Source organism: Sander lucioperca, chromosome 2 (assembly GCF_008315115.2).
Source record: "Sander lucioperca isolate FBNREF2018 chromosome 2, SLUC_FBN_1.2, whole genome shotgun sequence".
Classification (NCBI taxonomy): Eukaryota; Metazoa; Chordata; class Actinopteri; order Perciformes; family Percidae; genus Sander; species Sander lucioperca.
In genome coordinates this window covers 2,212,967-2,267,325 of record NC_050174.1, presented here as the reverse complement: position 1 = coordinate 2,267,325, position 54,359 = coordinate 2,212,967, and the positions used below count along the sequence as shown (strand labels likewise).

General features: G+C 40.8%; 3 protein-coding genes across 3 annotated transcripts; 1 reads left to right on the top strand and 2 right to left on the bottom strand.

The window, feature by feature from the left end:
• Positions 1-794: 794 nt before the first annotated feature.
• LOC116063496 (cytochrome P450 2J2-like) lies at positions 795-9,617 on the bottom strand. The gene is made up of 9 exons (XM_031318491.2): positions 9,414-9,617; positions 9,135-9,297; positions 7,620-7,769; positions 7,366-7,526; positions 6,912-7,088; positions 5,291-5,432; positions 1,631-1,818; positions 1,406-1,547; positions 795-1,070 (listed from the first exon to the last, which is right to left on the bottom strand). The coding sequence occupies exons 1-9, from the start codon at positions 9,615-9,617 to the stop codon at positions 895-897; spliced, it is 1,503 nt and encodes a 500-aa protein (XP_031174351.1). The 3' UTR covers positions 795-894.
• A 7,472-nt stretch (positions 9,618-17,089) lies between these two features.
• Positions 17,090-34,877, top strand: LOC116063409 (vitamin D3 hydroxylase-associated protein). Its single transcript, XM_031318388.2, has 16 exons — positions 17,090-17,278; positions 26,429-26,676; positions 27,110-27,223; positions 27,980-28,120; positions 28,506-28,639; positions 28,790-28,996; positions 29,089-29,129; positions 29,217-29,341; positions 30,985-31,110; positions 31,610-31,707; positions 32,104-32,203; positions 32,355-32,398; positions 32,485-32,524; positions 32,607-32,715; positions 33,056-33,201; positions 33,946-34,877. The coding sequence occupies exons 2-16, from the start codon at positions 26,461-26,463 to the stop codon at positions 34,066-34,068; spliced, it is 1,764 nt and encodes a 587-aa protein (XP_031174248.1). The 5' UTR covers positions 17,090-17,278; positions 26,429-26,460; the 3' UTR covers positions 34,069-34,877.
• A 6,740-nt stretch (positions 34,878-41,617) lies between these two features.
• LOC116063410 (diencephalon/mesencephalon homeobox protein 1-B-like) lies at positions 41,618-47,150 on the bottom strand. Its single transcript, XM_031318389.2, has 5 exons — positions 46,960-47,150; positions 44,643-44,810; positions 44,285-44,463; positions 43,612-44,059; positions 41,618-43,390 (listed from the first exon to the last, which is right to left on the bottom strand). Exons 2-5 carry the CDS (start codon positions 44,794-44,796, stop codon positions 42,972-42,974), a joined length of 1,200 nt encoding a protein of 399 aa, XP_031174249.1. The 5' UTR covers positions 44,797-44,810; positions 46,960-47,150; the 3' UTR covers positions 41,618-42,971.
• Positions 47,151-54,359: the final 7,209 nt, after the last annotated feature.

Below are 54,359 nucleotides of genomic sequence, written 5' to 3'. Positions count from 1 at the left end.
AATGCAGTAACAGAATCTGAACTTATATTTGATCAGAACTGCCTAGTTTTACAGTTTGATTGCAGTTCACAAGCAGTCATTGACATTGATTGATTGATGAGACTCCTCAGCTCTGATTGGTTGTTTATCTTTGAACAGGTTGCAAGCTTGCAAATGCCATAAAGAGCACTAGGCGGAGGCAGGGGAACATTATTTTTTTCACAGGTAATCTGATTCATGTGCTACTGTCAAGTGATTTTTAAAGTTACTCACTAAACCTTTAAGCGGGGGATAGGCTTATCTGAAAATATGTATAGTGTTGCATTTTACCTAAATGTCAAGTTGCCCACTGGGAAAGTTCTCCATGCTTCAGATGGCCAGTCCATCATTGGATAGAAGTCCAAAATGTAACACCATACACATTTTTGAGGTGTCACACAACTGTAATCTTTAATGAAAGAAAGCAGTAGCAATGTTTAAATAATATAGGTTAAATTCCAATTAGTATTCAGAAATTCAAGAGGCTTTATTGCCATGCCATTTTGACACTTTAAATGTGTCCATGTTCATGCTATGAGAATGTTTTATGGTAAGCAGTAGGCAAAGTATCTCATGTCTCCTTTATAAATGAAAAATTTAAAATATTGAGCCAGGCTACACCAAACTAGCCTAAAACCATGGTTTGGAGCCCACTGGGAAAGGTAACACCATGAAACAAAACAAAAAGTACAAAGAAACTACATCAGTTTTGCAGCCTGAAAAAGATATCGGCAGTGGACCATGACATGTCATCTATAATTAAAGTCAAATATCAATTGGATTTCACTAAACCCTGTCACCCTGTGACATAATCATGAGTAGTGATGACAGAAAAAAACAAATTGCTTTTTGTATTTTTTTATGTAAGAGCTACTCTTAGCGGGAGGTTGCGCAGATTTCATATTCACGTGGCGCCAAAGTGATGCCAAAGTGAAAGTCCATCACAGGCTTGACCCCAGCAGGCATGGAGAAGGTGAAGTGCTGCATAAATGAGGTGAAGAAGATGAAAAGATGCATCTTGGCCAGGCTCTCCCCAAGACATGCCCGCTTACCTGAGACAGGAAAACAAACTTAAAGATTACTTTGACACACAGTTATGGCCCAGAATTCAAACGAATTGAAGACAACATAGTCATTCTAAGGCCTTTATAGGAAGTAGAACTGCTGACTGTTCTGGTAACCGTTAGAAAATGTGTCCTGTATTAGTGGAGGAGTTATGATCCTTGGCCTCTATCTTATCTGTGATGTGTATCTTGATCCTGAGAGTTTCCTCTGGGCCAATCTATAATCATTTTGTGAGGAGAACCTTAGTGTATTCTGGGTCAGGTTCCAGGCTCTTGTAAAACAGATAACGACACTAATAACACCAGAGATTGTTGCTCCTTACCAGTAGAGAAAGGGATGAAAGCAGCTCGCTTCACAAACTTGCCCTCCTTGTTCAGAAATTGTCCTGGATTAAAGGTGTCGGGTGTCTCCCACTCATTCTTGTCGAACAGCACCGAGGTCAGATTGGGGATTATCAAGACTCCCTGGTGATTGGCATTGTTATGACAATTCATACAGATGCAACGTGGTATGGATGTGACAATAGCAATTGCATTCGAGAACTGACCTTTGGGATTGTGTAGCCTCCCAGCTGGATGTCCCTGTCGGTAACACGAGGCAGGCTGAGAGGAATTACGTTGCCAAACCTCTGGATCTCGTGTAAAACAGCATCGGTGTAGGGCAGGTTTGCACGATCTTCCATGGATGGCTGTCTGGACTGTCCAATCACTCTGTCTATCTCAGCCTGGACCTTTGCTGTGCAACAGGAAGGGAACAGACAGAAGTTGAAACAGTATTTCATCAACAATGCGAAAGACTCATGGAGAGATAAAGCATAATGTAGCACTGCCACGTTAGTGAATAGAAAGATTTGTCTTCCTTTTGATTTGCAACCCTGAACCATTCATAAGAGAATTTACAGTAGTTTTTACAGGAAGATGTTTGTTGTACAAAATTTGTCAGAAATGTGAAGGGCCCTGGCGATTACACAATATTTGTCACCTTGGGAGTATAAGTAGTTACATTATGTATCTAATTTCACACATACACAATTACCACAAATACATTTGTTTGGTGTCACAAATTTTCACATTATTGAGTAAAAAGAGCTTTGTTGGTTGGTCAGTGACGTGTTCCTACCAAGGTTATAATCGTTAACGAAAACGAACGAAATAACGAAAACTAAGTGGGAAAAAACATTGTCGTTAACTGAAATAAATAATAATGCCATAAATGAAATAATAATAAAAACGAGGCATTACAAAAAAACAATAACTAAACTAAAACTGTAATGTCTGTTTGCAAAACTAACTAAAATTAAAGCTGCAAGCAGCGTTGGACGGGCCCTCACGCCTCTGCGTGCGTCCGGGTTACTGGCGGACGCCGCTTCTTGCGACTGTGCATTTGCGCGGCACTCAGACACTGCAAACCGTCACCAATGAAAAGGGAAGTCCCTGCTGAGTTCAATGATACCTCACAAGAGACTCTACATCCTACAGTTCATTAGCTGTGAAAGGGGGCGTGGTCAAAGCATAGGGGTTGGGGCAAACCTTTACCAATAAAAAAGGAAGTCTCTGCTGAGCTCATTGATACCTCATATTAGCCTGGCTCCGCCCTCCTACTTACTTCCGCTCAATTTTCATTTCCCTTCAGTACTCCGTCTGGGTTTGCGGTATATTTTTGGTGTGGTAAATAGTGGCTGAGAACGATGACGTTGAGGACGTGCACTAGAAAGATGTGAGCGAAGCCATTCGGTCCGTTGTGGCAGCAACGCTGCCGAATATCCAGAAGTTAAAGCCCGAGCAAGAACAATCTTTGCTGAGTTGTGTTGGTGGCCATGATATTGTGGCCCTCCTCCCCACGGGGTTCAGGAAAAGTTTGATTTTCCAGCTCGCTCCGTTAGTGGTGAAGGAGTTGGCTAAGGCTAACGCTAGCGATGCTAATGCTAAATATAAGCCGATAGTTGTTGTCGGTCTCCCCTCTTGTTGCACATGCGCATGACATACGTCATGACCAAACGTTAGCGATTGGTTATGGCAGATCCAGAGTGGCTCTGGGCAGATCCAATAGTTTTAAACTTCAACAGAGTACCTGCCTTCAAGGAAATTAACACTTGTCAATGGAGAGAGGCCAGACTCTCTGTACAAATGAAATGTACAGAGTATATGTCCTCAGGCCTGGACTCTTGTTGATTGTGGGAAATTTCAAGCAGATATGACAATGTACACAGTAGTTACAGCCACTTTCTCGTTCATCGCTAAACATTCAAAATGGCCGCCACGCCACGCCCACACCGTTTGACGAAACTTTCTTTTAATAACTTTTCATCTTTAAGATGTTGAGATGGTACAGACCAAATTTGAAACCCATCGGATGGAATCTCTAGGAGGAGTTCGTTAAAGTATAGCACCTTGACTTTTAGGCCTACTTCCTGTTGCCACTAGGGGGCACTATGACTTTGAGTCAATTGTGTCAGGTAAATGTCCTCAGAGTTAATCTTATGAATCATGAAAGGTTTTGAGCCAATTGGACAATATACACTTGAGTTACACCCACTTCCTGTTTCAATGGCGAAACGCACAGAATGGCCATCCCGCCACGGCCATGCCCTATGACGAAAAGTTTTTCTTTTAATAACTTTTCATCTTTAACTTCTTAAGATGGCACAGACTAAATTTGAAGTTGATCAGATGAAATCTCTAGGAGGAGATCGTTAAAGTACGACATGTGGAAATGGCCAAAATCGCACTAATTTCAAACTTTCAAGTCAAAATGGCGGACTTCCTGTTGAGTTCAGGGTATGGCTCCAATGACGTTTATTGTACGTCTTGACATGTTACATATGTGTACCAAGTTTCGTGAGTCTACGTTAAATGTACTGCAGGGGCTCAATTTCTTTAATTGTGTAAGGGGCGCTAGCGAGACATTTTTGTGTGCCTATTCCCGAAACCCTTAAAATACGTACATTTTCACCAGTCTTGATGCGCCTGCCAATTTTGGTGAGTTTTTGAATATGTTAAGCCCCTCAAAAAGGCAATTCATTTGCCGTAATAATAATAATTCCTTCAGTTTCAATAATAAATTTTTTTTATAATAAAATAAAATTATCGAGTAAATGTCCTTAGTTTTCGTCTTTGTTGATGTCTTTCATAGAGCAAATAACATTATATCTTTCCGACCATGACATTTCCCGTAGACATAATAGTTTCGGACTGGGAACCCAGAAATTCCGACATTCCACGTCAAATTGAACACAACATGTCCGTGCCCCTCGCCTGGCATCATAGCGGTACCGAAAGTCGGAAGAAAGCGGCAGTCCTATTTGATTATGACTGTGTCAGATAAAAGCAAGTGCCTTGCAGTGGAAGGTGGTAAAATATGTGGACAATTTATTACAGGGAAAAATCCCACGAATTTGAAAGTACATTTGAGAAGCGCACACAAGCTAGGAGGCTAACCTAGCTTACCTTAACAAGGTAAAGGAGAACGCAAAGCCCCCTTTCCCCGAAACAGAAGCTAACCCCGGTACAGGGCATGGATGTATGGGTACAGGGCCAGGCAGCATGACAGAGACAACAGCAGGACAGAGAACACTACAGGAGGGCTTTCACCGGCGACCCGATAGCTGCTGGTTGGTAAATATGCAGGAACACCAAAAGCGGGAGGAAGCGTGGGTTAATATGTGGATTGATACTGGGATGTCTACACAACTGTGTGAGTCGATTGACTTCAAAAAGTTCACCACTTTACTTGAACCAAAGTTCAAAACACCTGTTCATGTATGTCTTCTTTAGTCTGTTGGCTATTTAGGTTTTTTTCCTGGAACACGTCACTTACACATTTTGCACTTACTGCGGCGTCTTGTGTAGACTGTTTACATATTTATGACCTTATGTAGGCTACATTTTATGTACTGGTGTTATTGTTGAATACATTGTGAATACATATTTCTAAACTTGTATGATGTTTTTGTTGAGTTATTATTACACAATACTTGTTCTGACCTTTTTGAATCCCCTGACAAATAACCCATATTACAAAAAAAGACTAAGACTAAAACTAATAAAAACTAAACTAAAACTAAGCATTTTCAAAAAATAAAAACTAAACTAGCAAACCCACTTTAAAAACGAATTAAAACTAAACTGAATTTAAAAACAAAAAGTCAAAACGAAATAAAAATAAAAACTAATGAAAAATGCAAAACTATAATAACCTTGGTTCCTACCTTGAATCTCGGGGTACTTTGCCATGTAGAGGAAAGCCCAGCGTAGGGTGGTGGATGTGGTCTCAGAGCCGGACACAAACAGATCCATGACACACATAACCAGGTTTTCCTCATCAAAAGCATTGCCACCCTGCCCATTTCTCTGATAATATATACAAACACATGTGCTAGAACATGCTGAGTTTAATTTAGAACAACTACATGTCAGCGCTATTACAGCCTGTGCTATAATAATGTATGATGGTTACTTAAAGTGTCAGTTCACCCCAAAATAAAAAATACATATTTTTCCTCTTATCTGTAGTGGTATTTATCAATCCAGATTGTGTTGGTGTGAGTTGCCTAGTGTTGAAGATATTGGCCATTTTATCTTCTGTAGAATATAATGGAACTACGCCACTCAGTTTGTGGCGCTCAAAGCGGCAAAACAATTTTTTTGAAAGACTAAACAGCAATGTCTCTTTCCTTACTCAAGATAAGCCACATACCTGGTTTTGAGTAGTTTCATGGAGGAAATGTATATCAAATGTTTAGCGCTTTGAGCACGTCAAGCCGAGTGCCAATAATGGTCGATATCTCCAACACTGGGCAACACACCAAAACATTTTAAATTGATAAACAGCACTAAGGTAAGATAAGATTTTTTATTTTGGGGTGAACTGTTCCTTGAAGTAAGTACATTAAAAGTAAAGAAAAAGCCTTTAATCTATGCTTGTACCTTGAAAAATATGTAAAACTCTTTGCTTTGTTAGATTACCAGGAGTGTATGCTGTTGGAAATAAGGCATTAAAAGATAGTGTCGTTATGCAGAGGCCGTCACTTTTCATCACATACCAGCAAGAAATGGTGCGACAAAACATCAAGTCAGTGCAACACATTAAAGACTGTATTTTCTTATGGTTTTGTGTGTAAGTGACTGATGGGAACAACAAGCTTTGAAATTAGTCCAGTATTTAGCAAGAATGTGGTGACCGGGCTGCGAACCGGGCTGCAAATCTGACAGGCAAAGTGTCTGACAACATTATGGAAAGGACCCCTCCAGAGATAGACCTTTTTTAAAGAGTAAAATCCTCTTTTTTTTAACCAGAAACAGCTCCAAGATCACTATCGCTAAGCCAACCAGACTCAAGCAATGCTTTTAGCTTGTATAGCCAAAATATTTTTACATGTAAATCGGTAAAAGATGTTAATTTCAACCAAACCAAAGTGGTGATTGTTGGAAAAGTGGAAAGACAAACCACTTTTGGTAGTTTTATTTTGTGTCCGTCGACTTGAATGAAGTGTATTTTACGATGATAAAATCACTGTTTATTTAAATGGAGGCTGGTGGCTTTTTGCGATAGCAATTTTAGGAACATAAATTGAGGGTGCGCAATTGCCCAATAACTTCCATTGTAGCTTGTTTCGCTGACTCCCGACAGCAGCAATCTTGCTTAATACCAATGTCAAAGATTGTTGTTCCCATCAGTCACTTAGACACAAAAACAGGAAAATAGGGTCCAGGTTGAAAAAAAAACGATGTTACCCTTGAAAGTGCAAAACAAAACAGATATGACGTTCACAGGAACTGAACACAGCATCTTTATGAACAAGTATAAGAAAAAAATCTAGTGCCAATCACCATCTGAATCTCATTCAGGTAGCAGTCGATGTAGTCTCTTTGGTCTGAGGGATCCCAGTTCTGTCTGTGCTCCTTAATCTCCTCTCTAATGAAGTCATTTGTACTGTTCCAGATGTGCTTGGCTGTCTGGTGTGGCCCCGGCAAACGTCTCATCAGCAGAGGGAATGAGTTGTAAAGCTGCAAAGTAGTTTAGAACAATAACATACTGATAAGGCATTTCAGAATAAAATACATTTTATATCTGGGACATGCAATACCAAATATTAAAATCCTATTTACAAATCAGCTCATGTGCATCTTACATATTTTCCATCTTGAGCTGTGTGTATTACATATTACATACCTGTGACCAAAAGCCACTAGCATGAATGGTAAACACAATGAGGGATGTACAGTATTGCACAACAATGGTACACAGCATTACAATTTCATCAAAAGCTTTAAAATGCTGTACCTGTGCCCAAATGGAAACTTCAATTTCGAGACCTTTGCCAAACCATTTCATCAGTTTCACGAACTTCTCATCACTATACTCAAAGCGATGACCAAAAACCAGGTAGCAGATGATGTTGGAGACAGTGTTGTTGATGATGAGGTGTGGATTGAATGGTTTCCCTTTACAATTAAACAGAAAATTAGATGTTACTTGTGTATTTGTGATTTTGTGTCATTCTTAAAGTGTCACTGTGCATTCACTACTTACTGTACCTTTATAGCTTTTGAAGACTTTTGCACAATATGCAAATTCATCCAAGATGATGGGTTCAAGTGACTTCTTGCCAAATCCAAAATATTTAAGCGTTGAAAATGCAAAACGCCTCTGCTGCTTCCATGTGTTGCCATTACTGAAAATTAAACCTGATGGGAAACATATTACACTTAGATGACACTTTTATCCAAAGCGACTTACAATTGCTATATACAGTATGTCAGAGGTCGCACACCTCTGACACATTTGTTGATGTATCACAGTGGGAATTGAACCCAAGTTTCCCACACCACAGGAATGTGTCATATCCACTGCGCCATCACCACCACATCAAAAGTGGGCTTACATAAAACAGTCAAACAAGTCATGTTCAACAAAACTTTTATTTGTTTAATTTTGCTTTAGATACATTTTTTTTATTTTATTTTTACAGTGATGTTATTTTATTATCAATGGTTAAAATATTTTATTTTGTAACTGCTAAAAAACTGCCATTAAAAAAAAATTGTTATTTTGTGTGAAGTACACCAAAAGGAAAGCTAATAGAACTTCTCTAATTAATTATAATAAAATACAATAACACTTATTGTGGGGAAAGCAATGCATCACACAGTGTATTAGAGTCCTGCACAGGCTTAAAATCTAGGCCCTAGCCCGGCCCTTGTCCGACAGATAATCAGAATTCTCGGCTCGAGCCCGTGTTTTTTTTCCCTCCTACCCATAACACAGTCTAGGTTACGATTGCAGCCATTAAAATAGTTTAATAGTTTTGTTTTAATGGCAAAGTGGTTATATTTCTTTCGTTGTTTTTTTAATTAAGTTAATTAAAGGAGCATTTTTTGTTTGTTATATTAATGTTTTTGTTTTACAGCCAAGTGGCCAGCAGCCAACAAAGTTGACCACATGTTTAATTTATTTAGCCTCTCAAATCAACACCGACCTCACTTGCCTACAATCAAATCCATAGATATAAAACACTTCATGCATAAGTTAGTTGAAACGTGTATTATCACCACACCAGAGTAGTCCTGCATTGCCAGACCTTGGCATGCAAAAAAAACGGGCAATAAAATCTAAACAAATACATGATACAGACAGAAGCACAGACATTTACAGAGCCCCATGGAGAAAAGGCATAACATCCACAGTGGATGGTTTTAGTCCAATCCGCCTCTATTCCATAACTGTGTCCACAACTGTCTTCCAGCTGTGTTAAAGACACGCTCGCTGCTATTGCTGCTGGCGGAGACACAAACAAGGTGCGACTGCGAGCCAGGCTTGACAGTCACAGTAGCATGGTCTTGTGTTGTTTTAAGCAGTGCAGCACACTCATAGTTTCTTTTAATGTATTGGATGTCTAAAACACAAAATGGTGACGTCTAACAGGCTTGCGTGTGAGCTCTGGTGTTAAAATTGGCCCTACAGTGTATTCATTGAACAAAGCATTCCTATATAAGTATCACAGGAGTCACAATAGCAGTGAGTTGAATGCAGGCTTTGTTACATCCTCTTACCTCGTCCATGGGACACATCCTCCACCAGAGGGATGTATGGGCGGTCCTCCAGGCTGTCTCCCTGATTTACCAGAGCTTCTTTCAGAACCTCAAACCCATTTAGCACCACCATCCATGTCTGGCCTATTCGCAAGCTGAACACATCTCCATATCTCCCTACAAACTTTAAGTGGTTTTGAGAGAGGTGAAAGAGCATGGTTTTTATAAAACAGATAACACAGTTCCATCAGTTCACTTGTTGCATTTTCAACAGTATATTTCGGACATCTATTAATCTACCTGTGTCAAAATTTCATGGGTCCTGGTAAAATCCACATTTAATATGTTGCCCACAATAGGAAATGTCCGGGGTCCTGGAGGGAAGCTGTCCGGCTGCCTTGTTTTAATATAATCTGCAGTGAGGATGAAAACTGCAGTGAAGAGCAGCAGACTTTTGACATCCCAGTCAACATAGGATCCAAACACAGAAACGATTGAATCCATTCTGCAGTCAAGGGCTTAAGTCTGTCTAGCTGAAGTTTGTGTCCTCCTTGCTTCTCTTTTAAAAATAAAAGGCTGGTGTTGTGTTGCCAGGAGCCAATAATATCACTCATCTCTCTCCTGTGAAGGGGGAAGCTTGATGGTATTGGCTCCTGGCAGCACAGTAAAGACCTACTGGTTGAACTGGACTCTGCCCTTTATACATGGAAAAAAGGTATGTAACAAATTGCTGTAGTTTCTACAGTAAAATTTTACAGTTACTTCTTGTTCTGATATTTTACAAAGTTTAGCTGCATATCGCAATGCATTGTGGGTCCAAAATAATTATACTAGCTGACAGCATTTTTCCATGGTAACATATTGTTAAATTACAGGCTATGTCAATATTGAACATATTCTATTGTAAAGCATTGCAAAGACAGACAAAGACTATATGAAGGACTACAGTATCAGTTTAACAGTTTAACATGTGGAGATGTTTATGTGGAAGGCAACAGAAAACATTTCCTTATAAACAGTTTCTTTTCAGTTTCTTTTTGTGATTTTGTGATTTCAGATATTTAATTGGAATCAACCCAACCAGTGGCGCCAAGATGGTAAAGCTGGTCATCCAAAGACGTGGGAAGATGCATGAGAAGAAGAGCTCATGTCAATCCTTACGTCTCCTCTCTTCAAGCGATTTTAATGGACTTTGAATGGCTTTGAACGTTAAGTCACATGCAAAGATGTGGACTCTTCTCTTTCCCACTATGTGAATGACAATTGTTCTTAATGTTTTATTTTTCCCCTTTTGCTTATATTTTAAGGTTAAGACTGAAAAAAAGACAATCTTTTATACAGTTTAAGCTACAATCTTTGTTTTTTTGGATTTAACTGTCAATAAATGCTTACATTTGAATTGTAACGCTCTATTGATTTTAATAAAAGTGTTTGTTTTGTTGCAGCTCTGACTCTGGTTTTAATTAACAGGTGAAGAGAATCTAATGCAATGGTGTAGTTCAAAACACTTTATAATATGCATAATTTGCATAGCTGTTAATGTAAAAAACAAAAATTAACTGTGAAAATGTTCTACAACAACATATTGTATTGTGTAGTATTAACAGCTATGTACTGGCAACTCGAGTTGCCAGGTAACTTCTGTAATTTAACTTACTAACTATCTTGCACTTGTAGATATAGCGATGAACTGTGTTAAAGCAGCCATATTATGCTCATTTTCAGGTTCATAATTGTATTTTAAGGTTGTACCAGAATAAGTTTACATGGTTTAATTTTCAAAAAACACCATATTTGTGTTGTACTGCAGTGCTCTCTCTCACTGCTGCAGATCCTCTTTTCAGCTGGTCTCTGTTTTAGCTACAGAGTGAGACCTCTTTTCTTCTTCTTCTTCTTCTGTACTATCTTTGATTGCACTGCACATGCCCAGTAGCTCAGATGTAGATCATGTCAGCTAGCTAGCTCCATAGACAGTAAAAGAAAGGCTGTTTCTACAACTTCGGTCAGTTACAAGGCAGGATTAGCTGGGAGACTTCTAAATGAGGGCGCACATGTAAGTAGTTCTTTTGTAGATTATGGTGAACTTGTGTGTGTTGTAGTAGTGCTTTGCTATTGAGAACGAGGTAGCATGCTAGCGTTAGCATGCTAGCGTTAGCATGCTAGCGTTAGCATGCTAACGCTACGAGCTAATGGTTGCGGTTAGCCTGCTCGTTTCGGTTTGTGACGTCACAAGCCGTGCCGATTTTGAACAGCTCACCCAGAGACTGAAGGCAGGACACATTCAGAAACTGTATCTCACTCTAAACAGCATGGATGGATTTTTTTCAAAGTTTGTATGTGTGTGGAAGCACCAGAGACACAACACCCCAAATCCCAGAAAAAGTGATTTTTTCATAATATGGGCACTTTAACTGACAATGGTTTTCTGAAGTGTTCCTGAGCCCATGTGGTAATATCCTTTACATAATGATGTTGGTTTTTAATGCAGTGCCACCTGAGGGATCAAAGGTCACAGGCATTCAATGATGGTTTTCGGCCTTGCCTTATGTGCAGAGACTTCTCCAGATTCTCTGAATCTGATATTATGGACTGTAGATGATGAAATCCCTAAATTCCTTGCAATTGTACGTTGACAAACAGTCTTAAACTGTTGGAGTATTTGCTCACGCAGTTGTTTACAAGGTAGTGAACATCGCCCCATCCTTGCTTGTGAACAACTGAGCCTTTTGGGGATGCTCCTTTTTATACCCAATCATGAACAATTAACCTTTTCCCCTGTGGAATGTTCCAAACAGGTGTTTTTTGAGCATTCCTCAACTTTCCCAGTCTTTTGTTGCCCCTGTCCCAGCTTTTTTGGAACGTGTTGCAGGCACCAAATTCAAAATGAGTGAATATTTGCAAAAAACTAAAACGTTTATCAGTTTGAACGTTAAATATCTTGTCTTAGTATAGTGTATTCAATTATATATAGGTTGGAAAGTATTTGCAAATCATTGTATTCTGTTTTTATTTACATTTTACACAACATCCCAACTTCTTTGGAATTGGGGTTTGTAAAATGTAAAGACATTTAGTTATGAAGGCCTCACTATAATTTATTACCAGTTTGAAAACAAAAACTTGCTTTTTTCATGCATGTGATTATTATAAAAGGAAAACAAAGAGAAGGTATTTAAAAAAGTGCAACATTTAATTTGCTCAAGTCCTGGCTGAAAAATTAGTCACTAAGATGAGTTTTCTTTTTGGAAATGCTTCACTATTAGCCGAGTCGCAGGAGGGAACAAAGGATGCGATGATGTCACTATATGAACACATTTGATCCAAGTGTTGCTATCTGTTGGCAAAAATTTACATTTAACAGGGTCAGTTGCAGGGTGCGAACTATGGGGGAGCTAGGGGGAGCTCGGCTCCCCTTAATAAGACATGGGCTCACCTGAAAATGTGATTTGTGAAATTTTGGGGGGGTCTCTAAATATATTAACAGTGTGTCATTTTGACGTGCATTTCAGTTTTGTGTAATGTGATCGTGGATTATTATGTGTAAAATTGCAAAAATATTCATTCATGCATGTCGGCGATTTAAATCTAATCCACTTCAATAAAGATAACTATACATGCAATTCTTGTCATGAGCATCAAGGTGTGGCGGTGCTGCGATGTTAACTCAAAAATTTGTAGAAACAATATAAGCGTTGGAGGCCATTAATCAGTGCAAAGTCCTTGAAATCCATTCTGCAGTTAGCATCATATAGCCATGGCAAAAAGAAAACAAGGAAGTTTAATTAATTTTGGTTTTACTAAGAAATTGTGTAGCGATGACGTTAATAGCACAACCGATTCACCTGCTGCAAGCCCTGTTAGCACACCTCCCGCCGGGGTGACAACGCAAGAAGAAGCTGAAGAATAATGTCCTCTCTGGCTGAAGATGGTGGTGGTCCCAGCTCGTCAGAGGCCGGTCACAATCCTAACCCCTCTAGCTCCTCTCTCCCATTAAATTGGAACAGCCAGCAGTGGAGAGACTGGAAGAGCCCATATACATGGCTGTTTGTTAACCCTTGTGTCGTCTTTAACCCTTGAGAGAGATTATCTATTGATTAATGGAATAGCTGACCCTTTGCATCTTGACCAAATTTCACACTTGGCCATTGGCTGCATCCCTTGGTTTTATTCAGAATAGATGCAAGTAACAGCTGCATGTTTTTCACTTCACCTTTTCACATTTTAATAGCAAAGTTCTTTGTATTCCAGGTGCAACTCCCAATACACTTGTTTGCAGAGTAAAGTTGAAGCTCAAACAGAACATGTTAGAGACCGTTTCCCCTGCAGGGAGATCACAAACTAAAACCTAAGTGATGCTCCTCCAAAAAGCCTCAGGCAATACTGTAACTACAGTCTGCACACACTGTGGACACACAGCACTTTGTTCAAATGCTAACACGCTACTGGCAAAACGGTTAAGGATGGAAGCTTGGGGTGCGTCACTTAGGCTTAATTGAACAAAGGAATTATGGTATTCTTCGGTAGCCTGAGTAACTTTAACTGTTGTTCATGTGAAATTTCGAAGACAGCCTGATGCTTTGTTTATAGACTATTTGTGGGTGGCTGTTTGCTGTTTGACATATCAATTCCTGTCGATAAAGTATAATAGGGTAAATCCTGTATAGTGCATACACTTGTAGCTGTTATGTATCTTTGTAAGTTGCAAGCGCACGACCCCGGTAAAAAAGTGGGCTCCCCCAAAGGCACGGTATAGTTCGAACACTGGTCAGTTGTATACTTTCTGCATCTGGTTAGACCTCGTGGCCATGACCTTAACGTGAACTCCAGAAGCATCTGGAACTTTAATTTTCAATTCAATTTTATTTATTGTATCAAATCATAACAATAGCTATCTCGAGACACTTTACAGATAGAGTAGGTCTAATGGCTAGATGCTGATGCAGTCAATGTCACTTCCTAGACAGACAGGCACCACAGTGTTCTCTATGACCAGGCACAAGACAAAAGCGTTCCTAGGCTCTGGTGATAGGCTGGAGGTTGAAGGGCAAGGCAGCTTTATTTCTATAGTACCTTTCAGGAACAAGGCAATATAAGTGCTTCAGATAAAACATTATAGAGCAAATGGTAAAACTTTTCACAGTGCCCATTTTTGGTTTTTCATTTCATCTCGTCACACTCCTAATATCCTTTTGAAAGGTTAGGTCCTTAGACTATGGTGGTTCGTGAAGGCATTCAAGTCCCTGTTGATCCTTGGTAAATATACATAGTGCAGTGCCCAAGGATGCATTTCATTATCAGGGTTCATGCTACCCTCTCTCTCAAGAAAACTGAAGAGGTCATGGTAAACATTGATTACTCCTGCATCATGGAGTGTCCTGAACATCACTTTCTGCAACGGAAACAGCTCCCAAAAAAGGCCCAAAAAGTCATGCAGAGAGTGGTTTGTCCCGCTTAACATACAATAGGTGATGCCCTAACCTTTCAAAAGGATATTAGGAGTGTGACGAGATACTCAGTTCACGAGATGAGACACAACACTATTTTAAAGAAAACTTGAATGATGAAATATGACTGCAAAAAAAATCTTTTATTCAATTGAAAGTCACCAAATGAAAAATGAGCACTGTGAAAGGTTTTACCACAAACTCAAATGTCTTCTCTTCTGTATAACTAACCTCTAAAGATCCTAATAACTGCTGCGTCCCTCTCTCCTCCCAAACATGTCCCTACGACCTATTCATCAAAAATTGTATCTTTTACACGGCACTGTACATTATTCTTGCATCTTATTCTTTTTAGCCGGTTTTATTTTCATGACCATTTGCTCTATGTTTTATCTGAAGCACTTAAATTGCCTTGTTCCAGAAAGGTGCTATAGAAATAAAGCTTGCCCTTCAACAGGGGCGGACTGGGACAAAAATTCAGCCCTGGCACTGTAGCCACACCAGCCCACATCACCACGCCCATGCAACCCCACCCACGGACACATGCATTCACTAATTACATTTGTGTACAGATGGTGAAAAAATATAAGCAGTAGGGTTGCACGATATTGACAAAATGTGGTATTGCGATATCAATTATGAATATTGCGATATCGATATTAATTTCGATTTTTTAAACAAATGTAAAATTACAAAGGTTACGGGAAAACGCATCAAAATAGATTCATAACAAATTAAACAAGTTTTCTTACAACACAAGGTTTATTTCAACTGACGGTCATATTGGACTGGTACAACATGAATAAGTAAATAAGGACCATGTCTACAGAACAGGACATGTTCTACTGGTTGTACGGTATAAAATATATAAAGCGAACAGGACACAACTTTTCTTTCTTTCGCTTCTCTGATTCGTTTTGTTGTCTCTATTTCTTCACTTACACTGTCACTATGTCTAAATATGTACACACATGGTATGCTCCATAGGGTTTGTCATGTAGTGGACCCGTGCGCTGACGTGCACTATGTGCAAGTGGCATGGTAACTGGCCAATTAAATGATGATCATTATAGCGTTTCAAGCTGGCTCTAAATCAAACACAACTAAGCCACACAGCCAACGGACGGGAAGCATCGTTCCACAAAATATTGCATATTAATTGTGACACTTTCGATATATTGCGATAACGATACTGACTGAGTCGATATATCTAGCACCCCTAATAAGCAGTACCTTATGTAACAGATTTTTAAACATTTAATGTAAGTAACTGGCAAACAATGCTTACTACTTTTTAAAGAGCACACGTTTATAACAAATTTACACATACTGTGTCTGTTTATGCCGTTTGTATGCTGTTACTGTCATCGATTGTCCGTGTTTCTCTCTGTTGACACTGTAAATATTGTCCGTCATCTCCATCTTTTCATCTGTTTTAACACTCTAACTCTGCAATTTTAATATGTTTTTATGGCTGTCTGTGATTATACTTCAGGGGGGGTCTGGTCTCCCCCAGGAAATTTTGAGGATAAAAAACTTCAATTCCTGCATTCTGATACATTTTTGGGCACCAATTTTTTTTCCCCAAGGAGCACATTTTGCTCCCAAGTTGAAAAATATAGGATTGACTTACATAGGCTACTGCTTTTACTGCTAAATTGTACAATAACACAATCATGTTATGGATACAAAACGTTGTGAAGTGTAATGTTTTCTATATTCTATTGATCAAAAATGATCAGTGATGTTGAGACTACAGTGTAATGGACCACCACAGTTCATGCATACATGTGAACCGCGGATTAATTGCAGAGTTTAACCTACATAGTGTAAAACTAAACACAACGTGAATGGGGCACAGCAGAAAGACGGAGCAGAGCGATGCTGCTTGTTCAGGGTTTTCATGTGTACTCCTATAGGCCTACACTTCTCAACAGGTGTTAAAACCAACTGTACCAAAACACCGAATTAGACTACTATTTAACGTGACAATGAGACGTTTTTAACCGGTAATGAAACTGTCTCAATTTAATACTGATGCCATCAGACGGCCGCGCGGACAGACAGCAGTCAGAGATCCGGCGAAGCTCTGTGCCTGTCAGCAGCGGCTTCTCGCTGCTGCAGCCGGTCCCCCAGAGCAGCATGATCACCGGGAGAGTCCGGTACAGCCTGAACCCTGCAAACGGAGATCCCGTTTGAAGGTGATGTGCTTGATTTTGACTTGAATTTGAGTAACTTCTGATTGGGTCAGTCGGCCCATCACGGGACCAGGCCGGCCGTTGCCGACTGGCCAAATGCTTAATATTTATTATTATTATTGTTGTTATTATTATTATTATAACCATAGTGAAATCGTGCAAGCGATAAAAACCCGTCAGGATGCTCACGTCACATCTACATCTTCGAGCTCAGTTGGACGCTGCGCAGTAACGCTCAGCCATCAACGGAAAAGTGCGTCTAATATCCTTCACTGGTCTCCGTCCAGAGCAACGGGATCTGTTGGTCCAGTTTATATACTGTCTATGGTAATTTTGCATTCGGGTTACCCGTGTTGTGTCGGCAACAGCATTAGTTTGAGCTAGTAAAAACTCGAGATGACTCATGAACAAACGCGTCTGCCGTGCCCAGTTGTTGACTTTATAGCTCTGAGAAGTCCAACAACACACATGATCTAACACCAGTCTGTTTGATTTCGTCTCAGTTAGCCAACATCTCTCCTAGTGCTAGGAGACTGCGGTCAAGCCAGCCGACACTCAGATCTCCGTGGTCAAATCAGCCGACACTGAAATTGTACAACGGCGCAGATCGCAGATACAGTGTTGCCAACTCTTTTCCAATGAAAGTCACTAGCACCAGCTCCAAAAGTCGCTAAAAGTCGCTAGATGACGTCATACGCTCATTTGCATATTTTTGACGTCATTACGCAATCATTTTTATAAACCGTGCATTCATGGACATCGGAAAAACGTTTTTCTGAGTGAAAACGTCATCATTCACATCACTTCCTGTGGGAATCAGAGGTGGGAAACTCGGGCCAGATTTTGCTAACCGAGTTTCCCAGTTGGTGACACGTTGTTGACAACTGACGTTTGATGTAGGAGACTTTGGTTCACTGAACATATTTCAATAAACTTATTTATTGTGGACAAACGCCTCTTCTGAGAAACATACACAGACATAACATGTTTCAAATTATTCATAAATAGGCCTATGGATAAGGGAAGCAGCACAGTGAGGATCCTTTTCTTGGACTTCTCCAGTGCCTTCAATACCATCCGGCCCCCTATACTTCAGGACAAACTAAACAGGATGGGAGTGGAGACCTGTCTGGTAGACTGGATCAAGGATTACCTCACTGACAGGCCACAGTATGTCAGGCTGAAGGACACCACATCTGACATTGTGGTAAGCAGCACTGGAGCCCCCCAGCCAGGGCACAGTGCTGGCTCCTCTTCTCTTCACCCTGTACACCTCGGACTTCTGTTACAACTTGGAGCTGTGTAACATACAGAAGTACGCCGATGACACAGCCATCGTTGGGTGTATCAGGGGTGACAGAGAGGAGGAGTATCGGAGTCTGGTGGGGGATTTTGCTCTCTGGTGTCACACTAACTGCCTACAGCTTTGGGAGGTCCAGACCAAGACTGCGACCAGTCCTGCTAGAGGGAGCTGAGGTGGAGGCTGTGCAATCATACAAATACTTCGGGCTGTGGCTGGATATTAAACTGGACTGGACAACACACACCAGCCACCTGTACAGAAAGACACAAAGCAGGTTGTACTTCCTGAGGAGACTGCGGTCTTTCAACATCTGCAGCAAACTGCTGTTGATGTTTTATCAGTCTGTGGTTACCAGCATCCTCTTCTATACTGTGGTGTGTTGGGGGGAAAGCATATCCAAGAAGGACACCTCCAGACTGGATAAACTGATCAGGCGGGCCGGCTCTGTGGTCGGCATGAAGCTGGACTCACTGGTGACGGTGGCAGAGAGGAGGACACTGGACAAACTGCTGGAAATTACTGACAATGTCAGCCACCCCCTGTACACCGTCATCAGCAACCAGAGGAGCCTGTTCAGTGGAAGGCTGCTCCTTCCCAAGTGTAGGACCAACAGACTCAAGAACTCCTTTGTCCCTCATGCCATCATACTCTAGCCTACAACTCCTCACTCGGGGGGAGGAGGAAATAGAATAAATAGGGTAAAGAGGACAGAACAGAACAGGAAGGAAGGGAAGGAGTGGTAGCCACTCACTCATTCACTGTGCAATAAATTAATAATCTACTCACATACATACCTGGATACTAACTGCTCTTAACTGCAAATTTATGCTAAATGTCATTTATTTATTAACTGTATAATAACACAATACCATACACAGTCCTATATATTTATCTTTATTTATCTTTAGTTTATTGTTTTTTGTTTGTTTACTTTTTGTAAAAAATATTTAGCTAAAAGTTTATTGTTATTGTTATTCTTATACTGTATTTTTTTTATACCTCTTTATTTAAAGAGTGTTTTGTAAGCTGCTGAAATCTGCTGCTGGAAATCTAATTTCCTTGCGGGAGTCATCCCAAAAGGGTCAATAAAGGGAAGTCTAAGTCTAAGTCTATGTATAAAAAAAAAAAAACACCTTATCCGTGTCCTTTCCCATTCGTTGTCCTGCAGATAACACAAACCCCTGACGATGTGCTGTTTGTATGCTCGCATAAGAAAACAGCAAGGGGATTTTTTTCCCCCCATTTTCTGTTTGTCTATGACAGGGCTTTTTGATGGCCCGTTGGTAGGAGACAGGGGTTATGCATGCCAGAGGTTTTTGCTAACCCCCTATCCTGACCCTCGGACAGGGCCACAAAACCGCTTCAATGTGGCCCTCAGTAAAACCAGGGTCAAGATCGAGATGACCTTTGGCATCCTAAAGACACGTTTCAACTGCCTTAGGCGCTTAAGAGTGTCACCAGAGCGGGCATCACAGATAGTGGCTGCATGTGCCATTCTGCACAATATAGCCACTATCAGAAAGGAGGGAGTACCACCACAAAACCAGCTTCTCCCAGATGAAATTGACCCCATCACACTTGACCACCCAGCTGGCGCAGCTGTCAGAGATGCAATCACAAAACAATATTTTACTTAATAAAAACACATTCACACTGCAGATAGGTCTCAAACTGTTTTATTGGTCATGTGGCTATAGGGAGGAAAAAGAGAGCAAGAGAAAGTTATATTAATAAATATTCATGGTGTTCACACTAAAGGGTTACTTGATTAAATAAGTTAACATACTGAGATCTGTTTTTTTTCCAGCTGATTGATCTCCAATTTAATTTTTTTTATTTGGAGCCTCCTCAGCTCAGAGTCCAGCTCCTTTAGTGAACAGTCTAGTTCGAGACTCCTTTTGTAAAGGGCCCTGACTGAGTCTGTTTCCACCTGAAACAATTCCACCACAAACAACCATTACAAGTTTTCTGGAGGTTAATCAAATCACATAAAGTGGCATGACTTTTTACAAACATAGATAATTTTTGTCAATGGTGTAAAGTATTACCTTGTTCACATTCCTTTTGTAGCCCATTGAGGTAGAGGCCTCAGTTTCTGGGTCAGGTTGTGAAAAATCCTACAATAAAAGAGATGTGTAAGGGCTAGTCACTTAATTATGTTAATTATGAAACATTCAAGTGTGTGCCATAATAAAAAGCCCATGCTGGGCATTCACCTCAGCAACTGTCTCAGAACACACAGACAGAGTGTCTTCATTTGCTTCACCCTAATAAGTAAAAGTAGGCCAATGTAAACCATAATTGTTATAAAGAAGGTTATGTTCATGGTGTTCTGTCTGCTGCATACTGACCTCTGTGTGGGAGACTGTGTGCATGTGTGCTGGCTTCAACAGGGACACTATTTCCCTCTACTGCAGAACATAGAGTCAGCTATATTTAACCTTTTTTTTTAAAATGACTAGTAATGCATTGAACACACATACCCAGTGTCACTTGCGTCGAGGAGCCAGCACCAGGGTCAGATTGCACAGCACCTGAAACCCCATGCAGGAGGTGGCCCTCCCCCAGTTTTCCGGATTTCACATTTTTTTCTGTTTGCTGCAAAGAAGTGTTCACAAAAATAATAAAAGGTTGTGGTAAATACTCACCACTTTGAATTATATTTTTATATTTTGTCTTGATCTGCTGCCAAGAATGTTTGGAGTTAGGGTTGCATCTAAAAATCAATTAATATTAATCTTTTTTAGGACGTCAAAGCCAATACATTCACATTTTACACACATACACATATACATACATATATATATATATATATATATATATATATATATATATGAATACACACATTTTCATTTTGTTTAATACATTTTTAATATGATTAGCCTATAATCATAATTTTACATTAATGGCCTATAGAATGTATTTCTTTAACTTACGTATTAACGCAATCAGCAATCTTCCTCCAAGATTGTTCTCTTGCTTTGGCAGCAGAGACGGTATTACTGCGTGCTTGAAAAACATTTTTATATTCTTCATATTTCTGAAGAATAATTTCTTGCTCCTCCGCGGAAAAATATATTGCTCTCGCTCTATCCATATCGAACGTGATAGGTTGTTCAGTGCCGACGTCACTCTTTTATGTGCACGCGCGCGAAGTAATCAGAGTTTAAGGATCAAAGCCTGGGTTGACAGAGAAAGTTGATGAGCTGCGTCATGGTACCAATAAAGCCTGATTGCATCGGTTTGGTTTTGTCAACTCTAAACCAATCCTGCAACCCTGAGTTTGTTCAACTACCATCATGGTACAGGCCCCTGATGCTCTAGGCTACGCCTAACAGTTGGTGGCAGTCATGCAACAAGTTGTTATGTCAAACGCCAATATAACAGAAGAAGAACACGCATCCCGACCATCCTAATGTGAACGCTGGTAGTCAGAAAAACAACGTAGGCCTAATCACGGGGGCGTCCCTGTTATTCCGAGGTGGCATAAACTCGCCAAAAGCTTAGTGGTTGTGTCAGCAAGGTAGATAGAAAGAAATATAACTCTTTAGCCAAATAATCACAAATTCAATACAGGAATTCATTTTACCTTATAATTATTACTTAGGTAGCCTATCTTTGAAGTAAAAAAATGTAATTCTACAAAGGGAAAAAGATCGATAAAGAATTCTCAAAGAAGGCTGGCTTGCCCAGGTCCAGGCCAGCTCAGCAGAGTCTTTCTCCCGTCGCGTCCTGCTGTCTCTCCTACCTACACCGCCCCGCACACCCTGTCCCCCTCCCCTTCTAACTACCTGCGCACTGTGCGCAGTGCTGCTGCACATGAGGAGAGAGGGGAGAGGCTGCTCCGCTGCTCCTCTGTTACAGAACAGAAGACTGTTTTGGCGGCTACAGGAGAGAAATATCTTGTGTGCTCGCTGGACAATACTGGCAACTTTTCTACAGAAATTTGCCAGATTTGTCGCTAGTCGCTTTTGTTGAAAAACAGTCGCTACGGGGGTCTGAAAAGTCGCTAAATCTAGCGACAACGTCGATAAGTTGGCAACACTGCGCAGATCGACGGTCTTATAGGGATGGGCGTATCGATCCTGTGGTATCGATAGATCGATATACTCACACTACTCATTAGGCATCGATTTCCTTAAAAAAATATCGATATAAACTAAAAAATAATAATTGGGGGTGTATGCATTACTTTCAGCTGTTTTAGATTACTTACTTAAATGACTATGTGCCGGGACACCCCTGTACCTGGCGGCGTATTGAGCTGGCCCATGTCACGTGACAGGAGACGAGCGAATGAGCGTCAACAGTGCGACACAGCCGACAGCGACACAGCCAAGGGCCTGAAAATGTGTATGTTTTTGTTCATATTTAATTTATTTAATTCATATTTATGTTATTTATTTTACTTTTAATTTTATTATGTCTTGACCATAATACATTTTGTATAAATGGTCTGTATTTGTCTTGTGATTTGTCTTAAATGTAATAATATTTTTACTGACAAAAATTGGCAATAAGAAATTAACGGTATCGGTATCGATATCGAGGAAAATGCAAGAAAAAGTATCGGTATCGTATCGAATCCTAAAAGTGTGGTATCGCCCATCCCTACGGTCTTAGCAAAGTTAATACATCCATGTAAGATACACATGAGACTACTTCTGGTTTTCAAAATAAAGTGTTAAATATTATATATAAAGTACACATAAAAATAAGATTATTGGATTGTATTTTCAAGAAATAAACATTTCTACTTTATACATTTTGAGATTTCACAAAGTAATTGTCCCACATTTCTACCGTAAAATGACTTCAAATCTGAAATTGTAGCTACAATAAAACAATGTTCCATAATTCCAGGCAATGACTGATATATTTGAGTACAGGACATCACTGACTGCATGCATACTAGAAATCAAACAATTTTACTGTATAATTTTGGAGATTTTTGGAAGCAAAGTCCCACATTTCTACGGTAAAATTACTTGAAATCTGAAACTGGAGAAGCTTTAAAAAGACTTCGGTCCATAATTCCAGACATATTGACTTTTTACAGATTCAGTGTGACAGCTGTTGCCGGTGCATGATTTCATGCCCAGTGCCTACAGATGGATACAGCACAGCTTGATACTGCGAAGACAGGTGATTGGGCTTGCTGTCTGTGTCGGAAATAATGCCACATACAGTATGTAGGCCTACTGTGTCGTCACCTAACAGTGTTGTAAATACAGTGTACGTGTCTGGATTTACGAAGCAAAGTATTTTTTATAGAACCTCCAGTTTCAGGAATGTAGCTATTTTACTGTTGAAATGTGTGAATGTACTTTAAAAAATCTCCAAAGTTGTACAGTAAAAATGTTTGATTTTCACTATGTGTGTTGTCAGATATGTCCTGTAGCCTACTGTGAGGACTGCTGTGTTCCATCAAGCACCAGGGTGAGTTACAACAATGACAAACCCTGGTTCACAGCCAAACTCAGAAGGTTAAGGCTGGCTAAGGAAGAGGCGTTCAGGAGTGGGGACAAAGACAGATTTAAAGAGTCAAAGTACAAATTTAGCAAGGCAGTGAAGGAGGCTAAACATCGGTACTCTGAGAAGCTCCAACGCCAGTTCTCAGCTAATGACTCTGCGACTGTCTGGAAAGGACTTAGGCAGATCACCAACTTCAAGCCTAAAACCCCCCACTCCTTCAATGACCGACACCTAGCCAACGACCTGAACGAGTTCTACTGTCGATTTGAAAGACAAAAGGACAGTCCTGACACCATCCCCCATGACACCTCCCTACAGCTACAGCCACTGTGCATCACCTCCACCCCGCCCACCTCAGCAGGGTCCTGGGCCCCCCCACCAATGCCCTCCTTAAAGGTCCCCTCCACCTCCACCCCCCCTCCCACCTCAGTGACGACTCTCTCCATTCACGAGAGGGACGTCAACAGACTGTTCAGGAGACAGAATCCCAGGAAAGCTGCTGGACCGGATGCTGTCTCCCCATCCAGCTTGAAGCACTGCGCTGACCAGCTGTCTCCAGTGTTCACAGACATTTTTAACACCTCACTGGAGACATGTCACGTGCCAGCCTGCTTCAAGACCTCAACCATAATTCCTGTCCCCAAGAAGCCAAGGACCACAGGACTTAATGACTTCAGACCCGTCGCCCTGACCTCTGTGGTTATGAAGTCCTTTGAACGCCTTGTGCTTTCACACCTCAAAGACCTCACCGACCCCCTCCTGGACCCCCTGCAGTTTGCCTACAGAGCCAATAGGTCTGTAGACGATGCAGTCAACCTGGCCCTCCACTACATCCTCCGGCACCTGGACTCCGCAGGAACCTACGCCAGGATCCTGTTTGTGGACTTCAGCTCTGCCTTCAATACCATCATCCCGGCTCTGCTTCAGCAGAAACTCTCCCAGCTTGGTGTGCCTGACTCCACCTGCAGGTGGATCACTGACTTCCTGTCTGACAGGAAGCAGCATGTGAAGCTGGGGAAACACGTCTCCGACTCACAGACCATCAGCACCGGATCCCCCCAGGGCTGCGTTCTTTCTCCTCTGCTCTTCTCCCTGTACACCAACAGCTGCACCTCCAGTCACCAGTCCGTCAAGCTTCTGAAGTTTGTGGACGACACCTCCCTCATCAGACTCATCTCTGATGGAGACGAGTCCGCCTACAGGTGGGAGGCTGACCACCTGGTGACCTGGTGCAAGCAAAACAATCTAGAGCTCAACGCTCTAAAGACAGTGGAGATGGTTGTGGACTTCAGAAAGAACCCAGCCTCACCTGCCCCCATCACCCTCTGTGGCTCCACAATCGACACTGTGGAGTCTTTCCGCTTCCTGGGAACTACCATCTCCCAGGACCTCAAGTGGGAGCTGAACATCAGCTCCCTCGTCAAGAAAGCACAACAGAGGATGTACTTCCTGCGGCAGCTGAAGAAATTCAACCTGCCAAAGACAATGATGGTGCACTTTTACACAGCCATCATTGAGTCCATCCTCACATCCTCCATCACCATCTGGTACGCTGCTGCCACTGCCAAGGACAAGGGCAGGCTGCAGCGTGTCATTCGGTCAGCTGAGAAGGTGATTGGCTGCAATCTGCCGCCGCTCCAGGACCTATACGCCACCAGGACTCTGAAGCGTGCTGGTAAGATTGTGGCTGACCCCTCCCACCCCGGACACAAGCTCTTTGAGCCACTCCCCTCTGGCAGGAGGATGAGGTCCATTAGGACCAAAACCTCACGCCACATAAACAGTTTTTTCCCCTCCGCCACTAGCCTTCTAAACAAGGCTCGGAATCCATCCTGACTCTCTCCACACCCCACCTCTGGCTCCTCATGCCACTGTACCTACTCTGCTGTAGCGTCCCTTTTCACTACTGTTTAACTTATTTTACTATTTATTTAAATTTATTTTATCGTTATTAATACGTACTGTGTGTATATGTTTATACTTATATTGTTTATATCTTTTTATCCTTCTTATATTTGTATGTGTGACATGCTCCAACAACACCGTGACAAATTCCTCGTATGTGCAACGTACTTGGCAATAAAGCCCTTCTGATTCTGATTCTGATTCTGATTCTCAAATATATCAGTCATTGTCTGGAATTATGGACCAAAGTATTTTTATAGCTCCTCCAATTTCAGAGTTTTAGTCATTTAAACGTAGAAATGTGGGACTTTGCTTCCAAAAATCTCCAAAATTATAGTAAAATTGTTTGATTTTCAGTAAGGGTGTAGTCAGAGATGTCCTGTACTCAAATATATCAGTCATGGTCTGGAATTATGGACCAAAGTCGTTTTATTGCACCTACAATTTCAGATTTGACGTCATCTTACCCTATAAATGTGGGACTTCTACTTCATAAAATCTCCAAATTGATACTGTTAAATTGCTTGATTTTTAGTATGGGTGTAGTCAGAGGTGTCCACTGAAATAAATCATTGTCTGGAATTATTAATGTTGTAGGCTATATATATATATATATATTCTTGTAAACTCCAACAATACATTCCTTTCACAATTTAGTGGAATTGTATTTGTATTGTATAAGGGACAGACACAGGTTATATATATTTTACTTCTGGTGTATATAATCCATTAATCTTGTTTTTATATGTACTTTGTATTAACACCTTATTTTGAAAACCGGAAGTAGTCCCATGTGTATCATTTCACTAACTTTAGTCCGTCCATCGCTTAGGCTACTCGATCTGGGCAGAGCCAAAAAATTTCTAATAAGACTAGACCGGCTTTGGAGAGCTATGCATTTACCACGCGTGCCAGTATAAGAGTGAACTACAATTTTAGTGTCGGCTATTTGACCACGGAGATCCGAGTGTCGGCTGGCTTGACCGAATTTGCTTGGAGCGAGAAAACAAACGGAGGCAGTCATGGAAAATGTAAAGCAGATCCTTCAGGGAGTGGAGCTTGACACCCGGACAGTGGCACTACTGACGGGTGCTGCCTGCGGTGTGGGAGCTCTGGTGGTGCTGGTGCAGAAGGTCCACAGCCACCAAGAGATGAAGGAAAAGATCCAGAGAGCCAGAAACCGCAGGGCTGATAGCCTGCAGCGGGCTGAGCAGGCGGTGCTCCAGTACAAGAAGTCGGTGAGAGTTCAGATTTGAGTGCCTGTTTGCCTACCATTCTGCACCCTGCACCTGTCATTTTCTATTATCGTCCCAGGTGGAGCTCAGCTCACCAACATGTTGCTTTGTTATATGATGCTGGTTCATTCATATCAATGAGCATGCTCATTGATATGAATGCAGTATAACGAGCTTGCAAGCTCGTTATACTGCAACTTGACCTCACTGCATAAAATGACCTGTTGTGACCTCGAGGATAATCACAGCTTCATGAAACTTCACAACCACAAACTAGAGACCTAGGGCATTCAGAGGACGTAGGGGGTTGAGCAGTAACTACCTACAGTTCTGTTTGTAAAGTGTTACCACTTTTGAAAAGTGATTTTTGCTTTGTGTGTGAATACATTTTCCACACATATGTTGCTATCTATATGTGTGTGTTTGTGTCCACTAGTTTCCAGTGACCGACTCTGCTCTCATCTTGACGCTGTCCCTGTCTGAGTTGACAAAGAAACTGCAGGAAGGCTCGCTGAGCCCCGAAGACGTACTTTACACTTACATGGAAAAGGTTAAAAACCGACATGAAGCTGGTCATTGTCATTTAATATTATACCAACAAAACATCCATGCAAATAAGTAATCAATGTTTTGCCTAGTAAGTGTACCATTTAAAGTTATCATCACAAGATCTTAAATTAATCATTAATGCTGCGGTAGGCAGAATTAAAAATAAACTGGACAACAATTTTACACAATTTTGTTTTTCTATGTAGTCCTACTCTACTGCACTGTATATAGATAGATGGCAATAAAGTCTATTATCTAATAGTTGAGCCTTGAATCAGCTGCAGCCCTGAGCCTTTGGCTACGGTAAACACAACTTTCACCTAAGAGATGTGGGAACGCGCATTTGCAGAACAGCCAATTGTAACACACTCTGAAGCGACCTGTTATTGGCCAAAGTCTCCCGTCATGGGCTAGATTTTCTGAAGCCTGAAAAAAGAGCAACAAGGAGGTGAAGAAGTTTAGTTTTCTCTCAGACCACTTGAATTACAATATGCAGAAAGGTTATTATAAAATATTTTGCCCATAAGTGCCTACCTCGGCTTTAACTCTACAGGAGACAGTTTTGTCTTAAAGAAGACAACTTTTACATGTACCCTAGTACAGCTCTATACACAATCATTTGTTCAAGGCTTTGTGCCCAAAGTAGATACCATGCATTGTTAAATAATGATGTACTTGCTTACACATTTTTTTACTTGACTTTCATGTTCCACAAAACCAGGCGAGGAAAGGCATAAGTCTGTTTGTTTTTCCACAGACTCTGAATGTAAACAAAGATCTGAACTGCTGCACGGGGATCTTGTTAGAGAGTTTTGACCAGCTGAAAACTGTTTCTACAAACAAGGAAGGTCTCTTGTATGGAGTTCCAGTTAGCATCAAAGAAAACTTTGCATACAAGGTATGTTTTAGTTGTTTATCACCTGCATCTTTAGATAGATGGATAGATTTTTGTTGTCCCTAAAGGGGGGACTTTGTTTCCACAGACTATACATTATGTCTGCCTCCAGAACAGATACATTTTTATACAACAACATACAACATATGTACATATGAACATAAATACATTTGTACCGAATGCACAGTGTGTGCAGTGCAAGACAGCTTGTTCTTGTTGGAGATAGCTAGCATCGTGAGGATGACAGTTACACTGACAGGGTGTCCAAATGGGAATGCACTCGTAAAATTATTCTTAATGGCATTCTTTATTATAGCTCAGGTTTGTGTCTTTGATGTGCTCTTAACTAACACTGCTCTCTTTGCCTGCGTCCATTTTACAACACAAGAACCATGACTCTTCATGCGGTGTGGTCATTAATCTGGAACAGCCTGCGCAGCAGGACAGCGTGCTTGTGGAAGTTCTGAAGAGACAAGGAGCCATTCCCTTTGTGAAAACCAACTTGCCCCAAGCACTATTAAAGTAAATCATTTCTCAATCAAGTTATAAGAAGCTGTGACACAATACAATCTGTACTCATGCAATTATATTTGGTGAAGGGGCTCGTATTGCTTTTGCACGTGCAGAGGACGTGATGCTCGTTGCTTATGTTTTCTTTTATTTCATCTCCAGTTATGACTGCAGTAACCCCATCTATGGGCAGACAGTGAACCCCCACAACCTCCAGAAGACCTCCGGAGGTTCGTCCGGTGGGGAGGGGGCTCTCATTGGGGGAGGGGGCTCCGTGCTTGGTTTAGGCAGTGATATAGGAGGCAGCATCCGTATTCCTGCCTCATTCTGTGGGATCTGTGGCTTAAAGCCAACAGCAGGTCGGCTTAGGTGAGCGTCTCTGCTTCACTTTTGGATATTCACTAGTCATGACACTTAAATCGTTGCTTTGTTTATATATGTGTTGTGTTTCTTTTGTTCAGTTTACAGGGTTTGATCCCCATTTATCGAGGGCAAAAATCAGGTAAGTCACAGTTGTACCATCATTGACTACATACTGTCTGAAAAATGTGGTTACTTTTCTTATGTTTTATGTTTCTTATTAAATTAGTGTTGTCATCTCCTGGACCCATGGCGAGAGATGTGGACAGTCTGGCTCTGTGTATGCAGGCTCTGCTCTGTGACCACATGTTTTCTTTGGACCCCACTGTTCCACCCTTACCTTTTAATATGCAGGTTTGTCCACTACAAAAAAAAAACGTAACGTTTTACCAGGGATTATGTACCAGACTATTTTTTTGACTGCGACCAGTAACTGAGTCTCTTCTGACCAAGAAATAGTCTTGCACATAACCCCCCATAAAATGGCAATTTGTTGTTTTTTACACAATTAAACAATTAAAAAAAATAGACAAATGGGATATAACAGGTAAATAGTAAGCTGGTAGTAGGCTAGCTGTTTTGAGTCTTCATGCTAACTTGCTGCTGAGATTGATATCAATCTTCTCATCTAACTCCCAGCAAGAAAGCAAATAAGTGAATTTTCCAAATGCTAAAGGGTAACCGTATAGACTGAGTAAACCCAGCCCGATCTCCCGGCGATTTGATTTCGCCCTGCAGCTCAGGCTGGAAACCTGTACGTTTATCTATCCTGCTTCCGTTACAAATCTGCGGGAACTAATCACAAACTGGCTTATCCACCTGGCGTGCTATTGGTGGGTTTAACACAATGACGATAGAGAAGCGACCAAGCAGCTTTTTGTTTACATTCAACATGGCAGCCACCGAAGCGCAGCAATCCGTTGATGCCGCTGTCGCTGCTGTTTTAAAAGATTTCAAAGGCAAGTTTTCTCTGAAAACGGAACAGAAACTTGCCCTGGAACAATTCCTGCAAAAGAAGGATGTGTTTGCCTTACTACTGACCGGCTCTTTTTTTTTTTTTTTTACTACCGACTGGCTTTCGCTCTGCCTCGCTCTGCAAAGTATGTCACCCGGATCGTTGGTCTGATTAGTTGAAGGACTATCCAATTGCGTGCAGAGTCATTTAAACTATGCCCTTTGATCACGCCTCTTGTACAGAGAAAATACAGAGCAGACTGCCCAGACTAATGTTCAATCTTAAAAGATTGAGACTGGTCTGGTGATAGCCAGACTAGGTAACGTATGGCATACAAGGATATTTTACACAATAGTGTTCATCATCAAAATGCCCCTGTGCCCAAAGTCAGGTCCATACAGGAATGTTTCTCAAGTTTTCTGTAAAAGAACTTTATTGGCCTGTACAGAGCCCTGACTTCAACCCCAGCTAACACTTTACAGAGCTCGTGCAAAGTCTTGAGTTTGGAAAATGCTTGATTTAAACCGTTATGTTTTCAAGGTTAGTAATATACTTGAATTTGAATATACTCCTTAACCAAAACAATCTGGTTTTCAATCAACAAAATCACTTGTGTAAGCCAAAAATCTTTTAATATTTGAAATGAAACGGTCCTTTCTATGATAAAGGCTTACAGAGTCTGGAAACAGTTGGTTGAGGTACCTTGAAAGTGCTTGAATTCTCTTAAAAACCTGTATGACCCCTGACTGGGATAAATTGGAACCTTATTACCCATCCGTAAACAACCTCCCCATTGCTCTTGTGGCTGAATATGAACAAGTCCCTGCAAACAGGTTCCAAAGTTTTGTGAAAAGCCTGACCAGAAGAGTGGAGGCTGCCTTTGTGCTAAGCTAGGCCTAACACAGATCTCTGCACACTGTATCATTTTATGGACGGAATGACTCCTCCTACCAGTTTTCTGTCAGACACAAAAAGGTGCTTTCAGATATTCCAAACTGCAGTTTCCTATTTACTAACTTCTGCTAAAATGTCTTGCCCTCAGATATACCAGAGCACCAAACCTCTCAGGATCGGTTACCTGGAAAGCGACGGCTACTCTCACACGTCTCCAAGCATGGCCCGAGGCATCAGAGAGGTCAAAGCTCTGTTAGAGCAAGCCGGACACACTGTAAGACCACACCACTCACAGACACACTGCACTCAAACACTATATGATCTATGGCCACATCAAATAGCATGTTTTTGCACAAAAACTCTGGACTCTGAATGCTGCTGTCGCATTTTTGCACATCTTTCCCACTACCACACCACATCATATACAGTTTTTTGCTGCTTGTGACATTCTGTGTTTTTTGTCTTGTGATCTTGTCTTGTGATATTGTTGCCGTTTATTGTTTTAGTGTTAGGAAAAATGTTCCTATCTGTTGAGCACTTTTTTTTAATTTTTTTTTTTTACTCTTGTAGCAGGAATGTCTTGTCTTATCTGTTGTGCAATTTTCTTCTTCACCGTGGGATGGTGAGAAACGAACTTTCGATTCCTCTACATGTCTAGTATATGTGAAGAAATTGACAAATAAAACTGACTTGACTTGACTTGAAATATGTGATAAGAGCTATATGTTTTTAATGTAGTTACTTTTGCCCCTCTCTGTCACTCATGCCTGTAGTTGGTGCCCTACGCTCCTCTGAAGATCTCTTACGCATTACATGAATTGCTTATAAAGGGTCTCCTAGCAGACGAAGCTACCACCCTGCTTCAAAAACTGTAAGTTGAAGTTTGCTTAAAAATGCCATTAATTAATCAGTGTAATACTTGTTAATAACTTAATTCATATAATAATTGTGCGTAATTGAAGTGTTGGAGAATCTATATCATATTAATAAATCATATTTTTCATCTTTTGATAAAAAAATTTTTTTTGATAAATCGTTTACCCTTGAAAATGTGTAAAATGCTTTTCATGAGTTCCTGGAGCTGAAGGTGACATCTTCAAATTGCTTATTTCGAACAGTCCAAAACACAAAGATATTGAATTTACAATTATATAAAACACAGGAAGGCAGCTGATTCTTTTCTAACTACTACCATGGGCCATATTACAATCCCTTAGACTACATAGTTTTGTTTTGTGGCAATGATCTTTTTTTGCTTCTATTTTAGGGAGGGGAGCCCTTTGGACCCCTGTCTCAAAGCACAGGTTTTACCTTACTATCTTCCTACGTGGTTGAAGAAAACCCTCTCTTTTCTCCTCAAGCCCCTGGTGAGTTCTCTCCTTACGTAGACAGACATGCATAAATACTAAAGAAAATGTAATTTTTCCTTTGTTAAGTATGATATTGGCAGTTACTTGATAACACAGTAACTGTTTGGATGGACACTAGTGTGTTTTCTGTCTTGAATGTTTTTTGCAGTCTCCTCGTGCATCTGCCATCCTCAGTGCTTTGTCTGGAGTTGGGTGAGAAAGTTATTTTGCCACTGACAGTTGTAATGTAATGGGCAAAATGTTAAAACTTACTAACTATTTCACTGCCTTGTTTTTAGTTCTGTTCCAGGTCTGTGGAAGCAGCACGCAGCCGTTGAGGTACTGTTAGTTGTCAGCTAATGATGCTTGTGCATGTTTGAATGCACACAGAGGACAATGAATTCTCTTGTGATTTCATAAGGACTACATTCAGGAAACCATAGCAGCCTGGAGAAGATGCAACATAGACGTGCTGCTGTGCCCGGTGATAGGACCAGCCTACAACTTCCTCTTCTGCGGCAAGCTTTCCAGTACGGTTCACTGAACAGTTGAAATGTTTTGTGATAACTGAAAAGGCATTGTGAATGATGGAGGGACGAGATATAATAGTGTCCATCCAGCTATCCATCCTATATATTTTTATTAATATTGGTCAGAGGTGTTTTGTCTTTGTTGATAGTTTCTATAAATTGTGGATAGCTGAACACCATAAAAAACAGACTACTGCATGAACTGTTGTAATAGCCAAAGAGCTACAATAGGTCTCCCTGCATCATACTTATGATTACCAAACAGAACAGCAACTATATTACGGCTATAGAACCTAGGGTAACACAGTAAATAACCTGTTTCTATCTTCTGTCCTTCCAGCTGCTCTCCCTCAGACGATGCTATACAATCTCCTCACCTTTCCTGCCGGTGTTGTTCCTGTTTCCACGGTGACGGCAGAGGATGAGGAGGAACTCAGGCACTATAAGGGCTTTTTTCAGGACTACTGGGACAAGCTCTTCAAACAGGTAAGAGACAGTGAGAGATGACTGATACCAAATAGTGTAATACAGTAGTAAAACTATACAGCCCTAATATAAATACCTTTTGTGAATTTATTTTTTTACTGGAAGCTATAATGTGTTGTGGAAGCTGTTTTTCTCAGTTCCCCCCAACTTAATGACTCATTTGTGTTACTGGCTTTGCCATTTTGATTCACAGGAAGCAAAACAGACTCCACATTATTGACCACTAGGAGGCAGAAAGATGCATTAAGCATTTCAACTCAACCTACTCATTCAACCAATTCAAAGAGACAAATTATGACCACTTGGGATTTACATTGACTTTTGTATTTTTTTTTAAAAATAGAGCTGCAACTAACAGTTATTTTATTTTTCAATTAATCGGCTGATTATTATCTTGATTAATGTCATGTTGTGTCTAAATGTCAAGACTAATGTGATGTTATGACTAAAAGAAATTCATGGCAATAATATAGGTTACATCATTTTTCAGTGTAATAGATTAATGCCAATAAGCAACTTCAAAATATTCTAATATGAAATGTTATCAGTAAATAGCTGCTATTTCTAACTCCAAATAGCCTACAGCCATGTGCAGATTATGTCCCCTTGTATCCTAAACTTCAGTGTCAGGCCATTTTAGCGACTCTCTTAGAACAGTAGTTCCACAGTTGGTCAGTAGGTGGAGGCAGAAGACTGTGGCGGTTCTGGTTGCCGACTGTTGACAGGTGTGGTGTTTGTTTTTAGGCTGTGTCTGGAGGCGAGGGTCTGCCGGTGGCGGTGCAGTGTGTCGCGCTGCCGTGGCAGGATGAGCTCTGCCTGCGCTTCATGAAGGAGGTGGAACAACTGGTCAAACAGAGCAGAAAGTAAGGCCTGGAAGACACAGGTGGGGCTGCTTAATTCAGGGGCTTCAGGTTAAATCTGCTCTGGTTACACTCAGTGAATGTGAAAACAAACCAGTCTATTAAATCATTAATGATGAAGATGCTTTTTTAAGAAGTAATAACTGCACAAAACACCTGTTAACCGCATTAAAACAAAATTAAATATAAGTAAAAGTTAACAATTAATGTTGCTTTAGTTGAGTATTTAAAAATATTTAATATTTTGAGTTGAGTTTCATTCTTCTGATCAACAAGGATGACCTCATGCATTTTCTGCTCTTCAACTTTTTAGGGCCAAAAAACTAACAATTGAATAAATGTTAACTATGAAACTGTAAAGGTAATATTCATGTTTACTGATTTAAAAATGTTCACTCTATGTTTAATACATTCATTGCAAAACTTCAGAATTACATTTGTTTGTATTGTACTGATTATACATAAACTTACATTTTTTTATTTTGATAAATGTTTTGAGTCTAACTGACGTTGACAGACATGATTATATGATCGTTATGTTTTGTTTTGCGTAATTCAGCATCCAGTTTGGACATTAGTAGGTGTGAAATAAGTCTTTGTTCTGTTTTTCCACCGCTGGCATTGTTCAATATTTCACGCAATATAGCTTGAACAAGAACTACATGCTTTAGAAGAAATTGAATTCACATCGTCATTAGGCAAAGAGGCACCGCAACCACATGTGGAAAATAATGTTTGTCTCTTTATGAAAACTGACATCTTTCTGTGATGTGATGACCAATAATAAAATAAAGCAACTGATTTGTCATAGAGAAACCGCTGCTGTTATTTGTTTCCACAATAGAAATGTTGAAATTTAAATGGTACAAGTCACCAAGTTGTGATCCTCTGTTCCTTCCTCTGCTCATCTGTGTCATCACTTGTGATACATTTTGTAATGTACCTTTTCGGAAGTTGATATTTGCAGCTTTTAAAACCTGTACAGTTTACACGTTTTTGATGTTGCGTATTCAACGACCTGAGTTTATAAAGTGTGGTTTACCCTCTAAGGCATCCAGCAGCTGTGAGGGCACAAAACCACTTTCTTTACCTCTTTCTTCATCCTCTCCCTCTTCATCACTGTACCAGAGATGAGCACAGATCATTTTCCATTCTTATTGTGAGCGATTGTCGCACTGATGCCTTAACAGGAAACAGAAAAGAGATAAAGGAGACTAATGACACATGGCGCCGCCATCTACAAGGCCAGCGCACCATGTCGTCATATTGTGATTACCCTGTGCTATTGTAAATATGTGTTTCTGTTGGGTTTACATAAATTTACATATGTTTTAAAACTCTCCTGGGATGGGAAACCATTAGGGACAATGTTAGTGTTTTCCATTACAATCGCCCACGTTTGCACTGCTGTCTCATTGAATGGAAATGCCTGTGTGCGTGCGGTAGAGGAAGGAGGGCACATTAGGCGAGGAGGGGAGCTGGAATTGAGAGGTTGTTCTTAGCATTATCTGTGGCACATAGAGAGAGAGTGTGTGGCTCTCGCTGTGCCACTCAGTCAGGGAGCATTAAGCCTTAAGAGGCAGTGAAGAGACTCAGGTCTTCAGAGGGAACTTGACATTGTTCATAAATCCCTCAGGATCTGAGACAGAAGCAATGACAAATACACACACATGCACAAATTCAGTCTTAACATTGCCCCATTAAATACATTTACCAATTACAATTTGGCAGTCGTGTGTATTATAGTAAATATTAAAATCAATTTAAACGTCATTAATATACTGTAGCACTTTCAAAAACATCACAGATGCACAAGTGATATAGCGCAAAAGACTATTCTTCAGTTTGCCAAATATAAAATACCCTTTTTAAGAAAAATGGTGACTATCTAAACTCTGATTTCCGCTGATTTTTCCATTTAATCGTAACATCTTATTTCAGTTACACAATACACAATTTTGCATTAAACACATAGACACCACTTTAACGTGTAAGACATGTAATGTGTCAGACTGTAATGAAAATGTCAGACTCTTAATGTTTGCTGTTCGGGCTAACTTTCTGGCAAGGGACTGCAGATGAAAATTAGTCAGTTTGGGCAAACAAAAAGCATTTGCCTTTTAATAACGATGGATTAATGTAAACTCTCCCTGATAAATGAAAGTAATAGTAATTTTTATATACATTTTTCACAGAAGACAGGAAAAACAGGTGTAAATATTAAAAAATAATGATGGCTGAATTCCATTTAGCTGCTTCAGTTTCACGGTCCTGTGCTTACTCACACACATAACACATAACACTGTTATGACAAGTCAAAATATTGCCTGTGAAAAAGGCCAATTAAAAAGCAACAGGAAAAAGACATTCAGGACAAGAGGACAGTGAGCCATATCTACATATTAATAAGCGCTCATTGAAAGGAGAAATAAAAAGGTGTGATTTGTACATATTATTAGTATAATGTACTGCATGTTTTGGCGTGTGCACATATACACCTGTAACGTAATAGATCAAAACAAAGATTTTGACATGAGGTATTATTGTATCAAATCAATCGAAATGACTGCTGCTATGTTACTGGGACATTCAGCAAGTTGCGACATTTAAACTACAAAACTAAAGCCCTCCATATTTGTAGTCACATCAAACTCTTCATAATTCATAAGCATGCTAAAGCGAAACACAAATTTGCGACTTGTGAAATGCAAAAGCGTCACTAGTACTGTTGATCCCACTTATAATCAACGTCCCATTATTCAGCCTTTTGCAACTTTGAGCTACAGGTCGATATGCTTGACTCCAATGGCTCTCACTGAGCTCCCCAAACAAACTGTGGGAGAGTCATGCTGCATAATTTAAGAATACTTTTTGGTTACCATTGACTGATGTTATGTGATATAAAGTCTTAATAATATAGTCAGTATCTGAAGGAAAACTTTCTAAATGTCATGATGTAGTCATAATGCTAAACATATTTGAGCCTTGAAGTTTATAAAGTGTATACAGTATAATGAAAGTTTGAGAGGTTAGATATAAAGGGCATCTAGCCAAAGCTCAGCCTGTTGTTATCATACAGCAGAACCACCCAACAGCCCTGGCAGGCCAAGGTGCTCTTCTCATGTAACGTCTCATTGATAAGAGCAGCAAACACCTCATTTACAGGAACCTTAGGCCATAAGATCGGATACTTTAAAAGCCATCCAAACCCATTCAGATCCTGCCTGTGGGCCAGCAAATAAAACACCTTGATATCGCCTCAACTAAACTAGGATGATTCTGTCTTAATGTCCCATTTCAGGGACCAAGGAATCCATAGTCTTTATGGCTCCACAGAATTGCAGGTAGTAATGTTCGACACAGCAGGGCTCCTGCCTTTCAGATGATCAAAGTGACAAGTTCAGCCTGCAACCAGAGTCACTTACAGGAGACATCAAGAAGCAGCAAGATTGGCAGCTTTTAGGTCTTTGGTCCATTTCATCAGCCATTACTACCAGCAGAGGCGACGTGCTGTGGAGGACTAGTGGGAGGAGGGGAAGGCAGATTAACAGAGCGCTGATACAGGTGTATAGGCGGTATCAAACAGCAGCTCTGTCAATACAGCAGGCTCCAAATTTCTTCAGAAGGGGCTGGGATCCCCAAAGTATGCCCACCGATTTTACTATGACAGGATTAACTGGGAGCTCCATATGATTTTCGCAGATTCTGTGACTCAACAATTCAGTGATCCACGTTCTATCGGCTTTAAAGGCCCCTATCCCAAGTTTCAAAAGCTTACCCTTCGGACAAGGGACACTCTTTTTCTCCCATGGGGTTCCGCTTCCCCTTTTTTTTTTTGCTGCATTCAGTTGTTCATCAACCCCCGCATCCTCGCCAGCTTCTCTGCACATCTGCTAGGTTTGAGTTTTCCTTTCTTCCTTCCAGCGCCTTGCTTGGCCCAAGGCCCTTATAGCCAAATTGGTTTACATTGGAGAGATAAATGCTCTGCAAATGCGCTTAAACACGTACAGTAAAAAATGCAGACAGTGCGTGTCAGGATTATCACCCAAGTCAGGGGGAGAAAGGAGAGCGTCTCTGTAGCACAAAGCTGGGGAGCCAGAGTGAAGCCTGCAGATATAGTCCGTCTCATCCACTTCTCAGGAGAAAGAGAGGAGGATTTAGCATTTGCATGCTAGTCTGTAATTCCTGGCATTATATAACTTGTCGGCAACAATCAAACTCCTGTGGTATTGTAAAAGTATTGTTTCACATGGGTGAGCAAAGTGTGGAGTTACACTCTTGGTGGAAGGGGTTTTGGTGGCAGCATGAAGACAGCTGGTCCAAGATGCACAGCAGAGACCACCCTATAAGCCCACTGAAGAACAACCTCAGGCCCAGCTGCAGAAGGTGACCTCAAAATCCTCTCAAAATATTCAGCTTATAGAGCATAAATGACTCACCTGAACACGGCGAGTGATGCGTAGAAAAAGAGGCTGATCAAAAGTGCTACAGCCATGGAAGGAAGGTAAAGAAATACAAATGTGTGCCCCCAAAGGTCAGATCTGCTGTGAAATTCATATATTCACATGTTAAATGATGTGAATTATGATATTTCATATGTAAAAATCTGAAAAACCATAAGTGCTTCTATGTAAATTCATTACATTTGAAATGTAGTTTCATATGTGAATTTATCACCTGAAGCATGTTTCACAATAAATGTGAAATTGTGGTTTTCACGTGTGATGTCTTTCATTTCACATTTGAAATATCTGAAAATTATATGTGCATACATTATGTGAATTTATCACCACACATGCCATTTTTGGCAAATTTGGACATGTGAAAGTTTTTTTTTTTACATTTGATGAAAATGTAAAAATGCGATAAATCCACATGTACATTTTCTGAAGTCGTGTTTACCTCGGGGCCTCGGAGATTGAAAATAGCGTGCGATTACATGTGGTACAAAGCATCTCTTTTTGCTTAAGATTAAAGTTTTTGTACATGATCCGGGACAGAAAACCTTAAAAAACAAGTCAAGAATATATACTTACATTTTTTGTTTTTTTTTTGTTTTAAGTTGAGCAATTTCCTAAAACAGCTGGGCACTGCCCTTTTTAGCAAATATTTTCAGCCGCAGATGAATACACATGGAGCTTGGGAGTATTTACAGCAGCAGAGCGATGTACGATTGACTGAAAATAAACTACAGTGGTGGCCAGTTAGCTCAGTTGGTAGATCAGGCGCACATATGCAGAGGTTAATTCCTCAACACAGAAGGTCCAGGTTTCGAGTCCGACCTGTGACAGTTTTCCTGCATGTCTTCCCCCCTCTCTCTCTCCTTTCATAGCTCAGCTTTCCTATTGAATAAAGGCAGAAATGCCCCAAAAATAAAAAATAAACTACAGTTCCTTTGAGGAATAAGCTATAACAGACAATACTTGTTAAAAGATCAATTCATTATTGTTTTTGGTGTTTTAATGGGATTTGTTGACAATAAAAGAATATCACAATAATCCTACATCAGAATGAGATAAACTAATCACAACAGAGAGCCACCTTTATATCCTCAAATGAGCCTACAAACATATTTGACACTCCCACATACAGTATCTAAGTAGATGAACTGTCACAGGTGAAAGAGGTCTCACTTGGTAAAGACAGGTAGGGCTTACACAGACAAACTGGATCCTGAAGATCCATGAAACAGCTGCTGCTGTCCCTGTCCTCTAGCATCAGTGTAAAAACCCCTCCACATGCTCTGCCATGGGGATTTGGGTGTAAAACTTCCAAGAAAGACCCACCCCCCCAAAAAAGCTCCCTTTTCTCATCCCCACGACCTACCCCTCCCTCTAAATCAACGTCGCCCCCCCTCAGACCTCCCAACACAAAGCCCTCAGAGCAAACCCAGCAGCACAGAAATCATAGCACACCATTCAATCATTGTTTTTTCCCCTCTCTCACCCCTTTTATGGTCCCACTAAAGGTTTTAGCCGGGCAGAGAAGGAGGGCTGTCACTGAGGAAACCTTAGCCCATTGATGAAGTGACAGGAGCTGCCAGAATATGATCCTAATCCTGTTTCCAGCATTCTTTTAGCCCGCTGGCATCGCAATTCCTCCACACATTCTCTGAGCTGTCAACTAGGAAAATCCCTCTAATAGCGCATTGCCCAGATACACATCAAAGAGCTCCTGGAAACCTTCAGCAGCTTAGCTGCCATAGACGCACACACACACACACACACACACACACACACACACACAAACAGCATTCCCATTAACTTACACCAATATGATCTTTACGAACACAGAAAACTCAGACGTTCATGACAAATTGACCACATATTTAAAGAGTATGCCTGAAAAAAAAGCCCAGAGGCGTTTGTATAAATTGTCTTTGCAGCCCCGAAATTATTTGTATGCACTGTAACCTGCCCCATCCCAAACCACCCACCCCTCTCACCTCCTTTTCTCCAGTTAGACAGTGATATAATCTTTACAGTCATGGAGCGAGGAAGCGGGAAAAGACCAGGAAAAACAGGTGTCTGAACTTTGCTGACTCCAGGAACCCTTTCAGTCCTATTTTATCTCATTCTATTCTTACTTAATCCATCGATATCCCAACCAAAGGTAATCTTCTTATGGCAAAGCATTCTGTTTCGGTGCAGCCAAACCTCGGCTGACAGGGTGGGGGAAGAGGAGAGCAGAGAGAGAGAGAGAGAGAGAGAGTGAAGGGTAGGTGGGTGTGTGGTGGATTGGAGACTCTTTAGAGCCTGACACTGTGCTTCAGTCATTTCATTTAGGATTAGTTATTCTGCACTGGGTGAACAAGTGGCAGGTTCTCCCCTATGTGGTGTGTAAACCTCACCGTCGAGCATGGTAGACCTCCTGTGTTTGAATTATTTACGGTTCATCAAGGTGTCTTCAGTGGAACATATTAACCAAACTTCATTTTTTTTTTAACTATGAAGGGTTGAAGGTAATGTGTGGGGAAATCAAAACTGTTTATTAACATTCTGTTTTTTGTCAGTCCCTCTCAGCGCTGTCAGCCATCCAGAGAGGAGCTGGATTCGGCACACTCTAAACTAATCCCTCTCTTGTTGCACATTTCCTCTCACTGGAGAAACTTCGAGAACATGTTTTGGATGTTTTTTTCAAGACCTATATGTGAGTGCATGTTTGCATGCTGGTTTGTTAGATGTCCTGCTACATGATTATTCCTGGTTCATGATCTAGATGGCTTGCCTGGTCGTCTTCTGACTCCCCTTTTAGCTGACTAAGCTCCAAAAGATTCAGAAACCCACGAAAAGTTCTGATAATACAAAACTTCCATTAAGAAAATATGATTTGTGTTTTATGACATTGATACAGCGTCTCTATCCTCATTTCAACCCAAATATTTAAATGTAGGACTTTAGTTCAAGAAAGGTTGCCTGTGTTGTTTTCTTACATTTTTAATAACAGGTGTTTTGCTCCCTCTTTGCTTCGGAAAAGTGTCAAAATGAGGCAAATTGAGTCAGCTCAAGCAAATATTTTCATCTTACATTTCCAACCGACGACACTGAGAACATGAGTCATTCTTATTTGTGATTTATTCACTTGCATTAAACAGATAAATTACTCACATTTTAAACAATTGAGAAATACATGTCTTGAATCTACAGTGATATAATACATAGAGAATGGGCCTGTGCGTCTTTCTGCTGAAGCCAGTGGCTCAGAAAAAGTGGTGACTCTGTCAAGTTCAGTCTGGCACCCGAGTTAACAAAAATATATGTCGGCTGGGTTCATATTTATTTGTCACTGTGCCTCCTCCGCAGATTATCCCCTTATTTCATTGCTGCTGTAGGTCCTTTGCTTAAAGCCACAATTGACGTTTCCTCTCAAATCCTTCACACAAAAGGAGACATGGAGTTACACTTTAGCGAGGCAGATGGAGGTGAACACTGAGGGATATTTACAACGCTCAATGGATTCAGCTGAGTACTGTAACTTTAAACAAGGAGAGTCGTGTCATCTACAAAGAAATACAGTTGGGGATTATATTGCGTGATCAGAGCTTTATTTCTGATATCAGATCAGATATGACTTCATTCTGTGTTTTGCGGCTGTAAGCCATGCTTCAGAGGGGTGCATGCATGCATAGTTCAAGTTCAGGGGTTGAATTGTAGAATATTTTAATATCTTATATCTGTACTGGAATCAGCTCAAGACTTTCTTCCCTGACTTCCCAGAGGAGGCTGAAATCATAGTGAGCAGATAGCATTAGTAGAGTTGGCTTCTGCTGTTGACCAGGAGGAGTCGAATACAAACAAAGATCCACAGGCCAAAAGTACTGTTCAGTCACAACTGCAGTCCAGGTGGGATTTCTTTTCATTAAGTCCATTGAGTTCTTGTTATAATCTTATTTTCTGTTAAGTCTATCCAGCAGAGCTGTTCTTCATGTCCTGGCGTTCTCCCGATGGTGAGCTGCATGGTGACGATGAGGCGAATGGGGGTAGGTGTGTTAATGTTGACAACCCTGGGCCCCAAACTGAGGGAGGGCGCCTAAAGTGCCTGCTCTAAAACATATTTTGAGGCCTTCGTGTGTGCCAAAAAAAAATGTTGTTTCTACTGTTTGTCACACTGCTTTGGTTTTGAAATTGGGTTTTTTAAAATCTAGAAAACTGCAAATAAAACAGCGGTTAAATTACATGAAACTGGAAATTTGGACAGATTTTAAGGATGTCAGCCAACTGGGTAGCTGACTGATGTTTAAATCTAAATCTCTATTGAGTTTTTGGAGATGTGTCTGTGTATTTAACAGATAGTTGCTGACAGTGGTGAGAGGTCAAGTGGAAAGTGAAGAGGGGCCCAGAGTCACCTCCTGTTCGTTCATAGGTATAGCCCTGACTAGAGGGCAAACACTTGAACTGAGCAGCCCGAGCTTCAGTTGGGGAGCGTGTCCAATCCCAGCGAGGCTGCATGCTGCTTGGCCCTCATACGGAGGTTCTCGATGCTGGTGGTCTTGCTGTTGAGGCTTCCGGGGAGGCTGCCTGGTCCCGCCTGCAGCAGCGGGCTATTCCATACCTGCTGGGCCTGCGACAGGGTCTGGTAGTAAGACTGGCAGGGCAGCGAGCTCAGCGGCGAAGGCATGTTGACGTTCATGCCCAGGTAGGGCAGAGAGGACGGCGTGCTCATTTCAAAGGACGGGTAGTGAACCAGGTTGTTGGTGGCGGCCATGTGCTGCCGAAACTGCTCCTGCAGCCGGAAGAGGCTGAGGGGAGATGAAGCGTAGGAGTTGCTCTGCGCCAAACCACCGGTCACACTGCTGGAGGACGGCAACGGGGGGGAGCTCAGGGGAGAGTCTGAGAGAAAGGAAGAGAGAAGGAGGACTTTAATATGTTTCAACACACACTGACCTGTCTTGTGTTGATTTTTTGTGTGTTTATCCTGTTTTTAAATTAATTGTGTGCCTCACATACCAATTCAGTAAAACTATCTTGTACATTAAATTCTTAAATATGACAAATATTCAGGGAATATTTAAGAAAAAGCAGCTGCATTCATTAGACAGCGATATTTTTACCTGATGTGGGGCTCATCTGTTTACAGGATGGAGAGCTGCTGCCCGGCTGCGCTCTGCCCTCCCCCTGCGTCTCCTCCCTGATCTTCACCCTCGACTCCCCTCTCATTTCGTCCTCTCTGTCAGCATTATCTTCTGCTGCTGACTCGCTGTCCGATGGCTCAGGGGAGGTGACGTTGACTTCCACGCTCATCTCTCCAGGCTGGGGCCGTGTGGCTGCCAGCCTCTCTGTCTCTGAGTGACAGGATGAAGAGGAGGAGGGAGGGGGAGGAGTGCGGGCCTCAGGAACCACAGTGGTGTTGGTGGTGCTGGTGGTGCTGGTGGAGTCAGTCTTGGAGTCCTCTGTAGAGCCCTCTGCAGTTTCGGACACCTCCTTCTGCTTCTGGAGCTGCTCCTTCTGCAGGCTGCGCTGCTTCTTACGGAACTTGGCCCGGCGGTTCTTGAACCAGACCTGGCAGATGGATGGACAGACAGATTGTGTCAAGGACTGTGCGTAACTTAACAGTGGACAACTTTAGGCTACAGCATATGACTGTCTTTGTTCACATTTTGCAGGACTTTGCCTGTCCATTATCATTTCTAATGATACAGAATTGCCTTAAGTTCACCTTTAAGCCATAAAGCTGTGCAGCAGGCAAACAGCACACAGGGCAGATGCATTCTGAAGGGGTTTTACCTGAACGCGTGCCTCGGGCAGGTTGGTGCACATGGCCAGACGTTCACGCATCACCACATCAGGGTAGTGGGTCTTCTGGAAAGTTTTCTCCAGGGCCTCCAGCTGCTGGGCGGTGAAGGCTGTCCGACTGCGCCGCTGCTTTCGGTGCTGGGAGCCATACCGGGCCTCAAGGATAATGTCTTGAAATGTGCAGCCGTTGAGAAACAAGAAACATGACCAGTTTAATTGAGGTACAGGTCAAAGGTCATTTAAGCACCCCAGAGATTAACACACATTGCATTTGTGTTAATACACAGTAAAGGAAGGAGATCTTGAATGACATTAGATGACTGTGAAAAAAAGAGCAACTGATTCTTACCAGCCAGTCTCTCTGCGAGAGTGAGGGCATGCACTGAGGGCCTGTAGTCAGGGGCGTGCTGGGCTTGTTGCGCCGCCTGCTGGTGGAGGTTGTACATGGCGCTCAGTGAGTTCATGGCGTGGAGAGAGTAGCCGTTCACCCCGTAGTGCTGCATGGCCGGCGAGCTGTCTGCAGAGAGGAGGACAAGCTGCTGTGAGTGTCAGGCCTGTTTAAACAAACCAGTCCGTTTTAGTTGTAGTGCTTGAAAAGCGGAAACTTCAACACGTTGCATTATAACGTTTGTTGTAGGCTGACTAATTGAAATGGCAACAGGTGAAATACCGTACAAGCATGAAAGACAGCGCTGCTGAGAAAAAAATATATTATTATGATATCATTTTATCAAATGGAAATTGAGCAGAAAACTAAGAGGGACTTCTAATGATTTCAAAGAATTTAGCTGAGAACGTGTATGTGTGTTGTTAGATCCAGTCGGATCACATTTAGGAAAAATGAAACTAACATTTCAGGAAACGTTTTGCCCACGGCATTTAAATCGTTAAAAAAAATATATATATATATATATATATATATCTCTTGGTTTAATACTTTTGATATGCAGTAACCTTCAACGTTTTCATTCATCATTTGATCAAAGCTTGCAGGGAAAAAAAGTTTTGTTTTAGGAATCCACAGCGCAACAGATTTAGTTTGAAGAGTGAACATGCAGAGGTGTGCAGAATGACAATAAAGACTACTCGAATATTTAGTTCCAGTTAGTTTCATTCAGCAGTAATAAAAAAAAACGCAATGTAGCCTATAATGAGTAAGCCTATTTTTTTCACTAAAATAAAATGTAGCAAAGGCCTACTACAACAGTTAAAAAGTTTATAATATGTTATTAATATGCTATACTTTTTTCTTCTGCATTATATTTGGCATACTAATAATAGTGGTATTTGTTCATATTAGTGCTCCATAATTGTGATGTGTAAATGTACAAATAATAATAATAATAAATAATAAATTGTGGAAATTACAGAAGGAAAGAAAAAGCACTAATTTTTAACCCCACCCCACACACACACACACACACACACACACACACACACACACACACACACACACACACACACACACACAAAACACAATATGCCATTTAAATTAATTCTAACCATTCTGCTCTCTTATTTATCCAGCTACCATCAATTTAAATGTTCAATCTGAAGAGTGTAAATTGAAAACATGTATTTAATGAAACGCTGAGAGCTCCGCAGACTGGACATATTTACTTTGCTCCCTGAGAGTTTGACTCGAGCGGAGCTCCGTTTATTTCTATGTGTGGCGGCTCCTTGCAGACGCCTGGAGGCTGGCGGAGACCTGCGACTGGGCTCCTGTCTATTGTGGGTGCAAATAGGTTTCAACTATACAAAGCTATTAATTTATCATCAGGCCTGACACGGGAAAGATGGGCCAGGGTGTGTGTGTGTGTGCGTGTGTGTTACTGTGAGTGTTAGGCTACTGTGCGTGTGTGTGGGCTATGTGTGATCTAAACGTGTGACTAATGCAATAAAAAAAAAAATTGTGATTTCATTGCATTAGTTTACTAAACCAGCCTCTGGCTGCTTCATGTAATCTGTTCGATTTTCTTTTTTTTTTTTTTTTTTTTTTTTTTTAAATCTGCAGCTTAGAAATTTGCTCTTCTTTCAGGACAATGTCACGTAGCCTCGGGCTCTGATTTAAGCCTAATTATGCAAATTGCCGTGGATTTATGAGTTATACAGCATTTAGGCTATAGATTGCCTCGAGGCCGGAGCTCTGTAGGTTATAGGCTATATGGCGTCAGTTCAACAGCATTCTGTAACTTAAACGATATAGGAAATTAATGGAGATAGTTAACATATAGTCAATTAACATTATGTTAAACAAAAAAAACAAAATGAACTTCCTTAAATAACGTTTTAAAGGGTCCCAAAATAAGAATATGCCTCGGTCTATATTTGTCTCAAAACTCCGTGTAATCAGCCTTAAAATAACTGTTAGTTACCGAACACTTTGATCAGTAAACAATCGATTAACTTGAGGAAAACACAGTCGCTTTGCTACTGTAAGTTGTATAGGGACCTCTGGAGGTCGACGGACTGCACTTTTGAAACACATTTGATGATGGAGTTTGGAAGACAACAAAACTCCGCGATATTAAACACAAAAAAATTAAAGTTAAAAAAAAAAAAGTCTCGCAAAGCAATTTAACATAGTTTTAAAATAAGACTTGTTAGGCTACAGAACAAATTCAGGAATACGATCATCGCAAACTTCGATTCTGCAAACTTCTTACCTCTCTTCTCTCTGTGTATCTGAAGCAAAATATCTCCACTAGCAGCCGAATATTTTCCTTTCAAATCTTCTTCTCTAAAATCCGCATGCGGCTGTTGATTTCTTCATTTCATTAGCTTTTTCATTCACTTCGATATCCTGAGAATATCCTGGTCGGTCCGCTCCGTCCTCCGGCTCGCCTCTCTGTGGATGTGGGAGGATGCTGAGCTGCCATCTCCCGGCCTTTAAAGCGCGCACACGCTCCATCTCTGAGCCAATCACGTCGCTTTCCTCCTCCACCCCCCCAACAACCCCTCCGCTCTCCTCCTCCACATCACTCCTCACTTCAGACAGGATTTCTCTGCATCCGAGGTGCCGACTTTTCTGATGCTGCTACTGTTTCCACTGTTGTCTTAGAAGAAGAAAATAAGATTTTTTGTTTTGTTTTGTATGTAAGGTTGTTTTTTTTTTTTTTTGCCCAAACTTTTTTTATGTAGCCCACTGTTATTATGGAGGTGATAATAATGATAATGTTTATAGTTTTACTGAGGATGCAGACTGCTGACCTAAATAACACAGTTTCTTAATAATTTAAAACTGATTTGAACAAATCTCAGCATGACGAGATGCATTTTAATGTAGGCCTATTTTATTTTTATATTTCATTTTTTTTTTTTTTATATATTTTAAATAGCCTATCTTAGGGTTTACTTAAAATTGTGTTGCTCAACCGCTTAACCACAGTAGTTTATTATTAGGCCTACTTTACCCACAATCATAGTAGTGTTACATGACCAATAAAACGGGCTATGTGTAGGTTTTAGGCAATACATTTTATAGCCTAATAATTTTACACCTAAATGTAACGGGGAAAAAAAATGTAAAGAAAAAAAAAATCTCCGGAGTCCTTCTCAAAAGTAAATATCTGAGTCATTAGATCTTCAGTGAAGAATTATAAGCTTTTTAAAAAGAAAATCCAACTTGATAAATGCTTGAATTCAGCCAAAAGAGGGTCTAAACCCAGGTCTTAGTTAAATGATATGCAAATAGTCTATCCTACTGGGCTGTAGGCTAGCACTCGTTTGCAGGGACTTGTGACTCTCAGGTTAATTCCGCGCTTTAATTTTATTTCCCTCGTGCCTCGGTGTGGCTGCATGTTTGGTGGGAATGCAGCTGAGGTGGAGAGAGGCAGGCTGGTCTATACAGCTCCCCGGCCCCGAGGGATTTAGGTTAGGATTGGGTAGACAAGACGCCATTTCACCCTCCAAAAAAATGTCTTAAAATGACTGCTGGTAAGAGGATTAAAACAATAATGCCCCTCTCTTCTTCAAGGTTTTTAGAAAAGATTTCTTCTCCCGAAGGAAAACCGTTTAGGCTGGAATTAAGGGCAGCGAAAAGTAGCCTTTTAATGTAAAGCTTGCATATTTTGTTGAATTTTCTCCAAGAGAGTGAGAGAGAAAGAAAAGGGGGACGGTGGGGTTGATCTTTGGCCACATTCATTCGCAGAACTTTAGACTCCTGACAACAGCCTGCGTGAAAAGAAAATGTGATACTTTTATAGGTTACTACCTCAACGCGTTCACCCACAGTTCACTTCACAGAGTTTAAGTAGTATTGTCCTCACTCTTCTTTCTCTTTTTAGTGGCTTTCTCATACAACTGGGACCATCCAGAATATGAAAGCAAAAAAAAAAAAAAAAAAAATCAAATCAATGAGTTCAGTGGAAGTTGTCACGCAACAAGTGGATGTTTTTTCGAATGAAAAAAAGGAGAGAGCGAATTGCAACTATCAATAATAACAATAACAATAATAATAATTTTCTAATGTTTTTTTTTTTTTTTTTTATTATTCCGAACTTATGCTTTCTTTTTGTCATTAGGATATAGCTGAAGAGCATTTAGGCCTCGAGAAAAAAAAAATCGGATTAACTTGTGAACCGATGGAAATAAGAACTTAAACTGGAGGTAAATCTGGCCAGTGTCTCTTTGTGGGAACCGTTTCTAAAGCAATTAAAGCGAGAAGGAATTCCTCTCAGCTGCTTTTCCTCAAATCAGCTTTTTACGGAACTTAATGCAGGCTAATGTCCAGCATGGATGAGGGCTTTAATGCAATGCAAGTGTCAAGAGGATCTGCTATAAGAGTGATATTACTGCCCCCCCCCCCCCTTCTGACCATGCGGGGATGGAGAGGACAGTAAACTCGCTCTGACTCAGTTTACACACATTTTACATTTTAAGACAATTTAGACACTTTTTTGGACATACAGGCTATAGGTACATAGGCATAGGCCTATATCCTTTCAGAATAAATTATTAATAAAGTCTCAATCTGGTGTATATATGAGGACCAATAATCAAAATTGTAATTTGTCATCTCGCACTGGACATTTGTTTTATGAGATTTTACAAGGTAATAATGTGAAAAATAATGATTTTTTTTTTCTTCTTCCTGAAGTTGAACTATGTTTTGTGCATTCAGGCCTTTAGAGAAGGAAATGTGATGTTTTATGTTATCTGGTCAAAAGTTGTATTGATATAAGTTGAGTGTGCATCATGTTGCAGAATTTGAATCTACATTTTGACAATGACTCCAACTAACAGTTATTTTCATAATCGATAAATCTACCTATTGTTTTCTGGATTCATCCTTCTATAAAATATTGAAAAACATCCACCAAAACTTCCAAGAGCTCATGTTGACATCAACAAATGTCTCGTTGGTTTTCAGACCCAAAACCTAAAGACAATCAATTTGCAATGACATAAAACAAAGACAAGCATGCAAACTTTGGGTATTTTTGCATGAAAAAATGACTTCAACCATTAATCGATTATCAAAATAGTTGCCGATTCATTTTCTGTCAACCGATTATTAATCGACCATTCAGTTCTTCTGACTTTAAAAGGCACAAACGGCTTCAGATGTTTTGTTTTGCAGAACTCTAGTCTTCGAAGCCTAATCATAATAATAGTTCACCCATCTCTTTATTTCCCATTTTCACACTGCTTCTCATCCCGATCACCTTCAGGATCTCAGCACTGCTCGCTGCAGGCTAACTTTCTAAACCCCAAATTCATCTCAGATTTTTGTGGATTTCATATGCGCGCTCATTGTTCTCTGCACTCTGGCTGCATTCGAGCTTTATGGTGTTAAAGCCTCTCTTCAGATCTGAGTTATCGTCTTTGCTCTCAATCATCCTCCCGCCTGCTTTCTGAATATCAAAACTTTTATCCCTGCATCAGGACTTTGGCAGCCTAAAATCAAAGCTCAGCTGAGGAAGCTGCAGCGATTTATAAATCATGTGCAGTTTTTAATCAGGTTTATAACGCATGAATGTTTGTAATTTTACCCCTCAAATGGCTCCCTATATTTCCAAGTGGCATTTTACATCAAATCGAGGAGAAAGTTTATGCCTTCAGCCTTCAGAGCCCATTAACTTTTATCATTAGATTTTCTTTAACTTCATGAATACATTAGGTTTCAATCCAGCCACTCTGGCCTGCACATGCTCTTAGTCAAGGTTAGCTTGTGCTCATTTGGGTGAAATTAATCATTTTGATGTATGGTTTAGAATTGACTGCTTCCTTGGGACTTGTGTGACTGGAGTAACAAAGCAACTTGCCATTAGCAATCCTCCGGCTGTGTATAAGCCGGGCATTCGCCTTTAAGACTTTCCTCACACGTGTTGGATACCTGATTGAAAATGACAAATCTCTGGCTCCACAGCCTCTTTTTTCTGTACTCAGTACATCTGTTACCATTGTATCAAAGGACAAAATCCCACTTTCTCTTACATACATCTAATTCGTTGTACACTCCTTATCTCACATTCATATGCTGGACATAATTTTAATAAAAACACCAAAGGTACAAGTATTGCAAGACATTATTCTTTATAACCAAAGGAAAGGGATGAAGTCTATTTACTGTGCGACAACTCAGACATTTATCGGACAAACATCAGGCTTCTAAATTAAGGAGTTTCCTGTAACTCAAGAAACCAATGTACATTTAAACTGATAATGTTCAGAGACAATAGAGTGAATCAAACATCACAACAAATTAGTAGCAAATATTAGTTAAAAAGGTATCAATTGTTAGGAGCAACAGTATAAACTGCAAAATCGACGTAATCACCATTATAAAGTTGGATATGTTGAATATGTTAGCAAACAGTTGCCAATGTATGCATCCAGCAAACATGGAGCAACATTAGAATTCATTTGGAGTTGTGTTTCTGGCCTTTTTTTGCTCTGTTTTGGTCCCCACCAGCTCCTGCGAAAAAAATATCTGGCTCTTTAGCTGCTAAATGCTCCATTATGTTCACCAGCACCAGTTTGGTGCTGGGCAGGTATACAGTCGGCCTATCAGAGCTTTTGTGCCAAAAAAAGCTGCCAGCAGCTGCTGTAAATAACGCCAATGAGAACAGTGAGAGTGAACTAAAACAGTCATGTTGCGAGCCGGAAAAAATAAAAAATAAAGAGCGGAAAGATGCTGAAACACTGTGTATAACTGGTGTGAACTACAAAGTAAGGTTATGTTCATTCTTATGATTCACATTATGCATAGTATTATATAGTGCAGCTTGACTTAGCATTGCACTCCTATAACATCGTCGAATTTAAGTGATACACAGTTTTAAAAAATGTAAAAATTGATGCAGCAGAGGTACTATTTTTCTTATTCCACTTTTTTTTTTCTTGGACCTGAGGCCTATATTACCCACAATGCAAATTGACATCTGACAATTCGGTTAGATGCAGTGTCTGCTTGTAGCCGCCAACCTCAAGCAAGAGATGAGGAGTGGGCTACAGAGGTCTGTAAGTTCACATCTTTCACCTCACCTCCAGATTTTTTTCATTTTGAAACTTATAGTCTTCACCCCTAACTGACGCTGACATCCCAGCTCCCTCTGGAGCCACATAAGGCTTTATACAACTGTTTTCACATATGCAGTAGCCTACAGTAGTACTCCCCAAGACCTGTAAACAGACTTCGATGTGTAAAATTGGTGGAGTGCCCCTTTAAATATGCATCTTTAACTTTTCACATTAGCACTTTGGTAAAAAAAGTTTCTCTGTCAAACTTTTGGTGGAAACAATTTTATTATGTAAGAATATAATTAATGGGACAGAGACACAGTAATTCTCTAAATGTGAGGCTGACCACACGTTCACTTTTTCTCACTATTGTTTCTCCTTGTATGATCCTGTAGACACAGCACACCATGCTGCAGCCAGGGCCGCTCCTCTGAACGGTTTCTCTGGCAGACTTGACATATCGAGGTTGGCAGGTTTGTTTCCTCCCTCTTTCTCAGAGCCGGTCTTTGGTTGTGCCCCTCAGGCTGCGGCCCAGCACAAGGGTTCCTATTGTCAGGGCCTAATCCAGGGGCTACACAGCTTTAGCAACATGGTGGGATAAAAGCCCATCAAACCACTACTTTTTGGGGGCAAATCTTTCCTAATCCCTCGCTTTATCTAAACAAAAGGAGAGAAACAAGAGGATAGAAAGAAATTGTGCAGACACAGGGCAAGACCGGGAGCTAAGATGCAAAGAAGTAGTTTCACTGGAGAAGCTAACCATTTTTGACAGGCTTTCACTAAAGGATTGACAAAAAACGGACACCAGGATTCCAAAAAGGGCTGTACAAGGTCTTTTTTCTTTTCTAAAGTTAAGCTTTAAGATACTTAGAGGGATATGTCGAAATTAGTGAGATTAAATTCAAAAACCTTAACTATTAAGAGGACTTGGCAGGGGGCACCTGTCAGTTTTGAACGCTCTAAAAAAATGTTCTTGGTTTTCTTGGTTGATGTAAACAAGCGACAACTGTGTGATCTTGAACCTATTCTTTGCTCTTTTCTCATACAGGGAAAAGGGAGTATGGGAATTTCTCTTTCCTGCCTCACACACACCGCTTAGAAAATCTGCTCCATCACACCGACTGTGTAACCCCGACCTGTGTCCAAACCACATTTACTTTCAAGATGACCCAGAAAGAATCTTTTTACTGTAATTTCATGTGTGGGAATTCTTCAAAAAAAACACTAAATGACAGCTCCAAATTAGGCTTTTGTTTGTTTGTCTGTTTCTGAGACTCTGCGAGCTACAGTTCATCTGCGACACCATGGTTTGAACAGACCTTGTAAATTAGAGGACCCTGTAAACTTACATGTTCTGTGTGTGTGTGTGTGTGTGTGTGTCTGTGTGTGTGTGTGTGTGTGTGTGTGTGTGTGTGTGTGTGTGTGTGTGTGTGTGTGTGTGTGTGCGTGTGCGTGTCTGTGTGTGTATGTGTTTCAGGGGACAAATCCCCTGACCCCGTTTCATGTCTGCTGCCAATTCCAATTTCTATCTTTGCTCTGTGGCAACTCGCTTCAAATCCCAAGTGTCGCATCTGCAAATGACTCTGTGAGTTAGAGGCTCCATTTTCTGCCACAGCGCCAATGCTCCACAAGAGGACCATTTGGAGCCCAGCGGTCAGAGAGCCGAGCAGAGATTGAGAACAAGCCAGTTCGTTCTGGCTCTATGTACATAAACCACCACAGCCGGGGGGGCCTTCAGCGTCTCGCTCGCCCTCTCAGGTGTACGAACAGAAACACAGTGACATATATAATTCACTACCTGACAGTAAATGCACTGTCCTCATCCACACACAAAGTTCAGGCTTTTGAAATGTAATATACATCATGGAGGGCAAACTGATTTGATTAGCATCATATTTTGTTTTTATGATTGTTTGACAGCGCGCCCCCTGCTGGCCCGTGTCGATGCCTCCTGAATGGGGTAATTAAGAGATAATAGGCTGGGGATGCTCGTCAGGGACCGAGTGATTAGTGATTCATTACATGAGCTTAGAACGAGGAAGAAGAGAGGAGGGAAGTAGTTGGGTTTCAGTGGGGGGCATACTGGAACAGCCTGACAAATTGCCATTGGATTTATCCAGGGTAATTAACTATCACCCAGGGAAAGGGCTGGGCCTGGGACTATCAGTAACCTACAGCAGAGTCACACAGTCATCACACATGTGCTGACCCCGGTTTTTCTTTCTTCTGTTAATGGCTGTAAGTCCTTTTAATGCTGCATTGTGTGTTCAGAAAAAAAACAATACATGAACTATGAGATTCTGTGGATGTAAAAATGGATTTCAATTTAAATGTTTTTACTACTAAGTGGTGGTGCTACATGCTAATAAGAAATAATATTTCATATTCTCTCACACTGACGCCTTAATTCAATTCAATTCAATTTTATTTATAGTATCAAATCATAACAAGAGTTATCTCAAGACACTTTACAGATAAAGTAGGTCTAGACCACACTCTATAATTTACAAAGACCCAACAATTCCAGTAATTCCCCCAAGAGCAAGCATTTAGTGTGACAGTGGCGAGGAAAAACTCCCTTTTAGGGAGAAACCTCGGGAGG

Excerpts from the sequence above, each read along its gene's own strand:
- LOC116063496 (XM_031318491.2), bottom strand. The coding sequence starts at position 9,617 with ATGGATTCAATCGTTTCTGTGTTTGGATCCTATGTTGACTGGGATGTC. Across the intron at positions 7,527-7,619 it reads AGTCTTCAAAAGCTATAAAG|GGAAACCATTCAATCCACAC; the intron begins GTACAGTAAGTA and ends TTAATTGTAAAG. Across the intron at positions 1,071-1,405 it reads TTTCATCCCTTTCTCTACTG|GTAAGCGGGCATGTCTTGGG; the intron begins GTAAGGAGCAAC and ends TTCCTGTCTCAG.
- LOC116063410 (XM_031318389.2), bottom strand. The coding sequence starts at position 44,796 with ATGCAGCACTACGGGGTGAACGGCTACTCTCTCCACGCCATGAACTCA. Across the intron at positions 44,464-44,642 it reads TCTCGCAGAGAGACTGGCTG|ACATTATCCTTGAGGCCCGG; the intron begins GTAAGAATCAGT and ends GCACATTTCAAG. Across the intron at positions 44,060-44,284 it reads TGCCCGAGGCACGCGTTCAG|GTCTGGTTCAAGAACCGCCG; the intron begins GTAAAACCCCTT and ends TCCATCTGCCAG.
- LOC116063409 (XM_031318388.2), top strand. The coding sequence starts at position 26,461 with ATGGAAAATGTAAAGCAGATCCTTCAGGGAGTGGAGCTTGACACCCGG. Across the intron at positions 32,525-32,606 it reads AGCAGCACGCAGCCGTTGAG|GACTACATTCAGGAAACCAT; the intron begins GTACTGTTAGTT and ends TGATTTCATAAG. Across the intron at positions 32,716-33,055 it reads CTTCTGCGGCAAGCTTTCCA|CTGCTCTCCCTCAGACGATG; the intron begins GTACGGTTCACT and ends CTGTCCTTCCAG.